Source organism: Hirsutella rhossiliensis (genome assembly GCF_020360975.1).
Source record: "Hirsutella rhossiliensis strain HR02 chromosome Unknown scaffold00014, whole genome shotgun sequence".
Classification (NCBI taxonomy): domain Eukaryota; kingdom Fungi; phylum Ascomycota; class Sordariomycetes; order Hypocreales; family Ophiocordycipitaceae; genus Hirsutella; species Hirsutella rhossiliensis.
In genome coordinates this window covers 880,691-952,779 of record NW_025408680.1, presented here as the reverse complement: position 1 = coordinate 952,779, position 72,089 = coordinate 880,691, and the positions used below count along the sequence as shown (strand labels likewise).

The 72,089-nt window shown below is 38.6% G+C and overlaps 5 protein-coding genes across 5 annotated transcripts; 1 reads left to right on the top strand and 4 right to left on the bottom strand.

Moving 5' to 3' along the window:
• Positions 1-31,461: 31,461 nt before the first annotated feature.
• HRG_09998 (glycosyl hydrolases family 16 domain-containing protein) lies at positions 31,462-32,433 on the bottom strand (the record flags this gene model as incomplete). Its single annotated transcript, XM_044868469.1, has 1 exon — positions 31,462-32,433. The coding sequence occupies one exon, from the start codon at positions 32,431-32,433 to the stop codon at positions 31,462-31,464; it is 972 nt and encodes a 323-aa protein (XP_044716466.1).
• A 2,762-nt stretch (positions 32,434-35,195) lies between these two features.
• On the bottom strand, positions 35,196-37,179 carry HRG_09997 (oxidoreductase NAD-binding domain-containing protein; the record flags this gene model as incomplete). The annotated part of the gene is made up of 2 exons (XM_044868468.1): positions 35,196-36,642; positions 36,698-37,179. 2 exons carry the CDS (start codon positions 37,177-37,179, stop codon positions 35,196-35,198), a joined length of 1,929 nt encoding a protein of 642 aa, XP_044716465.1.
• Positions 37,180-37,694: 515 nt separating this feature from the next.
• HRG_09996 (glutathione S-transferase) lies at positions 37,695-38,608 on the top strand (the record flags this gene model as incomplete). The annotated part of the gene is made up of 5 exons (XM_044868467.1): positions 37,695-37,768; positions 37,839-37,992; positions 38,054-38,164; positions 38,234-38,425; positions 38,510-38,608. 5 exons carry the CDS (start codon positions 37,695-37,697, stop codon positions 38,606-38,608), a joined length of 630 nt encoding a protein of 209 aa, XP_044716464.1.
• Positions 38,609-40,981: 2,373 nt separating this feature from the next.
• On the bottom strand, positions 40,982-41,579 carry HRG_09995 (uncharacterized protein; the record flags this gene model as incomplete). The annotated part of the gene is made up of 2 exons (XM_044868466.1): positions 40,982-40,996; positions 41,301-41,579. The coding sequence occupies 2 exons, from the start codon at positions 41,577-41,579 to the stop codon at positions 40,982-40,984; spliced, it is 294 nt and encodes a 97-aa protein (XP_044716463.1).
• A 24,741-nt stretch (positions 41,580-66,320) lies between these two features.
• On the bottom strand, positions 66,321-68,473 carry HRG_09994 (polyprotein; the record flags this gene model as incomplete). The annotated part of the gene is made up of 7 exons (XM_044868465.1): positions 66,321-66,833; positions 66,882-67,068; positions 67,127-67,428; positions 67,735-67,790; positions 67,836-68,067; positions 68,363-68,372; positions 68,448-68,473. 7 exons carry the CDS (start codon positions 68,471-68,473, stop codon positions 66,321-66,323), a joined length of 1,326 nt encoding a protein of 441 aa, XP_044716462.1.
• Positions 68,474-72,089: the final 3,616 nt, after the last annotated feature.

The window sequence follows — 72,089 nt, the reverse complement described above, 5'->3', positions numbered from 1 at the left end:
TAAAGGGATATTCTTAGCGACTACTATATACGCGCGGTAGGTAATTATAGCCTCTAGTCTAAACACGGCCTTAACCTAGCCTTAGTCCCTTTAATAGGCTCTCGCCGCGGTATTAAATATAACCGCGATATCTCTACTTTAGAGCCGCCTCGCCGCTATAGCGCTCGTAGCTTTTAGGGCTATATTTACCGCCTTTACTATATCCTTTAGTTCGCGGCTTAAGATTTTAGGCGGCGCCCTAGTAGGGACTATAATAATCTCGCGTTCGTAGCGCGGTAGGACCTATTTTACTATAGCTTCGAATTAGGTCGGTCCTTTAGTCTCGGCCGCGACCGCGGCCTAGGTTCGCTTAGGGCCCCCTAGGCCTAAAATAATACCTAGGCGGAGTTCTTCCTTAACTACCTCCTTAATTGCTTCTTAGATTATCGTATTAAAGCTTTTATCTATATAGAGCACCGCCGACGACGCGCTGCCGGCGCGGCTCTTCGCCCTAGAGAGCCGTTCGACTACTACCTATACCCTACCGAACTATACGCTTAGGATAAAGCCCGCGAGTTTATTATATACCGCTTTTTCTATAAGGTCGCTCGGCGCCTAGGCCGGTATTATATCGCTACTTTAGGTTTATTAACTCGCCTTATTAGGGTATATAAATTTAGGTAGCGTCTCTTCGCGCTATATACTTTAATCGAGCCTAGTACGTCGATAGCCGCTACTACGTTTACTTACCCCTCGGCCTCGGCGTAGTATCGTTATTAAGGGTAGTCGATACTACTAAATTAATTCCTAGTATTAGTTAGTATTTTAGTCGTAATATATACCCGCTATAGGTATATATCGATTTCGCGAGAAGTTTCGGTTAGATTATAAGGGAAAACTACTAATAAAACTTTAATAGTTTATAAATACCTAGACTTATATTAAGTAATAGGTACTACTTACTATCGAAACCTAAGGCGTTCTTAAATCGACCGCGGTTTAAAAGTAAGGACTAAGTAAACTATATTAAAATAAGAGGTCGAGCTTAAAACACCCGCTAGCTAGTAAGGCTAAGGAGGCTAAACTAAGTATAAACGATATTTATAAGTATAATAAATAGAAAAGCGCTAAGAGATAAAGCGCCTCCCTTTTTATATATATAACTACTTTTACCTTAACCTTACTTATATATAACTAAAAGTCCTATTTTAAAAGAAATATAAGCTAGCTTAGTTAGCGCTTTATTACTAAGCTAGCTTTAACTTAATAGTACTATAAGAAGTAAAAGCTATACTAAGATATAAGTCCTTACCCCTTAAAGTAACGCCTTATAGCTTAGTTTATAAGGAGGGGCGGTATATACTATATATATATATAAGGCTTAAGCTAAGGACTTAGTCGCCTTAGTTTAGACTAAACTAAAGTAAGGTAATTTTTAAGGATAGTACTAAACTATAAATAATTTACTTACTACTAAGGGCCGCGAGGGCTATAGTATTATAAGACCTAAGTATAATTAAATTAAAGTACCTTATAGTAATAGTAAGGGACTTTAATATCTATTACCCGCTCTAAGATAGTTATAATAGAACCTTAGATAGTATAATATAACTTATATAGGAAGTAATAAGACTATAACTTAAACTTACTACCTTAAGAGGGAAATATATAAGATTTTTCTATAGCTAAAGGGATAGTACTATTAACTTAGCTTAGGTAACTTTAAAGACTAAGATATAGTATACTAAACCTAACTTAAACCTAACTAGGTTAGACTATATCCTTTAGACTATTATACTATATATTAATACTTAGGCTTAGGCGCTTAAACTAGCCTTAAGGTAGAAAAAAGTAAAAGTAAAGCTAGTTAAAGCTAAGACTATATCCTAGCTAGGACTATACTAGCTAATACTTTAAATACTTAAGGATATTAACTAAGACCTAAACTATATCTTTACTACTTTAATATAGATTATAATAGCTATAGTTCCGCGCTAAAGGGTAAGTATTACCTAAGGGTAATATATAGTTTACCTTAAAAGTAGGAAGGGCAACGAGGGAGGCTAAGAAGGTAAGGAGGAAGTATAAGTAAGAAAGAAGTAAGGCAAACTAAGAAGACCTATATAAGGCGTCTATAGCTTAAAAGTAAACTATCTATAAAGTAAAGAGGGCTTATTAGCGCGAGTTCTTAAAGGAATTTAGCGCTAATAATACTAAGCTTTAAAATATAAAGAGGTAGGCTAGACTCTATAATAAGCTACTACTAAAGCCGACCTATATCCCGCCGCTAGTTAAGGAGGGCAAGGACCGATTAATAGAAACCTTTAAAGGGAAGGCTTAGATATTAGCTACTAAGTTCTTCTTATTAAAGACTAGTATAACTTAAGGGCTACCTTAGCTTATAGCTAAAGCGACCCTTATAGTTAACTAATAGATCTAGCAAGCTAATATTATAGTAGCGCTAAGTAAGATAGTAAGCTAGAAAGTAATAGGTTTAAATAATATCCCCTTAAAGTTTATTAAGAAGTATAAACTAGCCTTAGTTTAATAACTAGCTATAATCTTTAACGCTTATACTTAACTTTTATATTTCTTAGGTCGGTTTTATAGCGTAAATATAATAGTAATTTAGAAGCTAGGTAAAATGCTAGAAGCTTACTATATAGTAAAGGGATAAAGACTAATTTCCCTTTTACTTATAGTAAGGAAAGTACTTAAGTAGATACTAGCTTAAAGGATCGTAAGAGTAATAAAGGCGAATAGTATCTTATTAAATAAGTAAATAAGGAATAAGAGGGAATGCTTTATAAAGGCAGCGATCTTACTAGTAATAAAACTAGTACGCGCGACCTAAGCTTATAAGGGTATTATATTATTCTTATAAGTAGATATTAAAAGCGTATTTAATATAGTTAACTATAATAAGCTTATATAGGAACTAAAGCTTAAGAGATACCTTAGATAGCTTATAAGCTTAATATAAAGCTTTATAAGTAATAAAAGATCGATATTTTACTTTAATAAGAAGACCTTAAAGCTAACTTAAGTGCTAATAGGAGTCTCTTAGGGCTCCCCCCTATCCCCGATCCTATTTCTATACTATATAACCGCTTTATATAAGAGGCTTAATATAATATATAGTATTTATACTATTAACTTTACTAATAATATAAATATAGTTAGTATTAGACTTAATAAGGCTACTATAGTAGTATAAGAATATACCCTTATATTCCTATTTTACTATTATAAAGAAATAATAAGTATAGGGAGGCTTTATAGAATAAGCTAGTAAAAAGAGGCTTTATAATATAGTCTAAAGGAATAACCCTTAAAGATAAAGACCTCTACTAGATATCTATACCTTCCTTTAAGAGAAGCGGGTTAAGATAAGCCTATCCTAATAAAATAAAATATATATAAAATGCATAAGTTAATTATAAGTAGAACGGATACCCTATTGCTTATTTTAGCCTAGCGGTTTAGAAAATATCCGCGATATAAGAATAGGTAGGGCATAGAATATTCTAGTTAAATCTACTACTTATACTAGAACCTATAGTCTTACGTTAACTATCACGCTATAATTATACTACCTACTAAGTTAGGAAGATATACTATAGATAGAGCTTTTTAAGCACTATAGAATATACTAGAAAGCTAACTAATTAGTCTACTAGTAGGCGAGCAATAGTCTATAAAAGACAAAGGATTTCCTTAGGAGTAGTAGAGAGAATAAGAAAGTTTATAAGTATCCTTTATAACGCTATTCTTTTAATATATTATTTAGCCCCTTATATACTCGTTATAAATTCCGGACGAAATCCTACCCTATACTCCTTTAACTAGTCTTTCTACTTATATTATCGATTACCCGATTCTATACTTATTACTTATACGTTTTAATAAGTAGTATACCTAAAGGAGGCCTAGAAGGTATATATAGAGTAAGCGACTAAGTTTATAGTTACTTTTAAACTATTAAAAAGTAAGTTAATATACTTTATATAAAGGAAATAAGCGATAATAACGCTACTTTACTTTAAACTAATATAGTAATACTAGTTTAAGAGGCCCGCTTACTAAGGGTTTAAGTATACTAGAAATTGAATTAAAAGGTATACTTAAAATAGCTTTAAGTAAAGATAAAGCGCTATATTATAGCCCTAACTAAGCTCGCGGCGTCTATATAGGGCTATACCTTACTATACGCTAAGGAAGTCTATAATAAGGTAATCTAGTCCTTAATCTCTTATATTATAGTTATATTTTATAAGATAACGCTTATAAGAGGAAAACTATATAAGATTATATAGGACCTAATATAGAACTAGTTAGCTTACCTTTAAGTAGTAATAAGCGCTTACCGCGCGACCTTGGTTTACTTTATAGAAGCGGAGGTATAGGTACCTTTAATTAACCTTTACTTAAACTAAAGAATAATAGATACCCTTTAAAGGTTAAAGGACTTAAGGCTCCTAGGTTAAATTTAACGCGCGTTTAACGCGGTCGCAAATATACTTAAAAGGAGGCGATACTAGAAAGAGAGTAGGCCCTTAGCGGCGCTACTACTTAGTAGGCCCCCCCTTATAAAGGAGATAAGGGGGGTCTAGAGCTAGATAGGATTAAACGACCTCTTAAATAAAGCTAAGTTATATAAAAGGCTAAATAAGGAATAGGCCGCTTAATAAAATACTAAGGAAGATATAATCTAATAATACTAAACTACCCTCTACCTTACTAACTTGTTACTATAGTTTAATAAGGTAATAACGCTAGACTATTATAAGGGCCTCCTTAAGTATATTAATATAGTAATTACTTAGATATATATAAGAAAGATTAAGCTTAATAACTTCCTCTTTAACTAATAAGTCCTTAGTATAGTCTTATTAATATATACTTATAGATAAAAATAAGATACTATCTATTATATAATAATTAACTATCTATTAACGATAGTGGTAAAAGAGTCCCTTTTAATATAAGCTTAGAATATAGGTAATATAAGAGCGGGCCTTTAAAGGAAAAAGATAGCGGCGCTATTAGTATAGTAGTTCCTCTACTTAGGTAGGCTCTATTAGTTCGACCTAGCTTTAAGGCTATATATAGATATACTAAATTATAGGACTAAGGTTATACTAGAAATAAAGCAGCCTTAACTAAGACTACCTTAGCTAACTACTTCCCTTACTAAGGCGACCTAAGAAAAAGAGAGGACTTATAATAATAAGACTATAGTATTAACCGAACTAGACCTAAACTAAGCGTAAACCTCGCTACTTAAACTATAGACTAAATAAAACTAATAAGACTTAACCGAGCTAACCTTAATAGCTATAAAATAAGACCTACTACTAAAAGACTATAACTAAATAAAACTTAACTTAAAACTAAACTAAGATAAAGCTAATAACTAGCCCTTAAACTATAACCCTAGCTTAACTTATTAGTAGTAACGTCCGCCTCGCTATTATAGTAAGAATAATAAGACCCCCTTAAGGTAGTACGTAGGGTATAAGAGGGAGTAACCTAAGACTTATAAGGAGTATAAGGACTACTATTACTATAAAAATACTAATAATAGCTAGCTAAACCTAACCTTAAACCTAAACTAAAGCTAGCTTAAATAGCTAGCTTATAAGATAAAGTAATAACTAAGGTCTATACTAAGGTAGGACTTATACTAGTAGCGGCGTAAAAGCGCTCGCTATAACCTATACTATAACTATAGATTTAATTAAGGTTAAGATTACTAATAATCTTAGCTAAACCGCGATAGCTATAAAGATACTACTAAATAAAGTTAGGAGCGTTAGTAGGGTTACTAGGCGATATAAGATAGGGATGCTTTAAGGCGGGCTTAGTAATAAGAGAACTACTAGGCTATAGCTTAGCGTCGGAGCTAATAAAGGGCGATAAGGTAGGTTCCCTTACTAGCTTTAAAGCGACTATAGGTATAGGGACTATAGTAGACTCCCTAGCCTTAGCCTTAGATAGAGCCTTAAACGTAATAGCCGCCTTACCCTTACTTTTACCTTTACCCTTCCCTTTATTAAAAGGGGCTAGGGCTAAACTAGACCTAGTAAGATTAAGACCGTTATCCTTATTATTATAGTCGTTACTAGCGATAAGATAGAAATAGTTAGCGAGATTATTAACTACTATAAGAGTCTTTTAAGTAACTAAGAGTAACTTAGGCTTAACTTAAGTAAAAGGTCTTAATAGTATCGCTAAACTTACTTAAGTACTTCTTTAAGGACTTATATATATAGCGGGTATTATCTATAAAATAAGTAAAAACTAAGGCGAGCGTTTTAATATTCTTAGTAACTATAGCTAAACTAAAGGTAAACTCGCTTAATACGCTCTTACCTTTAATAGTAAGGGCCTTTTAATTAGCGCGAATATAAGTTTTTAAAGTAGTATAGTAAAGGCGCTCTTATACTAAGCCCTTAATAAGAGAGGGGCTATTAACCTTAAACTAAGCTTAGTAAAGGGTATAAGTAGCCTTCTTACCTTTAAAAGTAATTTAAAATATAGATTAATGTTAAACTTAGACTATACTATAGCGGGATAAGGTTACTTACTTAGTAATAGGACTAGTTAAAGTTAGTATAGGTAATATATACTTTAGCCTTTATAGTTAGTAAAGTTAGTAAAAAAGTATTAAAGGTAAGACTAACCTAAGATAAAACTAAGACTAATACTTATAAGACTAGTTTTAATAGCTAGTAAAGGACTTATAAGTAAGCTTATTAGTAAGGCGCCTAATATATATAAAATATAGGATAGAGCGCTCCGATCCTACTATAGTAGTAACTTTTATATAAGGAGGGGGTTTTATAAGAGGCGAGCTACTACTACTAAAGTTAGCTTCTTAGTTAAATATAGTAATATAATAGTAAACGAACTAAATATAATATAACGACCGATATTATTCTTAAGGGATAAACCTATTAAGGGGTTTATATTAGTAGATATAATAAAGCGTAGTCTAAGTAATAATAAGTATATTACGTTAGTAATAGGTTAGAGGTTATAAACTATATATTATAACTAAGTAATTAAAATTAGAGATAGAATTATAATAAAGATCTATATTAAAAGCTAGAGAGCTATCTATTTAAAGGAGGAAAAGTAGGTAGTTATATATACTTATAGAGACTATCCTTAGATTATAGGCCTAGCTATAATCCCTAATATTAGATTATATAGAGTATAGTAATCCTATTAATCCTAGAATACTTAGATCTCTATAATCCCCTTAATCCTATATCTATTAAATAGTTATACTAACTATTTATCTATTAGACTATATTATATACTTAATACGGTCGACCGTTAGCGGCTTAGTAGCTATAGTTATAATATAATATCTCCCCTTCTTTTAGTCTTATCTATAAGACCTACTATAGCTACCTTAGCCGCCGTATATAAATATACCTTTATCGCGTTATATATAAGTATATCGTTCCTTATTTCTTTATTTTTTTAGGATATACTACTAATAGTATATCTAGTTATATACTAAAAAATCATTCCTAAAAAGCCTCTAAGCGCGCTACTCTTACTAAATATATTAACTTAAGCGGAGATCCTATTAATATACTATATACTTAATACTTTAAGGTAAAGAAGATAAATTATTAGATAGCTAAAAATTCTTCGCGCTATAATAATTATATTACTAGTAGTCGTCCTTATTATAATAGTATTTTAGTAGCCTCTTCTTATAGGTATCTTTTAATTCTTTCTATATATAGTAGCTAATATATTTCTTTTAGTAACTAAATTATTAGCGGAGTAGTATAGGCTATATTCTAAAAATAAGGAAGCTAAGGAAGCCTTATTAAAGTATTAGGTATAGCTTATAAACCTTTAGTTATAAATATCTATTGCCGTTAATCGTTTAGCTTATATTTAAAAGATTTAAAATTAAGCGAAGGAAAAGAGTTCTAAGTTATTTTATCGTAGTATCTAAGAAGTAGATACTAAGGATAGCGTTTTACCTACGCTCGATATATATAAGTATTAGGTAGTAAATAACTTATAATTGTTGGGCGTTTTTAATAAAGCGAATTAATCCTTATTTAGTATTAGTAAGGAGTTTATAGATCTTAGTCCTTTAATCCCTCTTAAACCTTTTAGTAAAATTATTAAAGTAAAGAGCTATAGTAGGTTAAGTGCTTAAGTAGTTCCTAGGTATTTTTCTTTAGTCTATATCCCTTTTACTTAATAAGGTACTCTTATTACTAACCTTATTTTCTTATATTTAGTATTTAATTTACTTTATATTCTTAATCGTCGTTAACTTTAATTTTTTCCTATAGTTTAGCGTTTTATAGCGCTAGTTCTAATAATAAGATATAAAATATTAGATATATCTATATTATTATTAATAGCGAAAGTTTATAGTTAACTTTTAAAATAGTTTTCTTAACCTTAAACGGTTTAAGTTTCTTAAAATCTAATTTATTACTTAGTCGTTTTATTTTAATATTTCGTTATATAAGGTAGACTATATCTCCCTCTTAAAAGATTAGTCCTTATAATCTTTTCTAATTATAGTAAGTAAATATTCGTTCTTTAATAAATTAAAGTTCTTATTATATTTCTTTATATAATTCTTATAGCTAATCTACTTATAGTATCGCTTATTTTAATTATAGTCCTTATTAAGTAACCTTAAATACTTTTAGGTTATATCTATAATTAGCGTATACTAGTAAGAGCTTAGTTATTTCTATAACTAAGCTATTATAGCCTTAGATATTAATATTAAGGTAATTAATCTCTATATTAATAATTCTATTATTATAGTTAAAAGCCTCTCTTTTAATATTTATAAGTTTATATAGATCTTTCTTATATCTTTATATAAGTCGGTAATAATTAATAACTCTAAGTAAAATATAATTACTTATTACGCTATAGTCTAAAAGTATATACGCGTAATATCCCGCGATTTAAATATATAATACTATTTAGTTATTATAGCTTACTATTACTATATATAAGGTCCTTAGATCTTATTATATCGTGCTAGTCTATAGCCCTTTTATAGATAGTATAACTTATTTTTTACCTAGTCTTTATTCGTTTTATTTAGGTATTCTTCTTTAATTTATTATTAATATTATTTCTTTATATTTTCGTTATATAGTATTATACTAAGGCTTAAGAGACTAATTTCTTATAGCTAATTAAAGATTTCTTATTTCTTAACGCTATATTATTTATATTATACTACTTTATAGTTAATTATATACTATACTTTATAATTTTATTTATTTTTATATTAAAGGTTAAGTTTTTATTTAGCGTCTTTTTATTTTTCGTATAGTATTTTTATATCGATTTTTCCTTAGTTAAATATAGCTTATAGCCTTTATATATATTACTAATAACCTTTTAGTATACCGTTATATTATTTATACTATACTTATACTTTTTTATATTTATAAACTCTATAGTTTAAGTATATATATTCGTTATAATCTTCTTTATTATATTTAATTTATTATATAAGTCTTTAAAAGATTAATGGTTTAAATACCTTAAAGTAAGTAGCGCTATACTATTCCTTTATTTTAGCGTATATATAAATTTTATATATCTCTAAAAGATATCTTATTAATAAACCGTAATTATCGTAGTATTTAAGTAGTATACTATAATTAGGTTCTAATAATATAACTTTATCGTTTAGGTAGCGTTAATCGATTTTCTAGTAGTTTAGTTCTATACTTAGGTAGGGTTTTAAAAGTACTTATCCTTTAAACTTAACTAAGAAGGTATTATATTATACCTTTATTTAAAAGTTTATTATATAATTTAAGTAAATATATAATATCTATAAAATATACTTATAGGACTTATAAGTAAGTAATATTTATAGATCGTCTTTAAATTCTCCTTATAGTTACTATTCTTATTATAGAGCTATAAAGGGATTAACTAAAGTAATAGCTATAGTATAGTTTCCTTTATATAGTACTAGTTAATATTAAATTAATATAGCTTATTAGTTTTCTATAAGAATTTAAAGTATTTATTAGGTTTTAATTTTAAGTATTTCTTTAAATTCTTTAAAGTATAGAGCGTATTCTTTAATTATAGTATTTTCCTTTAATAGTAAGGGTAGTAGTATAAGTTCCTTCTTATTATTTATTTCTCTAAGTATTTCTTATTTTTTAAAGCTTATATCGTCGATACTTTATTATTCCTTCTTAGATTATTATTTAAGTTTCGTAAGTATAAAGGCTATATTTATATCTTCTTTATTATATTATTTATAGACTACCTATTATTATTATCGATTTTTATTTTATATATCTTCCTAGAATTATTTACTATTCTTTTTAATTTAGTCTTAAGAGATACCTTTAAGATAAGGGTATTTTAGTTCTATAAATTTAACTTATTTCTATATTTTATAATCCCTTTATTATATTATTATAAGGGTCTTCTTTAATAGCTTTAAGAACTATCTAGTATTATTCTTATTGCCTAAGTATACTATATATTTATTATTATAGTATATAGTCTAATAAAGGAGTTTATACTTAGGTTCCTATCTATTAATAGCGTTTAGGTATTTCTTACCTTTTAAGGCTAGTACTTAGTAGGTTTTCTTCTCTCGCGAAGAGAGATACGAGAAATATATATAAAATATATAAAGGTAAAATTAAAAGTAAGGGGTCGGATAGGTAGGGCAGAGAGATTTAATTCTTATAAGAGTAGTAATAAAGGTAGGGGAGTATATATTATATTTCCTTAATTATCCTTCTTTCCTCTATCTAACGCCCCTCTTTATACCTATCTAGTATCTTAATTAATAAAGAAGATCCTACTTAAAGAAGCTATTAATATCCTTTCGACTACCGAGCTTTTCGCTGGTTTTTCCTCTCTTTTCTAGCCGTTGCCGGTATATCCGTCTTATCTTTCGCTACCTCTATAGGAAGCTATCGCTACTTCTACTTCCCCTTATACCCCTACCCTTCTTTCTGCACCTCTTTTTAGCTCCTTCTTCCTTCTTCTATACTAGGTGTTTTTAGCTTCCTTAGTCCCTCGTACTAAGGGATATCTCTAAGAACTACGAAATTAGGCTAGGCTTCGCAACACACCCCCTTAGCTATAGCCTGCCCCTTAAGGGCATAGCTAATACGGCTTTGGGCTAGTAAGCGTATAGAGGAGGTTCTTAGCTCTATACTTCTCCCTTTACTCGAGGAAAGCAAGGGCCCTTTAGGTCCCTAGGCTCTTTTAGACCTATTTAAGGAAAAGGGGCCTAAAGAGGGGAAAGTCCTATAAGAAAGGGGGCCTTCTTAGAAGGGAAAAACCTAATTAAATAGGGGGCCCTCTAAAGGGAAAAACCTCTTCCTTTTCTTCGGCTATAGACGTTACCTTCTTATACGGGCTATTAGCTCCTCTTATAGACTCTTAAGGCGGGCCTCTAAGGATAGCTTCTCTTAAACGTCTTCTAGCCCTATTTACTATAAAAAGACAGCTAGCTTCTACTTCGGTAAGGGCTTTATAAGACCGTCGGCTTTTATTAATACCGTTAGAACCTAACGGACGGAAATAAGTCCCCTTTAGACCTCTTAGCGTAACTAATACTAGTAAATATCGATATACTATAGCTAGGTCGATAGCTTACTATTTTCCTCTCTAAGAATCTATATAGTCTACGTATTATTATATTTTATAGCTAACGGGGACGGAATTTATAGTCGTAACGATATTAGTAGCCGGCTAAGGAAAATCGCTTCTTTTAACGCTTTTAAAAGAGCTAGTAGCTTTGCCTCCGTACTTAAAGTTATAACGGTAGCTTATTTCGAAGCTCTCTAAGTAATAGTTCCTCTAAAAAGGGATATAATATACCCTTATAAGCTCTTTCTATCTAAGGAATTATCTATAAAGGATAAATCGCTTAAATAAAGGAAGATTTCGGTAGCTTACTTCCTTCCCTACCCTCCTAGGCGTAGACTATATAATCTCGTTAAATAAAGATAAAGGATAGCTCTATCTACTACTTCTTAATGCCTAGGGCTAGGATTCTAGTTATACCTAGCTAGCTAGGAGACCGTAAAAGAGATATCCGGTCTAGTAGAAATAGCTAAAAAAAGCAGGGAGCCTACCTTCTATTAATATTAGTATTTCTCTTGCTCCCTAGCTTAAAAGGACGGATTAGGTAAAAGCTCTTCGTCTAATATAGGCGTAGAAGGAAGCTTCTTATCGAGGGAATTAAGGAGGAATTTATAAGCGACCTTATCGATATAGGCGTCTTAGGTAAGCTAGATAGTCCGTTAGGACCTATTCTAAAGGATTCGTATCCCTAGGAACTACTTTAGCTCCCCTAGCCTAGTTATCTTATACCTTTATTATAGGCCTTATATAGCCTCCCTAATAGTAGCCTCTTCCTCTTTCGGGTAGGCCTAGATAATATCGTCGACGTAAAAGAAGACCGTGATTTTACCCTTCTATATTATACATGGTTCCTAAGGGACTTTCTTAAAGCCTAGAGCTTTAAAGGAACCTATTAAATGCTATTAATAAAGAAGGGGTAATCTTCGTAGTCCGTATAGAGCTTTCCTAAGCTATAGAACCTTTCCTAGTTATTAGAAACTAGGAGGAAGTTATATATAGATAACTTCTTCTTCCTTAAGTAAGTAGTTAATAAAAGCGTTAACTATATCTATCTAATCGAGTTCGAGGTCGAATTCTACTACTATAGCTATAAGGGTCCGAAAAGATATCCCTACTAGGGTGGTTGCCTTAGTAGGTAGATCCCCTTTTTCCTATTAATTCCTATAGATAACTAGCCGGGCTTTATACTTCTAAAGGAAGCCGTATTTATTAGTCTTATAGATAAAGACCTACTTATAGCTAAGGACCTATTTTCCTCTTACCTTTTCCTTAAGGACCTCTTTAAAAGACCCTATCTCCTTATATAAGGCTAGGTAGTCTTTCTAGGCCTAGAAAAACTAGTCTTTAAAGGGGTGTTTTTCTAGCTGCTTTTAGTTTGCTAGTAGGTCCGGGAGGTCTCTTTTATATACCTTCCTTACTAATAGAGGCTTAAAAAGCCGGCCTACTATAAACGCTCCGTAGGAACCGTCTTCTATTAGCGTTAGGTAGAAGTCGGAAAATCGATCGAAATAAGGGAGAGATTAGTCTTTTTTTATATTAGGCCCTATACCTTCCTTTGCTTCTCGAAGCAGGGATAAAAAGGCAGCTAGGTAATCCTTTAAGAGAGGTGCCTTTCCTACCCCCTTAGGGGTCGAGACGGGAAGACTAACGGAGAAAGCTGCTTCTAGATCTTCTTCTTATATAGGAGGAGGCGTAGGGAGGTAGGCGTATTCTAGCTCTACCGCTTTCCTATAGTCTCCTTCTTCGTCTAGATTATCTAATCTAGTAGCTTCCTCTTCTTTAAAGTCCGCGTTATCCTTAACTACTTTAACGTTAGTTTCTTCTTTTATTTCCTTATCTAGGGCCTCTTCTTAAGACTATTAGGAAGGGGGGATTTAAATCTTCTAAATTAGCTAACGTTATAAGAGTAAGAGGGGCTATTAATCCCTCTTTCTATCGAAGAAGCTAGATTCGTCGAAAATTATATCCCTAGTTAAATAACCTTCTATAGAAGAGGAATCTAGATCTAGAAGATATTTATAGAATTATACCTAACGAGGTAACTAATAAAGGCTCTAGGATTAAGCTTTCTTTTCTTCTTCCTTTTTAGCTATATATCGGTAGTTATAGTATATACTTTATAGCCGTAGGTACGAAGGTAGGCTAGCGAGGCCCTTTTCTTCGTAAAGAGCTCGAAGGGGGATTTCTAGTCTATTTCTTAGGTCTTTAAAAGGGTCTCTAGGTCCTTATAGTCCCTTAGTCCCCTAGGGTCCCTTAGTCCCCTAGGGTCCCTTAGGGTCCGGTTCTAAAGGTAATAGGCGGTCTTAACGACTTCCCTCTAAAGGTCGTATAGAAGCTTTATAGTAAGTCTTATCGTACGGGCCCTTTTTATTATAGCACCCCCTAATCTTTCTGCCCTCCGTTCTAGGCCTAGGTATTCGGTGCTAATAAGAGGTAAAATGCCCTTTTCGAAGCTAATTTAAGATATCCTTCGTAAATAGCTCTCCGTTAGACCGTATCTTCTTTACCTCGTAGCTAAAGTAGGATTTTATCTAGTTAACGAAGTCTTAGAGGGTAAACTAGTTATACTTACTTAGGTAGGTCTATAAGAAATAAGGGAAAACTATCCCTAAAAAAGCGTCTATAAAAAACATTACTCTAATAAAGCTTTCCTAATCCCTAGAGACGTCGGTCTAGTTAACTTAAATTTCCTTATATAGCTAGTCCGGCCGTATTAAGGTCCGTCTAGAAATTCGTCTCCTAGTCTTCCCTTAGCCGTAGTATTCGCATTTAACGGTCTTTAGGCCCCTTATTTATACGCCCTATTATTAGCCTAGCTTATATAAAGCTAGGGGGCTTAGGTAACTAAGTCGTGCGTGCTAAAGAATACTGTCTCCTTAGGCTACTAAAAGAGGGTCTTATAGTAGACCTATTCCTCCTAGTAGGAAAGCTAACTTCTTAAGTATTTCCTTCCTATAAATAGGTTAGAATTCGAGAACGAATTAACCGAATTTCTCCTCGATAAGCCTAATAGTCTAATTCTTCTAGACTAGCCTCGTAGGCTTAGACGTCGTATCTTAGAAGATTCCTTCCTCTCGAAGAAAGCGGAAGGAAATTAGGCTCGTTAAAAATCGAGGGCAAAAAGCTACCCTTTTTCTTCGAAGAATTCGTATAGATCCGTTAGGTAATTTTATCGTAAAATTTACCCTTCTATATCCCTTTATCCGTATAGTTAATTCCCTAGTAATAAGATATTCCTTTTATACTTTTTTAAAGGACTAGAATCGTAAGAGTATATTATAAATATCGAGGGAAGTATTAGAGTTAAGGATAGCTGATTTTCGTAGGGGATAATTAAAGGGTTCTAACGGCTGGTTTTAGCCTTATTAATCCGTAGGAAAGATAAAGGCCGGATTTACTATACTAACGATATTTCCTCGAATTTACGGCTCGAATAAGGGTAATAGCGTTATTAGTTACTATTTCTTAGCAACCTAAATCTCGTCTATCTTTTTCTATAACGAGGGGTCCTCCTTAAGAGACTATTATACTATTTCTCGTAGCCTCTTTAAAGGGTTAATTCCTTTAGGTCGGTTTTCCTCGAAGACCTACTAGTAGTCTTCTAGCCGATAGGGCTTTTATATACTTAGTAGGTAGGTCGATTCCTCCTCGTACGTTATCTCTTCGAGGAATCCTCGTCCCTTTCTAGAAGGTCTGCTTAAAAACCCCCCCTTTTTACCCCTTATTGCTAATTTTAACGAAGAGGTTCGATTTCGACTAGTTCCTTAATTTTTCGACTAACGGACTAAAAGGTCTATTAAGGGACTAGTCGGGCCGGTCTAACTAACGGGACCGGGGCCGGGCCCGGAGTAAGAGGCGGAGCCGGGACTAGGGCAGCCGTTAAAGACGGGGTTAAGGCTCTCGAGGGAGGAGGAGCCGTAGGAGCAACAGCCGCAGTAGCAGCAGCTATAGGTCGTGCCGTCTAGGTTAAGTGCTAGCTATAAAGGAATAAGACTACTTACTATTATACTCTAGTAGCCTCTTCGTCTAGTTCCTAGCTAGCTTCTTAAAAGATAGTCGAGTAACCGTTACTAATAGGCTTTATTAGTAGAGATATATCCCGTAGCTACTAGCCGGAAAGAGCTTTTATAAGGAAGTATTAGTTAGCTTCCTTAAGGATTTCTTCCTACGTAGCTAGCTACGACGAAGCTAGTAGGTTTCTAGTAGAGAAGGCTCCTAGACATACTATATAGGTCTTCCTAATACGGTTAGTTATATAGCCCTTCGAGGGAGCTATTAAGGTCTCGAGCTTTAAAAGCTACTGCCTAAGAGTCTCTTCCTCTTAAAGAGAGATTAGCTTTATAGCACTAACGGATTCTATTATCGCTATACGTATAATAGTTAGTAGCTTCGTCTCGTAAAGGTATTCCTTATAGTAACTCTTATAGTTACCTAAGGTAGCAGAAAAGGCTTTCTACTATATAGAGGTTAGCTTAGAGAAGAGGGTAGCTCCCTCTATAAAGTCCGTTGCCCTAGGACGAAGAGGGGGCTCGAGTAGGTCCTACTTATTAAAGAAGACTAAATTATAGATAGTTCTATCTATACGAGCCTATAGCTCCTTTACCTACTTATCCTAATCTTAGGGCTCTATAAGAATCGTCCTATAGACCGTAGGGACGGTAGAGGAGTCGATTTTCGTTATTATTACGGGGAAAGGTAGAAAAGTCGGTTAAAAATCGGCTTTTTTAGTAAGAGGGGTAAAAGGAAGCTACGAGGGATTTAAGAAAGGTGCCTTTTATAGTAGCTAGAAGGTATAGGAATACTATTCCTCCTAGGCTTATAACTCTCGCGAAGAGAGATACGAGAAATATATATAAAATGCACGAAGGTAAAATTAGAAGTAAGGGGTCGGATAGGTAGGGCAGAGAGATTTAATCCTTATAGGAGTAGTAATAAAGGTAGGGGAGTATATATTATATTTCCTTAATTATCCTTCTTTCCTTTATCTAACGCCCCTCTTTATACCTATCTAGCATCTTAATTAATAAAGAAGATCTTACTTAAAGAAGCTATTAATATCCTTTTAACTACTAAGCTTTTTACCGGTTTTTCCCCTCTTTTCTAGCCGTTGCCGGTATATCCGTCTTATCTTTCGCTACCTTTATAGGAAGCTATCGCTACTTCTACTTCCCCTTATACCCCTACCCTCCTTTCTATACCTCTTTTTAGCTCCTTCTTCCTTCTTCTATACTAGGTGTTTTTAGCTTCCTTAGTCCCTTATACTAAGGGATATCTCTAAGAACTACGAAATTAGGCTACGCTTTACGATATCTTCTCCTTATAAGGTTATCTATATTCTTTAAAGTAATATCTATATTTCCTATAGTTAAAATACTTTCTTTTACCTTTTTATATTATACTTAAATCTATTAGTCTAGGATTTATTATATATACTTAAGCTATTTATATTTCGCGCTTTTTCTTATAGTTAGTACGTTAGCTAAAGTAATTTTTATAAGAAGGGTTTTAGTTTCCTCTTCTTTATTTTTTTTCTTAGTATTATATATACTATCTATTATCGATTTATACTACTATAGTAATATAGTCTAAGAGGTTATTAGGTTAATTTTCCTTATAGAGCTTATCCTTAACTTTTTCTTTAAGCTTATTATAGAATTATAATATAAGAGGTTCGTTGTCTTAATTAAGCTTTAAGGTAACTTAACGGAACTTTATAGTATAATCTAATACTAAGATCCTTTATTAGAGTTCTTAAAGTTTCTATTTAGCTTCTTATTCCTTATTAGTTATTTTAAATACCTTTATAATAGCTTCTTTAAATCCTTAGAAACTAGTAAAGACTTTATCTATTTTATTATCTTATCGCGCTAGTTAGTTATTAAGAAAATCCCTTATAATAGGTCTAAACTAAGCGAGTACCGTTCTAGATAAATAATTTCCTATATAGAGTACCTTTTTAACTAAGTCTAAGAGTTTAGTAAGGTAAAACTAATAGTAGGCCTTAAGTTAGGTAAGAATGTCTTAAAGTATACTATAAGTACTATTAAATAGTCCTAGCTATTTTAGTTTAACTACTTCTTTAAGTAAGGGGTTTATATTAGTAGATATAATAGGGTATAGTTTAAGTAATAATAAGTATATTACGTTAGTAATAAGTTAGAGGTTATAGACTATAGACTATAACTAGGTAATTAGAATTAACGATAGAATTATAATAAAGAACTATATTAAAAGCTAGAAAGCTATTTATTTATAAGAGTAAAAGTAGGTAGCTATATATACTTATAGAGACTATCCTTAGATTATAGGCCTAGCTATAATCCCTAATATTAGATTATATAGAGCGTAGTAATCCTATTAATCCTAGATTACTTAGATCTCTATAATCCCCTCGATCTTATATCTATTAGATAGTTATACTAACTATTTATCTATTAGACTATATTATATACTTAACGCGGTCGACCGTTAGCGGCCTAGTAGCCGTGGTCGTAATATATAGTATTAATAAAACCTAGGGATATAGAAATAATATAAGTAAGAAACTAAGGCCTATAAAGGAGATAATAAATAAAGAGGTAAGAAGTAGTAAGAACGAAACTAAGGGGGGAGGGTAGGTAGATATATACGCGAGCTAGGCGCGCGCAATTAATAACTATACGATAGACGGTAAATATAGGCCGCCGCGCCCTTAATTAAGAAGTCGCGTAGCTAAATAGGAACCGATTTTTAATTAGTAGAGCCGGCCGACCGAATTTCGATTAGCTGGCCCTACCTAGGAGCGACCTATACTAGTGCCTAGCCTAGTAACTAGATATTACTTGCTTTATTAACTAATAGACCGATAAGCTAACGCGGCCGCGGCTACGCGGTAGCGACGCGAGAGTTATAGAGAATAAAGGCGCCTATAAGTTAAGCCCTTAGAGAGATACTATTACCTATAACCTTAGGCCTAGGCTAGCGAGCCCGGGCCGCGGCCGCTTAGGATAGTAGCGGCTATAGCCTAAGAGGGCCTACGCTAAAATATAAATACGCGGGAGAAGCCTATAGTAGCTAGCGTAAATTTCCTATATACTATTACTATAACCTTATTTAAGGCGGACCTATATTAAAAGAGGGGAGGGTTTTCCCTTAAGTACTTTAGTTTTTCCCTCTTATTTAATATCGAAGTTCTAGATACCTTTAGCTAGGTCCTTAGTATAATCTTAATAATAATAATAATAAAGGGAATAACCCTTAAAAATTAAAGACCTTTACTAAATATTTATAGCTTCCTTTAAGAAAACTAAGTTAAGATAAGCCTATCTTAATAAATAAAAATTTATATTTTATATATAAGTTAATTATAAGTAAAAAGGATATACTATTACTTATTTTAACCTAGTAGTTTTAAAGATATCTATAATATAAGAATAGGTAGGGTATAAAATACTCTAGTTAAATCTATTACTTATACTAAAACCTATAGTCTTATAATACTATTATACTATAATTAAACTACCTACTAAGTCTAGAAGATATACTATAGATAGAGCTTTTTAAGTACTATAGAATATACTAAAAAGCTAACTAATTAATCTACTAGTAAGTAAGTAATAGTCTATAAAAGATAAAGGATTTCCCTAGGAGTAGTAAATAAAATAAGTAAGTATATAAGTATCTTTTATAACGCTATTCTTTTAATATATTATTTAGCCCCTTATATACTTATTATAAATTCTAGACGAAATCCTACCTTATATTTTATTAACCGCTCCCTCCGCGTACGTTATTAGTTACTAGATCTTATACTTATTACTTATACCTTTTAATATATATATATACCGGCCGCGCCTATAAAGCGGCGCCTTTTATTTTACTCGCTATAGCGTTAGCTTAAAAGGCTAGCGCGTATAAGTAGGTATAAAGGGCTACTAAGAAGCGCCTTACTACTACTATAGCTGCCTACTATAACCTCTACGCCTTAGAGCGCTAAGGGCTTATCCTTAAGTAAGTTCTTCCCTTTTTACTCTTTTACTTTTACTACTAACTCCCTTAGTATTAAGGATACTACCTTTATTACTTTATCGGCGGTCCCCTTAGCTATACCCGCCGCCGCCGCCGCTACTACCCTTACTACTACTAGAGCTAGCCGCCGCCCCTCTACCGTTAGAGCTACTACCGCTACCGACTAGCTTATAAGCTTAGAAGGCCGACTTAGCGCCCTAAAAAGCGCCGCCGCTATTATTAAGGAGGAGGAGGAGGCTAATAAGGATAGTAATAATAATAATAGTAAGGATAAGGGTAATAATAATAAGGAATAAGCTAAGGTAGTTTAAGGGCTTTACTTTAAAATAAATACTATTTTTAACTCTACTTATACTATTATATTTATATTACTATAACTATTTACTTTACTTTACTTATATTATTATCTTAGCCTAAGGTACTATTAGTAGTCTATTAGTTTATTATTCCTATTTACTAGACTATATAAAACCTTAAACTTATTAAGGGCTATAGCTCTTATAAACGTATATATAGATTCTTATATAAGGTTAAAGTATCCGCGCTACTTAATAAGAACCTCTTAGTATTTCCTATAGCTTACCTTTTTTTAGTATATAGCTTATAACTTCTTAACCTTAAATTTATCGTTCCCTTTTACTTTAATTATAATCGGTTAAGCGTTTATTACTTCTTATTTAAGTAGCGGGTTAAATAAGGCTTAGTAAAAGAGGTTAATATTAATCCTATTATAAACCCTTATTAAAAACTATTAAGCTTAACTACCTATAAGCTAATAACCCTCTATACTATAAACTTTATATATAGCTAGTTTAGTTTTTTCTTTAGCCGCGCTAACTTATAGTTATAAAGGTCGAGCTATACTTTATCTCTTACTATATATTACGGAGTAGGTAGAGGCATACGCATAGGTACTATCTATAGGATAATATTAATAAGCTATATAGAGCTCTCTTATACGCGGCTAGCCCGTATATATATATATAGGATCCGGCCCTCTATACGTAACTATACGGCTTAGGCTATAGCCTAAGCCTATAACCTATAATAGTTAAAGACTCTTATATAATGCCCTCCCTCGAGCGCGGCGTAGCGTTGCCCTATTAATAGCTTCCGTACTATAGGGCCCGTGCCGCTAGCTCTACCTTACCCTTTTCCGTTAATCGTGCTAGCCCTACTAGCCCTATTATCCCCGCGCTTATTAGCCTAGGTAGCCGGAACCGGGCTCTATACTTATCGGCCGGCTAGCCGTTTAAATAGGGGCGCAACCTATTATATACGCCCCTAGGTAGCCGGCGGCCGGCCCGGACCTACGTAAGCCTTAGGTTGCCTATCCCCTCGGCCTTAGGCAGCCTCCTCTACCTAGGGGTATATAAGGCGGCATCCCCCCCTTCCTCCTTCCTTTCCTTCTCCTCCTTCTTTAACTATAGTAGTAGTAGTAATAAGTAAGTTCCGCTCTACCTAGGGCGTTAGTTCGTTTTTAGCTATATAGGCCGCTTTATTAACGTATACTTATAGTAATAGCCGTAGTAGTAATAATAGCCTTAATAATAATAACTTTAACTAGTAAGTTCTCCGCCCTATAGAGCGGGAGGCCGTAATCTATAATACTAACTTCTATAGTAGATATATCTGCCTCCCCCTCCCCCGCTTCCTCCTTCTCGGAGCGTGCGGAGTCGTTTATCGACGCCGTGCTAGGCACGGCCGACGACGGCTCCGCCGCTACCGCTGCTCCTGCCCGCGCCCCCGCGACCGCGCCTACCGCCGCCGCCTCTGCCTCTGCTACGCTAGCCGCCCTTACGTCGCCCTTCTAGGTAACGACGCTATCCCCGCCGCCGGCCGTAACGCCCGGCCCCTCTACCCCCGCCTCCGCTACTACTACCCCCGTAAGTCCGCTACCTAGCGAGCGTAGTAGCTATTTTCCGCTAACTTCTTAAAGTATAAACGCTAAGCATAAGCAGAGCGCCCGCGCGGCCCCCTATATACGGTACGCGTCGTAGGAGCTCCCCTACGCCGACTAAGTCGGGCGCCGCCGTAGTAGTAGTTATTACTAGTACGCGCGTGCCGGCCGCGCCTATAAGGCGGCGCCTCCCGTCCTGCTCGCTACGGCGTCGGCTTAGAAGGCCGGCGCGTATAGGTAAGCACGGGGGGCTACTAAGAAGCGCCTTACCGCCGCCGCCGCCGCCTACTATAATCTCCGCGCCCTTAAGTGCTAGGGCCTCGTCCCTAAGTAAGTTCCTTTTATCTAGCTCTTTTACTTCCGCTACTAACTCTCCTAGTACTAGGGATACTGCCTCCGTCGCCCTATCGGCGGTCTCCTTAGCCGTGCCCGCCGCCGCCCCCGCCGCTACTACTAGCCGGGCCCCCCCCGCCCTTAGAGCCCCCGGAGCCGCCGCTGCCGCTAACTAGCTCGCGGGCTTAGAGGGCCGCCTAAGCGCCCTAGAGAGCGCCGCCGCCGCTAATAAGGTAGAGGAGGACGACGAGGATAAGGATAAGGATAACGATAAGGATAAGGAGTAGGTCTAGGTAGTCTATGGGCTCCGCCCTAAAATAAATACTATTTTTATCTCTATTTATATAATTACGCTCGCGTTATCGTAACTACTTACTCTACTTTACCTACTTCGTAGTCTTAGCCTAGGCTACTATCGGTAGTCTATTAGTCCGTCGTTCTCGTCTACTATTCTAAATAAGGCTTTAAACTTATCGAGGGCTATAGTTCCCGTAAACTTATATATAGGTTCCTATATAGGGTTAAGATACCCGCGCTACTTAACGAGGACCTCTTAGCGTTTCCCTTTACCGACCTTTTTTTAGCGCGCGCCTATATCTCTTCGACCTTAAACTTATCCTCTCCCTTTACCTCGATTATAGGCGGTTAAGCGTCCGCTACTTCTTATCCGGGCAGCGGGTTAAAGGAGGCTTTATAAAAGAGGTCTATATTAATCTTATTATAGACCCCCGTTAAGAGACTATCGAGCTCTATAACCTATAGGCTAATAACCCTCTATACTATAAACTTCGCGTATAGCTAGTTAAGCTTCTTCTTTAGTCGTGCCGACCTATAGTTACGGAGGTCTAGCTATACCTTATCTCCCACATGAACCTATCTACTAGGCCCTAGTCTTATTAGCGTGCCGTTTAATCTTACGCCGCGGCGGCTATCGTGATTAGCAATCTATAGTCTCTTATAGCTTTTATATAAACGGAGGCGCGCCCTCTAGTAACGAATTACTATACTACTCCGCTACTATATCTATAGTAAAGGAACTAGTAAGGGTAGTTCAAGCTATATATTATAAAGAAAGGGGCTATCTTAATAAAGGTATATAGTCTACTATTTAATATAAGTTATGGGAGCTACTGGTCCTAGTTCACTTAGTTAGCCATAATAGCCGTGTGCAAGCCTACGCCTCCTAGTTAACCCTCTTAGGCCCTCCGTCGGTCTATAGGTAATATACCGTGCTAAGTAGCTATATAATCTAAAGTAGCTAGTATAGGTACTACTAAAAGCGGCTAGTTTAATTCGATCCCTTATTACTTATAATAAAGGCTAGCTAGCTATATAAGCGGGCCTAGTACTATAGGAAGCGCTTTATATAGGACTCTATATCTATAGATAGCATCGGCTTTAATACTATAAACTTACTAAGTCGGTCCTTAATTACCTATATATAGCGGTTGCCGCCCTCTATAAGTAGGAGGTCCGTTATAAAGTCTATCTATATATACGTATAGAACCGGTCGGGTACCGGAAGCTACTTAAGTAGCCCCTTAAGCTATGCCCTCTAGATCTTCGTACGGCCGTAGATATCGTAGTTACGGAGGAAGCGACGAACGTAGTACTATAGGAGGGGCTAGTAAAAGTCCCTCGTAAGGCCTACTACTATGCCCTATCTACCTAGGTAACCTACGACGCTAGAGTTATAGATAAGTTAGACTAGCCTCCCTTAGAGCTCGTTCTATTTATTTAGCTCTAGCGGTCCCTCCTTCTCCTTAGCTTCTATAGTATATAGTGCGCCCGGTACCTATAGTCTCCCCCGCTAGCGTAGATGCCCCCGTAGGTTAATATAGTAGTCGGCTACCTATACCTTTAGCTTTAGCTTCGGATTTAAGCGTCGAGCGCCGGACTTAATAGCGCGGCGCACGCCCTCGTAGGTACGGTCTAGAGCCGCTATCCTATCTTATAAGTATTAAAGGGCCTTATCTTAGAATACTCTCGCTGCGCGCGCCCCCGGGCCGGTCTATCCCTCCTCGCCGGACCGAGGTAAGGGCGCGGGGGGAACCGCGTCTTCCTCTACTAGGGAAGCTCTTATATAAGTCCGTAGTGCTTCCTATAGGATAAGCTATAGATCCCGGGCCTCGATGTCCGCTCTTATCGGCCGGTCCTAATCCCTTTAAGAAAGCGCGTCTAGGACCGCGGAGTCCCGCCTAGGGCGGTACTTAATTAAGAAGTTAAAGCGTAAGAGATACTCCGCCTAGCGGGCTTACCGCTCCGAGAGGTGCTAGCAAGTTATAAAGTACTTAAGGTTCCTATAGTCTATAAGAACCTTAAAGCTCTTATAGCTTTAGAGCTCCGCTTACTATTGCTTAAGGTAGCTAATAATCGCTAGTATCTCCTTATCGTAAATAGCGTAATTCCGCTCCGCTAGGGTTAGCTTATAGGAGTAGAACGCTACCGGTTACTTCCGCCCGTCTACCTCCTAGGAGAGCGTTCCTTTAAGTGCCTAGCCGCTATAGTCCGCTTTAACTAACGTAGACCGGTCGAAGTCCTACTAGAGCAGCACCGGGGCTTAAGAGAATAGGTCCTTAAGCGTATAGAACGCTCCTTCCTATATAGGCCCTTAGTAAAAGGCGGTCTACTTCCTAGTAATCTCGTTTAAGGGCATTATAATATAAGAGAAGCCCTTAATAAATATCCTATAATAGTTCGCGAACCTAAGGAAGCTCTATATACCTATCTACGTAGTTAGGGCAGCCTAGTCCCGAATCGCCTAGATCTTTACGGGGTCCGCCTATATACCTACGCCTACGTAGATAATAAAGCCTAGGTACTTAACCCTCTTAACCCCGAATTCGCACTTATCTAGGTTAAGGTAGAGCCTATAAAGTTAGAGGCGCTTTAGGACCCTTCGTACTTTCCGTATATAGTCCTCGTAGGAGCCGCTTATATAGATAAGGATATTATCTATATATATAGAGGCGAACTTATCGAGGAAGTCCTAAAGTATATTATTAATATAACGCTAGAAGGTAGCGGGCGCTCTTAAGAGGCCGAAGGGTATTATAAGCTACTTAAATAAGCTATAGCGTATATAGAACGCCGTCTTTTACTCGTTACCCTCCGAGATCTATACTTTATAGAACGCTTATTTTATATCTAGCTTCGTAAACTACTTTACCTTCGAAAGGTTATAGAGCGTATCTAAGATTAAGGGTAAGGGGTAGCGGTCTAGCCTCGTAATTGCGTTTAGGGCCCTATAGTCGTAATAGAACTATATCCTACCCCTTAGTTTACGTATAAATAGGACCGGCGCTCCTACTTCGGAGCTACTTACTTAAATAAAACCCTTATCTAGGAGGTCCCTTAGCGTCTTCTTTAGTACTAGTAGCTCCGCGTATAATATACTATATAGCGGTCCGAACGGTATAAGTAGTTCCTGCCCCTTCTTATTAGTATAGAGTATAATCCTATAGTCTACCCCTAGCTTATACGGGTTAAGCTTATCCGCTTCCTAGGACTCGAATAGCGGTAGGAGGTCGTAAAAGCGCTCTAGTATCTATTACTATAGCTTAGAGGGCGACTTCGGCTTCTTTATCTAGAGGGCCTTATTAATATCCGCTAGGCTAACTATATAGACCGCTACGTTAGCCGCTGCCCGGCCTTGCCCCCGCTCTACCTATTATATAGTTCCTATAAAGATAGAGGCAAGGACTTCTTATACCGAGTATAAAGCTCGCACGCCTAGTCCTACGCCTATAGAACTATCGTTATAGCGGACCTACTATTACGTAGGCCTAAACTATAGCTTCCTTTAGTATAGAACTAAGTATAACTTTATATATAATAACTAAGGTTTCCCGAGGATTAAGGGAAACTTTAGTTAGGGGATTATATAGGCTATAATAAGCTTATAGTAACCGTCGACCTTTATAGCTAGCTATATAATACCCCTAATTACTGCACTTATCGCGCCTAATATCCTTTACTCGCCTTAGGGCGATCTTTTCTACTAGTACTTATATCTCTCGCGTAAGCGCCTCGTTAACTACGGCGTAGTACTAGTAGCCCTTATTTATAAGGGCGGTAACGGGTAAGGAGTTATTAATTATAACCTATATTAAAGTAGGCTCCTTTTTTATACGGGCGGATAATTCTTCTTTCTCCTTTACTAGTGCTAGTAATTTAGGCTCTAGAGCCTGTCTTTACTCCGGAGCTACTTTTTTTCCTCTAGGCCTAGGGGGGCGGAGTCCTCCTTATTATCTAAGGCGAGGAGCGGTTCTATCTTCGCTACTTAAACCGCTATAGGCCGCTTAGCTAAAAGGAAGGGGCATTTTAATATAAAGTACGTAGATACTCCGTAATATAGGCAGCGGCCGTTAGCCTTCCTTTTCCCGATTTCCTCGCTCGTTACCTACTTCGCCCGCTACTTAGAGTACGGGGCGGTATAGGGGGTAGTCGACGGCGTCTTCTTACCGCGTCTAGCCCGGTCCGTGCGGGTAGCCGATATTAAGGTGTCCCCGTCCGTGTCGATAGCCGGTTATTTATCTTATAGAGGGGCGGTAATCCCGTCGCCGCTATACGGCGTACGCTTATAGAGCTTCTAGAAATATAGCGTCTACTTATAGCCCTAAGCTACCTTTATTAACCGGCTTATATACTCGCCGTAGTTAGTAGGCATAATTATAAAGATAAGTAGCTCCCGTAGGGCTAGCGTAATCGAATTCCGTAGCTATATAAGCTTCGCGCTATCTTCCTATACTATAGTCCCCGCTACCTATAAGAGCGTCTCTTCGAAATCGGGAAGGAATTCGCTAAAGGTTTATCCGTCTCTTTACTTAGGGTCTATAGCTATCTTATGCCTTCTCCGCCCTATATATTGCCGAACGTATATATAAGGTATTAGAAGAAGTCTTATAGGTCGTTCTACCTAGGGCCGCCCTTATCCTAGAATCTAAAGATCCGCCGTATCTAGGGCTCCGGTAGCGTATAAAGGAGCGAATACCACGCTATATCGCGATAGCTATTTAGGCCCTATTTCTTATCGGTTATAAACTTCGTCTATAGCCGGCTAAGGAAGAAGTAAAAGGACTCCGGCTTACTATCCTAAGTCGGCTAAGGGAGCGGCTTCCTCGTTAGTAGTATCGCCGCCGTAACCGGCGTTGCGGAGGTCGTAGGGGTTAAAGCCGGTCTTATAGACGGCTCCCCTAGTATAGCGAGAACCTCGTCCTTCTCGCTAGCCGTCGCGCTTTTAATCGCTTCTAGGATAGCTACGATACTTCCTATCCGTCTAAGGAGGGGCGGAGTGCTTCCTTAAAGGGGAGGCGCCCTCTCTAGAGAGATATCTATTAGATCTATTAATTAATAGCTTATACTATCACGGAGTAGGCAGAGGCGTGCGCGTAGGTGCCGTCCGTAGGATAATATTAATAAGCTATATAAAGCTCTCCTATGCGCGGCTAGCCCGTATATATACGTGCGGGATCCGGCCCTCCGTATATAACTATACGGCTTAGGCCGTAGCCTAAGCCTATAACCTATAATAGTTAAAGACTCTTATAGAAGGTTATAAAAGCGCTCTAGTATCTACTACTATAGCTTAGAGGGCGACTTTAGCTTTTTTATTTAAAAGGCCTTATCGATATCTACTAAGCTAACTATATAGACCGCTATATTAGCCGCTATATAACCTTCCTTTTACTTTAATTATTATATAGTTCTTATAAATATAAATGTAAGGACCTTTTATACTAAGTATAAAGCTTATATACTTAGTTTTATACTTATAGAACTATAAATATAGTAGACCTAGTATTATATAAGCCTAAACTATAGCTTCTTTTAGTATAAAATTAAGTATAACCTTATATATAATAACTAGGGTTTCCTAAGAATTAAGGGAAACTTTAGTTAAGGGATTATATAAGCTATAATAAGCTTATAATAGCCGTTAACCTTTATAGCTAGCTATATAATACCCTTAATCTCTATACCTTTTATTATACTTAAGGCGCCTTTTACTTACCTTAAGGTTATCCTTTTTACTAGTACTTATATTTCTTATATAAGCGCCTTATTAACTATAGTATAGTACTAGTAGCTCTTATCTATAAAGGTAGCGATTAATAAAGAATTACTAATTATAACCTATATTAAAGTAAGCTCCTCTTTTATATAGGCGGATAACTCTTCTTTCTCTTTTATTAATACTAGTAATTAAGGCTCTAGAGCCTATCTTTACTTTAGAGCTACTCTTTTTCCTCTAAGCTTAAGGGAGCGGAGTCCTCTTTATTATCTAAGGTAAGGAGCGGTTCTATCTTTATAACTTAAACCGCTATAGGCCGCTTAGCTAAAAAGAAAGGGCATTTTAATATAAAGTATATAAACGCGCTATAACGTTAATAGCGGCCGTTAGCCTTCTTCTTCTTAATCTCTTTACTAGTTACTTACTTTGCTTACTACTTAAAGTATAGGGCGGTATAAGGGGTAGTTAATAGCGTTTTCCTACTACGTTTAGCCTAGTTTATATAAGTAGCTAATATTAAGGTATCCCTATTAGTATCGATAGCTAGCCCTTTATCTTATAAAAGGGTAGTAATAATATCGCTACTATATAGTATATACTTATAAAGCTTTTAAAAATATAGCGTTTACTTATAGCCTTATACTACCTTTATTAACTAGCTTATATACTTACTATAGCTAGTAGGTATAATTATAAGGATAAGTAGCTTTTATAAGGCTAGCGTAATTAAATTCTATAGCTATATAAGCTTTATACTATCCTCCTATACTATAGTCCCTATTACTTATAAGAGCGTCTCTTTAAAATTAAAGAGGAATTCGCTAAAGGTTTATCTATCTCTTTACTTAAGGGTCTATAGCCTATCTTATACCTTCTCCCGCTTTTATACGTTACCGAATATATATTTTAGGTATTAAAAGAAGTCTTATAGGTCGCGTTTACTCTTAGGGCTACCTTTATCTTAAAATCTAGAGATCCGCTATATCTAAGGCTCTAGTAGCGTATAAAGGAGCGAATACTATACTATATCGCGATAGCTATTTAAGCCTTATTTCTTATTAGTTATAAACTTTATTTATAGCTAGCTAAGGAAGAAGTAAAAGGACTTTAGCTTACTATCCTAAGTCGGCTAAAGGAGCGGCTTCTACGCTAGTAGTATTACCGCTATAACTAGCGTCGCGGAGGTCGTAAGGGTTAACGCTAGTCTTATAAACGGCTCTCTTAGTATAGTAAGAACCTTATCCTTCTTACTAGCCGTCGCGCTTTTAATCGCTTTTAGGATAGCTATAATACTTTCTATCCGTTTAAGGGGGGGTAGAGTGCTCCCTTAAAGGAGTAGCGCCCTCTTTAAAGAGATATCTATTAAATTTATTAGTTAATAGCTTATATTACTATAGAGTAAGTAGAAGTATATATATAGGTACTATTTATAGGATAATATTAATAAGCTATATAAAGCTCTTTTATATATAGCTAGCCTATATATATATATATAGGATCCGGCCTTTTATATATAACTATATAGCTTAGGCTATAGCTTAAGCTTATAACTTATAATAGTTAAAGACTTTTATAATAAAGTTCCTTATTAATAATTAAAAGAACCGCTTTATTATAAATATAGCCCCTTAAAAACTAAGTTTATTATATACTTAAAGTAATAGCTCTAATTAATAAAGTAAGCAATAATCTTCTCTTTTTATAGCTTAAGCTATATTTAAGGGTATAATATATAGCGGTAGATAGGTGCCTTACTTTCTTATATACTTAAAGGCGTTAGTTAAAGCTATTTATAGTCTTTAAGTAAAAGAGACTTACTTAGTTTTATAAGAATAATATAAAGCTTAGTATACGTTTAACCTAGCTAGTTTATAAGACTTTTATAGCCTTTAAAAAGTAAGCTTTATACTTAGTAAGAATTTTCTTACCTATATACTAGCAGTAAAGTAGCTAGGTAACTCTCTTAAGCTCTCTATAATCGTTAAGGACGTTAATAAGGGCGAGGTTATAGTTTATAATAATAACCTATTATAGTTTAATTCCTTCGCTTATAAAGTATACTAGTAAGGCTATAAGGGCCTACTTATATTCGCTATTAGCCTTACTAAGTAAAAAGACTAAAGCTATTAAGAAGGTCTTCTTTATATACGTTATACTATATATATTAAGGAGCTATATATTAAAGCGATTAGTCTTATAGGTATAGTTAAGCTACTAGATATTATAGAACTAGCGGAGTAGCTTAATACTGCTTTTTAAGGTAAGGAAGAGTAAGGAAAGTCGGCTAACTTAATCGCGTACGTTTTTAATAAAGAAGTCGTTTAAGTTATAAAGTTAATTATAAAGGAATTATAGCGGCGTATACCTAGTAAGCTCTTTTTAATAATACTAAGCTAAAGCGTTATAGACCTATTAAAGGGTAATATTAATAATATTAGGTTCTTTATAAGAGCATGCCCTTAGTTATACTATAATAATACTAGATTATAGGCCGTTATTATATACCTAAACGATATTAAAGAAGTAATTTATAATAAGCTCCCCTTTATACTTAGCGTAGGCTATTAGCTTAATAAAGGGGTAGTTATAAGAGTCTCTTAAGGTATAAGAGACTAACTAAGACTCCTTTACCTAGTCTAGCTTTAAGACTAAGTAAAAGGGGTACTTAGTTATTTATATACTCGTTTTCTAGCGTTTAGCAATAGCCTTATTACCGCGATTAACGTACTTATAACCCTTTAAATAGTATAGGTAAGCGTACGAAGGGGCGGCTATACTAGGCCTCTTTATAGCTATAATAAGAGCGAAGTGTTATGGAGTATATATACCGCCCCGGCGCCCGGGTGCGCTGGCGCGCCCTGGCGCATCCTTGATATGCGTGGTCAATTGACGAAGCTATCGCTTAGTTAATTTCCGTCTTCTTTTGCCCGCAAGCATACTTTTCGGCCTCTGCGTGGCAGAGGGGTCAGTAGCATGTCCACTGCTTTAGCCCACCCTCCGGCCAAGACCCTAACACGAAGCTATAGGCTCGTATAAGTATATTATAGGCAGCCCATGCCTCTTTAAACGATAAGAAAGTAGTATTTAAAAGAGATTCTATTTTTTTATATTATTACTCGTATATAGCCTCTAGGGCCATAGCGAGGCTAATAAGGGCCTAGGCCCCTATTAGCAGTCCCAACTAGCTATAGAGCCCGGGGGCTTATAACTAATAGAGAAAGGGTAGCTATAAAGATAAAGATAAAAGGAAAGGTTAGTCTAGTTCCTCCCGCGCGGTGTTTTTCCCCCTTATGGGCCCTAGGGCCCCTAGGTTACTCCTTTTCGAGCTCCTTAACTCGACTCGATATGCCAAAAACAGCAACAGCTTCCAAATATTTATAGTCTATAATTCAAGCTATGCATATATGTAGGGAAACCGCACCAACTACACAAACATCAAGACGGCGAAAGCTCAAAGTTCTCGTACATCGGCATCGTCATCTGGGCCGCGCGTGGGCTGACCCAGCTCACAACTCGCATGACCCTGCCACATTTCAACACGTTAAGCCTGTAGGAAAGACGCGGGTGTTTCAAAGGACCATCACAGTTGCTCAAATACCGCAACATGGTCCACCTCCATGCTCGCCCCCCGACCGCCAGCCGTCGCACCCGTGGGCGTCTTGATGCCGGCGATGGCATCGGGAAGCGCGCCGCCCACCGCGACGTTAAAGAGCAACATCTTCTTGTGGTCGACTAGCACGTCCCAAGCGCTCTCGTCGCGCACATCCGACTCGGTCAGGGTCCACTGCTGGGCGCCGTCGACGTACCAAGTCAGCGTCTCGTCTCGCCGCTCACGCCGTCGTCGATCAACCTCCCACGCGAAGGTGTGCCACTTTCCTCGCTCGAGGCGGTGCTCGGCAACGTTGCCGAGGCCGGAGAACTCGTTGCACGGTCCGCCCGGTGCTATGCCGCAGTGTGCCGCGCGCCGTACCCTGGCTTCGCCGTTGACAGACTCCATCATGTCTATCTCGCCGACGCGGGGCCAGTTCCAGTAGTTGCCGCGCAAGTCGGAGCCGAGCGCCCAGAACGCCGGCCAGATACCTTGCTGCCTCGGCCCGGGATCGCTGCCGAGCCGTATCCGGGCCTCGACGCGGATCCGGCGGCCGGCGGGGCAGCCAAAGTCCCACTGCGCCGTAGTCTCTATGCGGGAAGACGTCCACATTCCGTCGGCGAGGCGGATCGGGGTGATTTGCAGCGTTTGTCTGTCTGTGATGGCAATGTTGGACCGGTCGCTCGTGTACGTCTGAATCTCGCCCGTCCCCCAGCGCTGAGGGCCTCTGGGATACGACGTCCCGAGGTCGAGAGTCCATTTCGAGGCTGAAGGGAGAAAGCCGACCGGTTGGTCGGAAAAGTCGTCGAAGAAGAGGCAGCGGGAGAAGCCAGCAGGGATCGTCACTCCCCCAACATCTCGAGGCGAGTGGATCGTGTGATTAGTCGTTGGATAGGCGTCTGCGCCTCGTAGAATCACTAAACCTGCGAGCCAGTTGGAGAACAGCAGAAGTAGCAGCAGCATCCTGGTGGCCCGAGACAATGCTAGGCCTGAAATGAAACACGATGAGCGACGAGTTAGTAAAATGAGATGATCATCCAGCTACACAGATCATCCATGCTGATGAACAAGGGCAGCGTCAATCCATGGTTATAATACGGCATACGTGTGGTGGCATGAGTTTTGACTCTGAGTAGAAACGCGTGAGCACTTTCGAACGACTTCTATTCGGGACAATAACAACAAAGATCGCCCGCATTTCAGTGTCGCGGTCTCCTTTTTGTGGTGCAGAACCTCAGACCTTGACTGATTATAGCGCGAATCAGAGCCGGCCTTTTGAGACATTTGGGATTGGAATGATGGCACCGCGATGTTTTGAGAGTTGGGACATCCACAAGCGACAATGGGAGCACGCGCCCACTATGGCAGACTGAGAGAGCTTCACGACACCCCCTGAGCTCGCCTTCATGAAGGCTGATGCGGAGTCATAGTTCGTGGCTTCAATGCCTCTCTTGCCCTGCCAGCTTTGGTTGAACCTACCACAAACATTGCTTATACGTGACATTCGTACGTGACAGCAAAGCTGTATTCTAACATTGACTCTAACTAACCCGTCTGTAATGGTATTGTGAGATTTTGTGAACATCAAGTCCCCAGGCTTCTGCCCCCGGCCTCCAATATCGAGGCCCCCGAGGACCAGTGAATATGGGGCATTGAGCCAACTGCTTTGCTGTAGTGTTTGGGAAAGTTACATACTTTCCAGTGCTCCTGCAACTTGCTTCCATGCCCGTGATAGTAAGTCAGCAGCAAGCTACGGGTTTCTATCGTGGTCCTTGCCAGAAACAACGAACCAGTTTCCGACATCGACATTGTAACCCAAAGATTGGGATCAATAGTATACTATGGTTCCTTTCGAATTGCTCCGTATATTTCTTTCCTCGTCCTGATGCAAAACTACGGCGCTGGTGTCTGCGGCAAACATTTATCTCGGTTCTTGTTAGGTTTTTGAAAATCACGGGCACTACATTTGCCTCTCCGTACAGCAGTGCCGATTCTTCTTAGCCTCACTGTTTAGATTCCTGAATGCTACAGAGTAAACAAAGACTTGGATGCACCGAGCTAGTATTTGGGAAGTTGAGGACTTGAAAGGGTCCAAATAGGCATCGGCATCTCGTGGAGTTTGCCATTTGTAGTTACCAGCGACCAGGTTATACAGACCAGACTTGTCTGCACCTCCAGGGACACATTGCACGTTGTCTGAGCCCAACAACCTCCATTACATGAACCGTCTACGCGTCTCGGGACGACAAGGGAGCCAGGCCGTGCAAGTTGCAGTGTAACATAGATGCTGCCTTTTCGCCGTACTCTCTGCTATTATTGCACCTCCTGTTGCGCGGAAACAGAAACCGCATGTTTGAAAGTCAGCTAGAGTATTGTTCTTCCTTGCTTGGATTTATCGATCTAGAGATTCAGGCTGCAGCATGACCATGTCACGAGGATTTTCGGATCACGAAATAAGCAACCAGGAGATTGTAGTTTCGTCGCCTAGTTTCAGTATTTTGCGACGTATAATCTCAACACATGGGTTGCTATTCAGCCCATTGCCGAGATATGTGGCACAGGCCGTTAATAAGGCAGGTACTCTGTGTATAACTATAATCCAACTCGGTCTTCGTGTATTGTAGCAAGGCAATTGGCAAACACCAGCACGCTTACGGCGAAAAGGAAAGCCAAAAGATTGGAGCTTTATCAAGACTCGCTAGGGTCAGCACGGAGAGCATCAACAGCATCGGGTGATCGCCATATAGTCTTTTGTGATGCTCACGCAGCCTTCAGACGACATTTACATACCGTGCAGTACAGATGTACTGTCGACAGAAAGCCGGCCGTCTTTGCAATTAGCAACACAGCAGTTGACTCGGTGCCCTCAGATTACTCCCCATTCGAGCGGTTCAAGGACGAGTCTCGGTTTACCCATACAAAACAGCAGACTCCAAAGAGACCGAGGAAGACGAGTATACGATTGATGTGCTGCCGACTGACAGCAGCGTACGGGACACACGACGTTACTGGTACGCGCAGCGGTTCAAATGCCCTAGGCTTTCACGGATGGCCCGTGACTACATGACGGTGCAAGCCACGGCCAAGTTCGATGTATTATACAAAACGGAATCTGCCATGCCTTCCATGAAAGATGAAATTGAGTTATCATCTCACGAGACGCCTGCGGCAGCTCTCGCAACACCTGCTCACAGCGCGCGATCAGAAATACCCCATTAAGAACCGGAACATTAATACCTCTAGCACTGTTTCCCCGACCAATGTGGTCATAACGCTTAACGAATAATTGCTTAGCTATTTCTTCTACTTTATCATGTCAGGGTGGAAATAATCACGATTCTTGGTCGAGGATACATTGAATAGTTGAATGAACTATTGCGCCATGGCATAATACCATTGAGTCTACAAGTCAAGGCTACACAGCTGAGCAAGTAGATCTTGGCTGAAGCCCTAGTTGAGAGATCCGAGCCTTTTCGGCCGGTTAGGAGCAATTGACGTTCTTTACTTAAAGCCCCTGTGTTTTAGTGGAGAAATAAGATATATGGCCGCGTGGCCGCGGTCAAGTGTTCCAAATCACTTGTCTGTTTCATTCACTTACCACGTACGTACGTAGAAAGAATTAACAAGTGTTGTGTTCTTATCAAGGCTCAGTTTTACCATTCTTGCTCGGTTAGAAGTGTGATTTAGCGAGTAAAGCGCAGTAAATATAAGCCCCCGGCTGTTGGTTAGTAGAAACCCTCCCTTGCAATCTTGCTGCTTGCCACACCCGCAGCCGCCAGCCCATGCTCGGCAGCGTTTGCGAAATCGTCCGGGCCGCAGATGAAGACTTGGCGATCTTGGGCCTCCACGGCCGTCCAGTACTCGAACGGGATCCGGCATCGGTGCACCGTCACCGTGTAGCCGGCGGGTCTTGGCTGAGTCCCGCCGCGGCCCTGGCTAATGAACAGGTCCAGGTGAACTTTGACACGGCAGGCCGTGAGCCCCGTTTGCGCGGCGGTGAGCGACTCGTTGAGCAGCCCGAGCATGACGTCGGGTTCCCGCGTGGCGAGCGCCAGCACGACGTCGCCCTCTCCGCGCTGCGTCAGTGCCTTGAGCATGGCCAGGAAGGGCGTCACGCCAATGCCCCCCGCCACGAACAGCATCTTGGTTCCGGGAGGGGCCAGGCAAAAGTCGCCCGTGACCCCGACGACGTCGGCCACAACAGGGACTTGGAGCGGCACGAACCCGACCCCGGGCCCGGCGGCGGCGAGCTCCGGCAAGAGGCGGAAGAGGGCGCCTGTCACGATGCCGCCCTTGACCTCGCGCATTGTAAGTTCTAGCCATGCAGCTACGTCGTCAGTGTGGGCGCTCGACACTGTCCACGTGCGGACGCGGTCGTCGTTGATAGACCCCGGCGCCTGGTTCGCCATGTGCGCATAGCCTGGCGGCCCGATGAAGTCCATAAAGTCCAGCACCACGGCCTGGCCAGGGCGGATCTGCAGTCCTCGGGCGCCTCCCTCGACACGGAACCGGAACGTTGCAATGTCGCGCGCCCACGGGACGGCGCCGACCAGCCGCACCCGGCGGCCCTCGGCCCAGGTCCCGGAACCACCGGCCTCGGGCTCGTTGTACAAATACTTGACTCTAGGGCTGTATGGGCTGCGGCCGACGGCGGTGCCCGGTTTCTGGCGTACGGGCAGGGCGTCGCGCACAAAGACGTAGCCTGTCGTCTTGACGCACACGACACAGCCTTGGCGCGGCATCACATCGCGTGCGCCAGGGCCGACCAGCACCTCGGCGTCGCCGCTGAGGTAGAGCACGTCGCCGGCGGTAAAGGAGACAATGGTCAGCGCCGCCAGCCGGCTAGCCTCGATGTTGCCGAGGCTCGACATGAGGCGGTTGCCCGAGTATTCAGGGACGACGACGGAGCGCCCGTCAGTCGGGCTGACGCGGATGAAGCCGGGCAGCCCGCTCCGGGCGTTGATGCCCGCGTGCGACGGGTGCCACGCCGCCGCGGCTGCCGTCGCCCGGTAGACGGTTCCGACGAAGACGGTGTCGGCGCTCGTGATAAACCGCACCAGCTCGTCCGGCAGCCGAGCACCGGGATCCATCAGCGGCTGGCGGTACACGACGGCCGGATGCGCGTCTCGGTGCGGCACAAGCGTGCGCGTATTGATGTACTTGGGGCAGTTGCTATCCCCGACGATTAGCTGCAGAGGCAGTTGAGCAGCTCTTACACCGAACCTACCCCAGGGCCTCGGTCACCTCGAGGGCCAGCTCGTACTCGACATCGGTCCGCCGCGTCACCCCGCGGATCGCCCCAGCAAACTTGTTGCGCCGCCTCGTTGGGAACTCGATGCCAAGGCCGGCCGTGAGGAACCTTTCGTGCGGGGCCGTCTGCCGGCCCTTGGCATCGAGCCAGGCCCGGACCGTGTCGAGGAGCGGGTCTCCGTCCCAGAGCTGCGCCGTGACGGTGAGCAAGTTGGCGTCGGGGCTTCCGACGAAGCCAATCTCGCCCCCCGGGCCGGCGACCAGGGAGGCCCAGGGCCGGCCGGAGTCGTCGACGGTCGTCATGGGGATAAAGGGCAGGTTGCCTGTGTGGAAGACGCGGTGCTGCTCGCGCATGGCAGTCTCGACGATGCTCCACGCCTGGCGCACCGCGTCGGCGTAGCCAAGCTTCTGCTGCACTGCAACCTCGCCCGGATGCCAGCCATGTCGGACAGTGGCCATTGTCGGGTTGGTCTTGTTTTCTAGGGATACTTTTTACCTGGCGGCCGCGTATATTTCCTGGGCCCGTCTAAGAGCATGTGGATGACTTTCTGTATGGCAAGCCAAAGAGGTGCCGCCTAGGATTGAGGACCAGACAACTGGCGTCGCATATAATATATACTGTCAGCTGGGCAGCCACGAGGTTTCATCGAGGTGTATGTAGTTGATATACAGAGTACGGTCTCCTCTTGGCCCCCGCCGCTACCGGGAGTGAATGATTCCAAATAGCTGCACACTTCATGCGCCACTCGGCTAAGGCGGAGCCGAATCGACATCCTCTCCAGAGACTAGAGAGAGCGCCGTAGTAACTTACGTGGGAGTCCGGCAAAAAGCTTCCACGCGCGGTATAAATGAACCCTCTCTCTCCACCCGGCACTGCATGTCTGTTGCTTCTCACTCTTTGCTCGCCCTCTTGGAACCAAGACGAGAAATAGCCTCCAACCTAGAAGAGCCCCCAACACGCACCCTTTGATACCATGGCCACCACCACGTCCAAGCCCGTCCTGCACTACCTCGACATCGGCAGCCTCGGCCGCGGCGAAGTCGTGCGGTTCGCTTGCGCCCGCACCTGTCCCCTCTCACGACTAGTAGACCGGAAGCTAACAATAACGGCGCGCCAGCCTCTTCCTAGTAGACGCCGGCATCGAGTTTCAAGACAAGCGCTACGCCTTTGACGATACATGGAGCTCAACAAGCGCCGACCTCGAGAGCAAGGGAGTCTCGCGAACCGGTCTCGTCCCTGTGCTCGAGTACAACGGCGTCTACCTGTCCCAGGTCTGCCCCTCTTCGCGGCATTGCTAGTTTTGTAGGCTAACTCAGTTATGCGTGTTGCCAGCATATGCCCATGCTCCGCTTTCTTGCCCGCGAACTCGGTAGCTACGATGGCGAGTCGAGCGCTGATAAATACCTCGTCGATACTGTCGCGGACATATACATCGACTGGCGGGTAGGAACGAATTCTTTCATGTCCATCAACCGTGTCATGGGCAGCCGTAGTGCTGAATACTTTATGCAGGCCGAATGGGTCAGCAATCTCAAGACTGTTACGGACCAGTATAAGAACAAGGTCGCACCCGAGTATTATAACCTCGTCGCCAAGTATTACAAAGAGCGAGACGGCCCTTTCCTTCTCGGTAATAAAATCACGTATGCAGACTTTGCCATCTATCAGTCTATCGACAATGATGAAAAGATCGGGACTCTTCCGGTATGTACATCTGCAGGGCCTGGGACCACCAGGCACCCGATTACTTCCATCCCCAGCTGACATTAGTCTTTTCCAATCACGGAGGGAAATCTGCCGGACTCAATCTTGGCCTTGAAGAAGGCCATGGAGGCTCGGCCAAAGGTGGCTGCGTACTTGGGATCCGGCCGCAAAATCACGACCTAGTTGGAGGATTTGAGTAGCCAGGAGGACCACAGGGTTGGTACCATTCTGCCAACGAGCGACCTGCCTCTATGTATCGGTAAAATGCAAGGTCAACTGTCATTGTCGACGAGGCGTAAGTTGCTATGGCTACCTTAAATGCTTAATTCATTGTTGGGCTCATCTTTAACCCTTTCTTTCTCAAAGACCTCCAGGTACTGCTTCGCTTACGTGCCGTGGAAAGATTGGATTATTTGGATATCAGGGTTGGCTCTTAAGGAGCACCACGAGGTCCTTGCTTGCATCCAGTCACTCAATCAAAGTTTCGTGGTGCGGACTCGGCCCCTGTCCGCCCCCAGTCATTATGGCGTTTGTTTCTAGAAGAGGGCTTCTTCGGCCTGAATTTCTACTAGTTGAGTCTTTCGTAAAGATGGACCGATGTCACTTGGTCATCGCTGACTGTCGATGCGCTGGTCGTACATTCAAGATGGGCGTCACAATAAATCAGCCGAAGCCCCAGGCGCAAGTAGCATTCACGTGCTACGTGACATGTCGCATGATGATTTCAACACAAACTGCTAATCATTGGAGAGCCCCATATGACGACCAAAAGCTATTTTGTACTTTCCATGGCTGTCCCGGGAACGTTACGTTGGTTGGTAAATGGATGTATACAATCGAGCCCTTCGCGTATTATACTGAAGTTCCCCTCGTTAGAACGCTTACTTTATTGGTAACGCTGTAAGGTGCCGGTATTGCGATATTCATGTTCCGTCGAAGGAGAGAAGGGAATCGCTACTATATCGCTCCGAAGAAGGGGGCTTATAAGAGTCTAACTCTTAACTAGGTATCGCGATATTGATTAAGCAAAGCTAAGCTAGAGGCCGACGAGGGCGTAATGTTCTCCCTGCCTAGCAGCTGCGGGCACTCGCGTGAGTGGCAAGAAGCCTTGTTCAGCTAGATTTCCCTAGAGATGCCCATCAAAAGTCCAATGTTTGAACGTCGTGTGCGAACTGGGCCACCAAAGATCAAGTTGAGTGGGTGTTATGAAGCTCGGATAGGCAACACCTCAGGAGCGTCTTTATAAGTGGAACGCTAGTTGGCATCAGAAATCACGAGGCCTTGGGCTTGGAAGTTCTCCACGAACGGATATGACCACAGAAGCCTTGGATAGCGCTGGAATGAGCGAGTCAATTTCATGCCCCTCTCACTCTCCTCCTCCAAGGTCCTAACACTACAGCGTTGATTGCTGGGAACCCCAAGCCTCCACCGACATGCTTATCGAGGTAGATATGCGTAGTGTCCCTTACGGCGTAGCGCCGTCATTTGTCTCGCTGTGCGAACATATCCTAAAGGTTTTACAGAGGAAGCTTATCTCTTTTTCCCTCTTTTTTTCGTTATCTCTGTCCTTTTGTGCATAATACTCCTCAACGGCGGTTCGATTCGGGTTAGCCTTGTAGGCGATAAATTCGCCAGGAGAGCATCCGCCAACCAGAGAAGAGATATTCGATACGGCATTTGGACCGTGGCCGATAGCAACGAGATGCGAACCACAATCCGCACTATCGGCAAGGTAGATTTTGCGGTCATCAAAGTCGAATACCGCATAAGCACCTTGGAGAAAAATGGATCCCAGTGTTGGTGCTAATGATTTGTCAGTCCGAAATCAAAATTGATAGAAGAAAGAATAGGAGCTATACTGACTGTTCACGTCTGAGCCAGTAACTGGTACCCAGCACCTCTCTTCAGCCTCAATAACGAAGGTTTTGAGCGGGATCTTGATTATGGCGCTGCCGAACACAAAATTGACAGTGATATTTTTGGTCTTCGCAGAGCATGAAACCGAGTGCGGCCGCCGGTCCACAGACTTAATCTCGCCAGTAATGCTGTATAAAAGCGTCGTAGCAAGGGCAGGGGGAAGCTTGATGGGTTTATGGCCGGAGTCGATCGAGAAATTAACGCCTCTAGGTGACGTTTGTTCGTCTATAACGCTTATTTCTGAGCCATTTTCCGTAGTGACAAAAAGTCGATTCATCACCACTCGATGGCTGTAGGTTCTCATTAGTAATAATAGTGATGGAGATATAGGATTCAATACTCACAAAAAGAAACTGTTTGGATCATCTGCGTCAAATTTCTTTTCATAGTCCTGGCCACTCGGAACAATAGGAACGCCCTGAAGAGCTCCGGAAAACCTATTAGTATCAACACCGCCCAGTGTCATGAATCCACTACTTCTATCGTAGGACCCATAATTAAGGCTAAAAAGCTTCCGTTGGATACTACCCCGGGTCAGCAGACTATCCAGAATATCAGATCCATCTCCCGTCAAGGTCATGCCTAGAACCCCTACTGCGGGCATATCGGAGATATCAGACGGTAAAGCCATGCCTATTTTTACTTGGCCCAGAGCTATGATTGTTGATGGCTTAAGTCAGTGAATTGCCTCAAGGCATAGGTATCTCGCAGCACTGCCCTTGGACACCTTCTCTATGTCTCAGCGGATGAGGTTTTACTTACAATCGCCAAGTGACATTTCGTCTTTATATCCGTCCCAATCGACCGATCCAGTGATATAAACCAGTCCTTCCCTTTTGTCTAGATCCATTTTAGTGGTGCTTTTACTGAGATCGAATAAGGTACTAGTGGAGGACTCGAGACGATCTCCAATTGGGACCCATAAACGATTCGAACCCAGATCAAGCTCAACCAGGACCTTCTGTGGGGGTGTGCCGATCAGGACCTCTATAACGTAGCCTATCTCATTGAGTGTCTCAGGCTTCCAAGGTGTAATGCCGACCTGAACTTGACGCTTGTCTATCGTGTTCGCCGATGTAGTGTTGCCCGTGTCTGGCAGAGTGATGGCCACGATGGGGAGCTGAAAGATCCCGGGATGGGAGCCATTGGGCTCATTTTCAAGCGGCTGAGCTGCCACTGCAGCCCGAGCTGCGAGCGGTAGTGCTAGGGATAGGAAGAAGTTCGAGTGGGAAAACATCGTTGTAAATTGTACTCCGTCGTGGTCCAGATGGCGAGGAAGGAAACGACGTGAAGCAACTGCTTCAGTGGTTATATATACAGATATATATACATATACTGAGTCGCGAGTTGTCGAAATTTTATGCCGTCCCTGCAAACTATCCATGCTCTTAGAGTGGGGGGTCGCACGTATCAAGGCTGTGCAATGAGGGACATAACGACCTTCGTGATCCGTGGGATGCAAACTTCGCTAATTGGTAACTTATGCTTTAACATTATGCACCACGAGCTGCCTTGACGACTTTTCGGACCCCCCCCCTCAGCCCATTTCCCCCGATGCGGCAGGGAGAAAGCGTATCTCAGTGACGCCTCAGCTGCACGAAGCCTGGCGTATCCTCTTCGCGCATGCTTCAAGTTTCTAGAAGGCGCATTATCCGGGTATAGCACGAGTAAGGCAGATCGCAAGAACATAGGTAGTCCCTTCGGGCTCCATCGTCGATTTATTGCAGCTCAAGTAATTTAGCTCAAGTAATTAAACCATTAGCTACTCTCAAGCAGGGGCTTGAGAGCATAGTGGAAGAAATAGGGGCATAGAAAGGTGAATTTAGTGAATATATCTTGGTTTATCTATTAGGATAAGAGAGGGGCTTATATAGGTATAGTAACTATATATAGCTAGCTAAAAGAGGGTATTAAGATATTCCTATACCTAAGTTAGGCCTATATAATATCCTTAGGCTAGGGGAGTTATATTATTTAGGCAAGCTCCCTTATATATAACTATTAAGTCTACTAGGTATAACTATAGCCTCTTATACCTACTCTCCTTAATATACCCCCTTACTACCCTAGCTTTCTAGATAGTAAGGCAATAAGTAGAGGGGCGTTTAGTCTAATAAAAGTGAGGCTATTTAAATATTAAATTTAGCAGCCTTACTATTTATCTAAGGAGGTTATCTTAAATTAAGGGCTCCTAATAATATTCTTATAAAAAGAAGGTAAATATAGTAAAAGGTAATATAGTTCGATAACTAATATTATATACCCTTTAAGTATATAGTACTAGTTACCCTTCTTATTAAAGGAGGGTTTAAATATTAGTTAATTAAGGTTATATAACCTACTCTTACCGCTTAACTAATAGTTAAAGGCTATTACTATTAACCCCTCTTATAACGGACGTAGCTACTATAGGGCTAGGTAGAAAGAATAGTATATAAAAGATAAAAGCTAGGACCTAGGGGAGAGGATATAAGGAGAAGCCCCTTATTTCCTCTGCCCTTAGGTCTATTAAGTACTAGTCCCTCGGTACGGGGCCGGTACTTTAACCTAGCTATCTACCTAGATCCGGTGCGGGTCCTAGTATAGGTCTAATAGGTAACTATATAGACTAGCTACCGTATATTATTACGCGTATTAAATATAGACTAGCTACTAGTCTTATAAGTTAAAGTAAGAGTAGTAATAACTATCTATATTCGTTTCTACCCGCCTAAGATCTAGCGGGTTTTCTATCTTCTATATATACTATAGCGAGTATAAGACCTTACTTAAGGCTTTAACCGAGTAATATCTTAACCTTATAATTATACGACGGTAGTATAGCGTATTAGTAGTATTTCCTAGTATTTTCCCTAGGTAGGTATAGGTATTTCTCTATAACTTCCCTACTATAATCATATAGTAACTTCTTAAGGAAATATTAATATAATCCTTAAAGAGCTATTATTACTTAGGAAATTATATTATATTCCCTATATAATATATTTATAGGAAATATCTATAAAATATCTATATAATCTACTTAGTTATTATTTCTAAGATTTCTATATTAAGCTTCTAAGCTATTTAAAATATCCCTAATATTTTAGTTCCCTTATAAGCTTATTATAGTTAACTATATTAAATATACCTTTAATATCTAGCTATAAGAATAATATAATACTTTTCTAGGCCTAAGTTATATATACTAGTTCTATTACTAGTAGGATCGCTACCTTTATAAAGCGCTCCCTCTTATTTCTTATTTATTTATTTAATAGGATACCGTTTACCTTTACTACTCCTACGATCCTTTAAGCTAATATCTACTTAAGTACTTTCCTTACTATAAGTAGAAGGGAAATTAGTCTCTATCCCCTTACTATATAGTAGGCTTCTAGCCTCTTACCTAGCTTTTAAATTACTATTATATTTATACTATAAAACTACCCTAGGAAATATAGGAGTTAGGTATAAGCATAAAAGATTATAGCTAATTACTAGACTAAGGCTAGTTTATACTTCTTAATAAACCTTACGGGGACGCTATTTAAACCTATTACTTTTTAGCTTACTATCTTACTTAGCGCTACTATAACGTTAGCTAGCTAGATCTATTAATTAACTATAAGGGCTACCTTAGCTATAAGCTAAGGTAGCCCTTAGGTTATACTAGCCTTTAAATAAAAAAACTTAGCGGCTAATATTTAAGCCTTTCTTTTAAAGGTTTTTATTAGTTAGTCCTTACCCTCCTTAATTAATAGCGGGATATAGGTTAGTTTTAATAGTAGCTTACTATAAAGTCTAGCCTACCTCTTTATATTCTAGAGCTTAATATTATTAACGCTAAATTCCTTTAAGAACTTATATTAATAGGCCCTCCTTACCTTATAAACGGTTTACTTTTAAGCTACTATTGCCTTATATAGGTCTTCTTAGTTCGCCTCGCTCCTTTCCTACTTATACCTCCTCCTTACCCTCTTAGCCTCCCTTATTACCCTTCTTACCTTTAGGGTAAACTATATATTACCCTTAGGTAATACTCGCTCTTAGCGCGGAACTATAGCTATCGCGATCTATACTAAAGTAGTAAAGATATAGTTTAGGTCTTAGTTAATATCCTTTAGTATTTAAAGTATTAGCTAGTATAGTCTTAGCTAAGATATAGTCTTAGCTTTAACTAGCTTAGCTTTTACTTCTTTTTACCTTAAGGCTAGTTTAAGCGCTTAGGCCTAGGTATTAACCTATAATATAATAGTCTAAGGGATATAGTCTAACTTAGTTAGGTCTAGGTCGGGCTTAGTATACTATATCTTAGTCTTTAATATTACTTAAGCTAGATTAATAATACTATCCCTTTAGCTATAGAAAAATCTTATATACTTCCCTCTTAAGGTAGCGAGTTTAAGTTATAGTTTTATTGCCTTTTATATAAGTTATATTATACTATCTAAGGTTTTATTATATTTATCTTAGAGTAAGTAATAGATATTAAAATCCCTTACTATTATTATAAGGTACTTTAGTTTAATTACGCTTAGGTCTTATAGTACTTTAGTTTTTATAGCCCTTAGTAGTAAGTAAATTACTTATAGTTTAGTACTATCCTTAAAAACTACCTTACTTTAGTTTAGTTTAAACTAAGGTAACTATATTCCTAGCCTAAGCCTTTTATATATATATATAGCGCGTACCTCCCTTTATTATAAACTAAGCTATAGGGCGCTACTTTAAAGGGTAAGGCCCTACCTCTTAATATAGATTTTACTTTTTATAGTACTATTAAGTTAAAGCTAGCTTAGTAGTAAAGCGCTAGCTAAGCTAGCTTATATTTCTTCTATATATTTTAAAATAGTACTTTTAGTTATATATAAGTAAGGTTAAGGTAAAAGGGGTTATTTATATAAAGAGGGAGGCGCTTTATTTCTTAGCGCTTTTTTATTTACTATACTTATAAATATCGTTTATACTTAGTTTAGCCTCTTTAGCCTTATAGGCTAGCGGGTATTTTAAGCTTAACCTCTTATCTTAGCGTAGTCTACTTAGTCCTTACTTTTAGACCGCGGTTAAATTAAGAACGCCCTAGGTTTTAACGGTAGGTAGTACCTATTACTTAGTATATATCTAAGTATTTATAAACTATTAAGGTCGTTATAAGTAGTTTTCCCTAGCTTTTTCCTAAGCCTTATTCGCTATAAGGTAAGTTTAGGTTTATAATAAGTAGTCCCTTTAATATAAAATATAGTTATAAGGGATTTCGCCCTTCTTAGCTTTATATTTATCTTCCCCTTTATTATATATTATACTTTTATATTAGCTACTAAGTTATATTAATATATACCGCTTAGTAATATAGCTATACTTATAGTAGTTCTAGTACTTTTATAGTTAAACTAACTTATTATAGGGTTTATATTAAAAGATTTATACTTTAAAGACTAAGCTTAAGTTATAAAGTCTATTAGCTTTCTTTAAGCTACTAACCTTAATAAGTATAGTTATTATTATTAATATCTTAAATTAAAGGTATAGTACCTAGGCTTAAAAGACCTTAACTTTACTTACTTTTATAATCTTATAAAGTAATTACTCTTTATTTACTATTACTACCCTTAAAGAGATACTCTTAGCGACTACTATATAAGCGCGGTAGGTAATTATAGCTTTTAGTCTAAATATAGCTTTAACTTAACCTTAGTCCCTTTAATAAGCTCTTATAAAGGTATTAAATATAACTATAATATCTATACTTTAAAGGCGCCTTACTACTATAGTATATATAGCCTTTAAGGCTATATTTATTACCTTTACTATATCTTTTAGTTCGCGGCTTAGGATTTTAAGTAGTGCTTTAGTAAGGACTATAATAATCTTATATTTATAGCGCGGTAGGACTTACTTTACCGCGGCTTTATATTAAGTTAGTCCCTTAGTCTTAGCTATAACCGCGGCCTAGGTTCGCTTTAGGCCCCCTAGGCCTAAAGCGATACTTAGGCGGAGTTCTTCCTTAACTACCTCCTTAATTACTTCCTAGATTATTATCTTAAAGCTCTCGTTTATATTAAGTACCGCTAATAACGCGCTACTAGCGCGACTCTTTACCTTAAAGAGCTATTTAACTACTACCTATTATTATAACTATAGTTAGCGGGCTATAGGAGAGCTAGCTATATTTATATAATAGAGCGGCTTAGAATAATAGTTAAGATAAGAAGTTACTTAAGCTTAGCTTACCTAAGGTATACTTTAATAGGGGTATCTATACCCTAAGGAATATATAGCCTATATAGTAGAGTCTTTAATAGGGTCCTTAGTAGGGTCCTTAGTAGGATCCTTAGTAGAGTCTCTAGCTAGCCCTCTTCTTAATTAAATAATCCCTTAGCCCTTATTCGTCTAAGTAAGAAAGAGGGAAAATCTGGTTTATAAAAGAGGTCTCTTTTCCTTCTTAGCTAGTAGATATTATTAGTATTATCTTCTTTTATATCCTCTTCTACTAATATACCTTTTTAGCCCTCTTTACTTTTACCTTACCTTACTTAGTACTTTTTCTTTTCCTTTATCCCCCTTAGACCCCCTCGTCCTTTAATATCTAGCTACTACTATTGCCGTTAGCGTTAAGTATAATATTAAGTATATACTATAGCTACCGTTAAAGTATATAAGCTAAGTAAGCCTTATATAAAAAGATTACTACTTAAGAGTATAGCTTATAAGTAAGCTATAGTAAGCTATAAAAAGGATTATAGCTAGGACTATAATCCTAGGATAGTCTTTATAAGTATATATAGCTACTTACTTTTACTCCTTTAAATAGATAGCTCTCTAGCTTTTAATATAATTATTACGATCTTTAATATAATCTTATCTTTAATTCTAATTACTTAATTACTTAGTTATAGTCTATAGTCTATAACCTTTAACTTATTATTAATATAATATACTTATTATTACTTAGACTACGCTTTATTATATCTACTAATATAAACCCCTTAATAGGTTTATCCCTTAAGAATAATACTAGCTATTATACCTATACCTTACTAAACTATATACTTAAGATAAAGCCTATAAGTTTATTATATACTACTTTTTCTATAAGGTCGCTTAGCGCTTAAGTAGGTATTATATTACTACTTTAGGTTTATTAACTTACCTTATTAAGGTATATAAATTTAAGTAGTATCTTTTTATACTATATACTTTAATTAAGCCTAGTATATTAAAGGCCGCTACTATATCTATATACCTCTTAGACTTAGCGTAGTAGTATTACTAAGGGTAATTAGTACTACTAAATTAATTCTTAGTATTAGTTAGTATTTTAATTATAATATATACCTACTATAAGTATATATTAGTTTAATAAGAAGTCTTTTTTATTATAATTTAATATAGTCTTTTACCTTTATATATTATTTAAGCGTCTTTAAAAGTAATATCTTAATATTTAATAAGGCCTATTAGTATTAAATACTAATAATCTTTATAGATATACTATAGTAGTTACTTTTATTTATTAATATCTTATTACTCTTAGTTTATAAACCTTTCCTTATCTTTAGTATAAAAGCACTTTTTACTACCTTTTACTTTAACTTTACTATAATAAGTAAGTAAAATAAAGCTCTTACTCTTAAATAGTAGTACGCTAAAAATAAAATAGCGGTATTCTTAACGAGGTCTATAGCTAGGCTTAGGATACTATTAAAGTTTATAGCTATATCTTAGGAAAGGGTAAAGTAAGTAAAAGAAAGGGAGAAGTTAAGATTAAATAGTTAAGGTACGTAGTTTTAAATTATAACGCTAAGAGGCTAAGAGGGTTATATATTTATATATATAAGAGCTATATTAATAAAGGGGATCGTTATAAGTAAGGAAGTATATAAAGTATATATATATATATATATATATAAAAGAAAGAAGAAGAAAGGAAGAAAGAAGGTATAGTAAGAGGAATAAATAGTTATTAAAGTACGCGGTTATTAATTACTTTAGCTAGCCCTTATAGTAGTAAGGTCTTAAGCGTATTTAAGGGTTATACTTAAATAGCTTCTTTTACTAGTTATTAATTAAGGAGCTATTTAATCTTTACCTTTTTCCTTTCTTTTTTACTTTTTTTATTCCTTTTCTTTCTTTTTTCTTTTCTATCTTTTTTATTTCTTTAAACTACTACCTCTTATCTTTTCTTTTTATAACTACTTCTTCTTCCTTATTATATTTTATAAGACCGCTAAACTTAAAACTAAAGAGCTACTAAATATTATTAACCTTTCTTTAGTTACTCTTTTATAACCTTCCTTTATTACTATTACTCTCCTTACTTAGAATTATTATACTAAGGTCTTTCCTTTTTATATAAAGTACTTTTAAGTAATAACTATTTAACTTATTTAATCTTACTTAGCTTATTTTAACTATCTTCTTTTATAGATTTATAGTTACTTTAAGACCTAGTTTTATAAGAGAAATAATATCGGTTACTAAGGGTTTATAATTTATATAGAAATTACCTTTTAGTTATAGGTTTTATTAAAAGCTCTTAATATTATTAAGATTAAAGTACGCGGTCGCTCTCCTCTCTCTTACTTTCTTAAGAATATACTAGGTCGGTATAATTAAATCGTCTTCTATACCCTTTATTATAAATATTATCTAGTAACTTATATTATTATAGAAATTACTTATTTATATAGATATTTCTTTTCTTAGCTTAGTTTAAGGTAGTAAGAATACTCTTAGGTAGTCTTAATTACCTTATATAAAACTTATAACCCTTACCTTTATTAAGGGTATATTTAAACTTATTAAATAACTATAACTTCCGCTTATAAGTATATTATATTTCCTTTTTATAGGTATATCTTTCTTTTAAGTACTATTAGCGGCTCTTATACTAACTATATCTAGGATTTAACTAAGGCGCTTATTTATAAATAGTAATACTTCCTTAAATACTATAGGGCTACTTATAACCTTAATAGATTTACTAACTTAATTTTACGATAAGTATATTAGTAGTAAAACCGCCCTTTATTTTCTTTATAATATCCTTTATCCTTTTAGTCTTACTAAGGATTTAAAGGAAAAGGAAGAAATTAACCTTATACTTATTTTACTTAAAAAGAAATTATATAGGTTTAATAAGCTCTCTCTTAAATAATAATTAAATAGTTTTTAAGTTCGCTTTATAGTAGTCTATAGTAAGTTTATAAAGAGTAGGTAGCCTTATTTAGTCGCTATCTTTAATAGTAAAAGTTTTTCTCTTAAGGTTATATATATTTAATTTAGTAAGTTAAAAATATATTAAAATTTATCTTATAAACGTATTTACTTTTACTATAGTAGGTCTCCCCCTTTATAATAAAAAATAAATATCCTTATCTATAAAGTAAAAAAAATCCTATTTTTAAAAGAGGTAAGTAATAAGAATATATATCTTCTTACTTTATTATTTAATTATATCTCTATTTATCTTTTTTAAGGTAGTAAAGGGTAGGTTATTATTAAAAAAGGGTAGGAAATATTATCTTTATTTACTTAAGGAACTTTAAGTAGAAAATTTAAAAAGATAAAATATCTTAGCTACTATAGTTATCCTTTAATTAAATAGTTAGACGGTGCCTTAGTTACTAGTTAGGTTTTAGCTTGCTTCTTATAATAGTTATAGATTCTTTTTTTACTACCTTTTCTTTCTTAGCTCCTTTTTTTTACTCCTTCCTTTTCTTATTAAATTAATATCTTTAAAGCTTTTATATAAAGATCCTTTTTTACTTTACTAAGCTATAATAAATAAATATTAATCGTATACCTTAGGCCTTTCTTAGGTATCTATAATTACTCTTCTTCCTCTTTTTAGCTTTAATCCTTTTAAGCTTTATTAAGAAGTTATTATAACTATAGTACTATTTAATCTAAGGCTTTTCTACTTAATAAGAGTAGTAAATTATTTACTTTATTTATTATTTCTTCCTTCCTTATCTTATTAAAAGTAATCTTATCCTATAGTAGTTAGTTATCCTTAATAAAGTACTATTAACCTTCTTTATTATTTTTAAACTTCTTTAAATACTCTCTTAAGATTATTTTATTAAGTATAATTTTATTTAAAGTCTTAATCTTATATACCTTAAACTACTCTAAGAGCGATACTACTTAAAAGGGACCGTTCTATCTTATTTAATACTTAGCTTACTTCCTTAAATTATTTAATTACCTTATATTAAATAGTAAGATAAAGTCTTTAAGTTATAAGCTCTCTTTCTTTATTATATACTTATTAGCTTTATCTATTCTCTTTACTAACCGATTTTAATATCTTATTACTTTTTTCTTAGCTTCTTTTATATCTTTTTCTTTCCTTTTTAAGACTTATATATATACTTTAAATAATTCTTCTCTTATCTTTACTTTATCTTAGTTAATTAGTTACTAAGTTAGGTATTCTACCTTAAAAGGTAGTACCGGCTCTTATCTATATAGTAGGTAGAAAGCTAATATACTATAAGACTCTTTAACTACTATTTAGTTTATAAGGATTACTTAGTTAAGGTATTTAATCTACTTACCCTTTTTCTTTACTATTTTTATAAGTATTATTATTAACCTTTAGTATCCTTATTTTACTACTACGTTTACTTTTAGATTATATACTAAAGTTTAAATAACTTTAATGCTTATATTCTCTAAGATATACTTAAAGTCTTTCTTTATTTTAAGCCCTTTATTATTTATAGTATATAGTATTACGCTATACCTATAAATAATAAAGAGTATAAATTTAGTTATAGCTCCTATTATAATTTCTTTAACGCCTATATTATTAAGAAAATTTCTATAAATATTTAGTATAAGGTCTTATAAAATTCTTTATATTATCCTTATAAATTAGCTAACTAAGTTTATAGCCCTTTAAGGGAGTATATATATATATAAGAGGCTAATAGGTATTACGAATATTATTAAATTATAGCTTTTAATATTTAAAGGGATTTAATTATAGCTTAAAAAAAGTTTAAGAGGGAAAGGATTTTATATATTAAGAAGTAGTCGCTACACCTATTTATATTTAGTAGTAGGTTTATATCTCTTATTATAATAGTATATATATATATAACGGAATTAATTAAGTATAGCCCTTTATCTTTCTTTATTATAAGGAAAAAGGGGTTCTTATAAGGCTTATACCTTTCTTTAAGGACTCCTATTTCTAGTTTAATTTTAAGGATATCGATAACTTTCTACTTTATTACTTTTAAGATTAAAATTAAGGCTACTTACTACGCCTTATATTTTATTATCTTAATAACCTATAAGAGGGCTATAGCTAGGTCGACTTTACCTCTTTCTATAAAGTCTTAAGATAACGCTACTTTCTTATTAAATAAAATACTATTAAAGATCCGGATTTCTACCTTTATAAAAAAGCCCTTAAATTATTTATAAATTACTTTAAGTCTCTCTTATATTAGCCGCTTTCCTTTTTATATACTTAAGAATTTTCCTATTAAGTATTCTAAGTAAGGTCTAAGCTATATCTTATCTTTAACGGAATTTTATTTAGTTTTCTTTTAGCTAGGGTCCCCTCTTAGTATCGAGCTATTTAATAAAGTATTATTAATAGGTTTAATCTTATTAACTTTTCTTTAAAAGAAAGTATTAACTTTTAGATTATATAATTTAATAGGTTATTTCCTCTTTATCTTAACTTTAACCTTTTAAATCTTTTTAAACTTCTTTTTAGCTTTAATAATATTTTCTTAAATTCTCTTATAGCCTTTATAACTATAACTTTAATAATCTCTTTTACTTTTTTAAATCTAATAGCTAAAATTACTTTATCTCCTTTATTTATAATTAATTACTATTATACTAATACTATTAAGGGCTTATTTATACTAGTATAGGCTAATCTAAGGACTTAGTTAGCGCCCCTTTTATAACTAAGGATCTTACCTCTTAGTAAGAGAATCTTAGCTATTAAGGTATTTAAAAAAGGGTTTCTCTATAATTATTAAGTAGCTCTTAGGTTATCTTCTTTAACTTTTATTACTAAAGCCTAAAAAGATTCTAGGAGCTACGTAGCTATTTCCTATATAGTCTCCTTAAGCTTTAGTCTTTTATATATATCTTTATTAACTATTAAGGTTATAGCTTAAAGGGATTTTACTATATTAACTTTATTTAAAAGCTTTTATTTAATAGCTCTTACTACTAAGGTAACTACTTAGATAGTACCGATTTAATATTTAACCTATATATCGCCGTTCCTTAAGGATTAATTAAATAATATATATATAGCTTTAATAAATAGTATACCTAGGATAAAGGGGACTAAGACTTTATCTAGCGTAATATAAAGATAGATTAATATCTAGGCTATACTTATATAAAGATTAGTTTTTACCTCCCTAACTATATTTATAAGAGACCTAGTATATACTACTATTAATACTCTTATTAATAGGATTTTAAGCCTATATATATTTATATATCTTTTAGTAATAAGGTTTCTTTTAAACCTAGTATCGATTAAGGCGCTTAGAACTTTAGCGTTCTAACTACTAAGCTATACTTAGATATAAGGTAGGTCTTATATATACTTAAGTAAGTAAAAAGGTATAAGGACCGTATTTATATATATTATAAGAACTACTATAAGGTCCTTTAAAGTTATCTCTTAGTATCCTATTAAAAGTACTACTTCTTATATAATAAACCTATCTTTCCTTAGTCTTATTACCTTTAGAGTTTACTAATTAAGTAGTCTTTAAGCTAGTTATATTATACTAATTATATTAGTTATAAACCTAACTTCCTTTAATACTTATTAAACTTTAAGGTACTTATAATCTAATTCTTTATAAGTAAGGTAAGTAAGCTTAACTAGTTTAACTTAGTATTCTATATCTTATTCTTTAACTTATACTAAAGCTACTATAAGTTTTCCTTATAAATATTTAAAAAGAAGTAAAATACTCTTTATATTATCTTTAGCTACTTTTATAACTATTATTATAGCTTTATAAGGTCTTATATTACTCTTTACTTTCTTAAAGGTCTAGAATTTAGTATTTTCTATACCTTAGGCTATATTTATATATCTTATACTAAGTCTCTTACTTAGTTAAGGAATAAACTTAATTAAGTAATTTTAAGGGATTAGGATTCTTTTATATATAATCTCTTTAATAATTTTATTTATAAGTTTATTAAACTTCTTATTTAGATCTACTTTATATCTATAGTATATAAGAATAATCTTTTAGCTAGTTTTTACTATTCTTATTATCTTAATTTCCTTTATATCCTCTTAAACTCTTTATCTTTTTCCCTTATAAGTATTAATCTTTATTATAGTTATATAGATTATTTAATTATATATATTACTTTATTATATATTATTTATAATTATAATAATTAATATCCTTCTTACTTCTTTTCTTATATTACTTACTTTTAAATTCCTTAGCATTTACTTATATAGGCTTTTATATCTTTAAAACTAGTTTAAGAAACTAAATTCTCTTTTTGTGGGTAGGCACCTGCGGCAGCTGCTGCAATGAGACGGTACTAGGGTTAACCTGATGTTGTATTCGTCTTGATTCTCTATCTAAGGAGGCAGAGGCCAGCGTGGAGAAAGGGGGCACGCTGCCCTCAGCCGCACACGTGACCGTACGGGTCACGTGCCAACCATGGTTGGTCACACCACTAGATAGATACATTCCTACACAGGCAACTCTTCTTTTGCTGTGAGAAGCACAGCAACACCTTGAACGGGTCTAAAGGATAGTAGCGTTAAGGCCGTGAAGGAATGTGCCGTGAGGGGTGTGTCATTATTGCCAAAAAGTGGGTCCGACGTCTTGTTCTTAGCTGTAGATATCTGGGAAGAAGTGAAGGGTCTTCCTGATAGGAGCAATCATTTGATCATAGGTATAAGGAGCGGTTAGGAACGTTGTACGTATCCTTCGACTCGAATTGTCAGACTATTGGTATCGATGAAGCGTTCCAGGGCTCGGTTTGGTGATGCTTTCGTCATTGCATCTGCTGGGTTGTCTGCGCCGTTGATCCAACGAATATCTGTTATCTCTCTCTTCTCGTATGACTGGCGAAGGGCCATGATATCAATCATCAATCGTTTTTCCTTCGTCGTACCGAGCTTGACTAGGCATTCGTAGAGAGTACGAATCCGTACAGACGATGAGAGGGATAGGAGGAAGGTTGAGTCGTTCCGTAATTATCTTCATAGTCATCGCAAGGGAGATGCCTATGTCGAATCCGTTGGCCATACCGTAGATCTCTGATGCTAGGACGCTACGGGTAACACGTTTGCACTTTGTTGAACTCCAGTGTACGATGTTACCACTAATCTCGAACTGTTTTTCTTTGTGGTTTGTCTCGTTAACGAGGGTAATGACGAATCCTAGTTGGGAGGATAAGTCCTTGTTGTTTGCGAAAGAACCATCGGTGAAAACCATCAGCTTTGCAGTAGCTAGATCAATTGGTTTGTACGTGAGGCCACGTAGTTGGTGATCCATTTGCCATTGCAGTCGCTTGTTCAAAATTGCGTAATCTTTATCCTCAGGGTCTGTACTTGGGCGGCGACTGAAACATCGAAAGAAGCTTCCGGTTGAGCAATTGAAGCAATGTATGAGGCTCGCGCTCGTTCCTCAACGTAGCGCTGGTGACGATCAATTGCTTTAGGGTCAATGGTGGTCATTTTGCTGCTTGTCCCTTCTGTTGAAGTAAAGGGATCCTTTCTTAAGGGGGTTATTATTCAGCAACGTCAGTCTTGCACCATTAAAGTCAACCGTTGTTCCGTATGTGATGTCAGTCTTGGGCTTGGAACGAAATTCTGCCTTTTGTAGCTCTTCTTCTTCACGGGTAGAAAAGTTGTTCGTTCCAAGGATGAGGTGTCATCAGTTTGCATTCCAACAATACCGAGCGTGTCAGGGCCAGTATTCGAAATCAGTAGGCAGGAGTCATAGGTGGAGGTAGACATATCCAGCTTTTCGAGGTGATGCTGCTGATATGTGCGGAACCAATGGACTCCGGCTTCTGCGATACCGTACAGGGGCTTAATAACACGAATAATTGTTCCGTTAGGGTATTTGCCTTGTAGTTCCGTGGGCAAATACGTAAGAATGGTCCGGGAAAGCTTGGTCTGGGATTGCGGGTATGCCTGAGTGATATCACGGAGGAGAGGGTTATGCCGTAGTTTTGAAGAAGTCCGGGGCAATAGCGAGGATGAGTCTCTGGCTAACGCGTTGAATTGTCGGAGATTGCGTCAGGAGGGTGGTCTTCTCAAAGTCGTTATGTCCTTGAATAACAAGTCGAGACTTTTCGTAGGGCTTAGTGTTGATTCCTTTGACTTCACGAACCATTCGAGAGCGAAAGATTCTATAGTTTCCATGAGTCATTTGATCGTATCGTTCAAATTGGAATACACCGCGCCAACGAGGTCAGTAATCTCTTTGTTATCGGATTCTTCGAAGGGTCACCAGGAGAGGTGATTATGCCATCAGACCGTAGCTTGAGGGAAAGAGCTTGTGCATCTTCCTCCTTTTGGGTCAAGAAGCTCTGGTCTACGGCTTGGGCCATCATGATCAAATCCTTTGGCTTGTTCTTTGATCCTGGTGGGCGTCCTCTTGCGGGGGCGGGGTTCGGGTCGGCAGGCAGGTCCGTTAGGGTCTTAACGGGTCTTGAGCCGGTTGTTCATTAAGATCTGAACGAATGCCTGAGGGTCTGTGTCGTGTGTAGGGTCGGAAAGAGTGGTATCATCACGCAGATACGGTTGTACAAGGGTCGATCGAAAGACTTGGGGCCGTTGACTGTGTCAATGGTGATGTTATGGCTATCAATCGATGCAATCTTGAAGGGTCCTTGCCAACCGTCTTTCTCCTCAAACGCGAACTTCACTTTGCAGCGGGAGGGATAGCACTTCTGTCGTGCTCGGGCCGTTGCGTGCATGGAGGGCATCCTTAACTCGTCTTTCTGCCGAGAGTTGGCGGAGCATTTTCATCGCTTTCTGCATAGCTTCCGATCTTTTGAGGGTGGAAGCGGAAGGGGCGAGTCTGTAGATACGCGAGGGTATGCGCCGAAAACAAGCAACGTAGGCACAAGACCGTCAGGTCCTGCCGTATCATTGATTGCTTTAACAGCCATTTGAAGGACTGTTTCGGCGGAAGTGGTGTGGCCAATCTCAGCATGGAGGATGTTAAAGGCGCGTCGGAGGGTGCGTGATAGCGTTCAATCTTTCCAATGGACCAATGCGTCTCAACAGGTACTTGAGAGCATTTGATCCCCATAATCTTTGCTTCGTTCCGGAATTCGAGAGAAGCAAAGTTAGTTCCTGCATCGTGACGGAGGGTATCAGGAGGTCCAAGATACGTGTCGATCCAGAGGGTCCGGAGGGTCTCCATGTATCTTTAGCTGACATTGACGGTAAAAATCTGGCTCCTTGGAAAGCAGTAGCTGAGTCCACAACGTGTAGAACAGGGCGTTGTGGTGTTCCTAGGTGCATCACATCAACGATGATTTCGTAGTTGAATTCTTGATCATCGTTAAGGGTGAACTTGAAGCGGCGTGGGGCTTGTGAGTGCATTTGACAGTGGTGACAGAACTTAGAGATAGTCTCTAATGTGTCTATCGAGACGTCACTGTGCCCGGCTTGCTTCAAGAGGTGATGGAGCCTAGGGACTGCTGGGTGTCCAAAGCGTCGGTGAAGTGTACGAATCTCTGTTTCCGTAAGAAACGAGATAGACTCTTCATCTTTCGTAAGGAAGAACCAGGATGTCCCCATTTGCGGATGACTGGGATGCTGGTAGGGCGATTAGTACAATGATTACTACAATTGATGGTATCTGTGATGTTATTGAAATAGATACCAAGTCGATCCATATCAGCAAGGCAGAGCAAAAAGGGAGTTGGGGTTTGAAGGATGTGGAACGTGATCCTTCCGAGGGGTGTTTTAGGCAACTGTGCCAAGGAGTTAATCGTGTCGCCGTTGCCAAATTTGATGGAGGCCTGGCCGGATGTAGAGCTGTCGAGAGCTACAGAAGGATCTTCTCGTTGTAGGGCGATGTACTGAGAATATCCTGCTGTGGAGAATGTTGCTGCACCTGTGTCGATCATGATACCTTGGAATCTATCCCTTGAATAGCGATCTTCAATAATAAATTGCGAGGCTGGAACAACGGTTTGATCCGTCTGATAGACGTCTTCTCCTGTGATCAAATGATTGAATGCCTGTTGACAGAGCATTTGGCTTGCTTGCCATTGTTCCGGGTGATCGTTGGTGCTATTGTCATGTTCTTCCCATGTATCTTCAGTGTCATCAAAGCTGCTCATCTCATGACCTTCGTAGTCTAGAATATAGCCTCCGATGTCCGTGAGTTGTACACCTATGAAGTGGCATTGAGTGATATGTTGGTCCTTGGCCTTTGTCGTTCATCCGTAGAGTGTTTAGTTGACCAACAGCCTTCTTGTCCACAAACAAAACACTTCTTTGTCCAGTTGCGGTTATTGTAGCTAGGATTGTAGTTACTACGGCTTTGAGGCCGGTAGTTTCACGGTTGTAGCTTTGTCCGTATCCGCGGCTGGGTCGTTGACCTGAATATCCGTATCTGCCTCGAGAGCGGTTGTTATTGTATCGACGGTCGAGGTAGTACTGATGGCGTGGATCGTTATGATCGAATGATCCAGCAAAGTCAAGGGAAATTGAGAAGTTGTTATGAGGGCAAGATGGGTTTCAACGGATGCACGAAGATCTGCAAGAAGGTGCTCGACGTTATCGGCGGGTTTGAAAAGAGCGTATTGGAGTTCGGGTACTCCACGGCATGCTTTCATAAGCGTTGTACGCAGTAGAAGGTCTCCTCCGTACTCCTGCCAAGGGCTCGTTGGCAGAGCTGAAGCTTATCAAAGAGGGTTTGAAGCACTTCGTGGGGTCTTCGAAGCATCTTGGGCACGGATGGAGTTAAAGGTTATTGTTGTCCAGTCAGTATGGTAGTGGACATGGTTGACTTCCGTGTCAAAGTGTTGTTTGAAGATATCATACGCTTGTCGGAACGTCGTAGCCCATGTGATCTTATCAAGATAGAATCTTTGGGCTCTTCCATCAAGGATCCGGGAAAGAGTGCGTGAAATTGTGACGGTTTCACTTGGATATGAGAGCAGTTGCTTAAGAAGAGGCGGAGCTTATCATCAAGGAGATCGTACGGCTCTCCTGTGTAGTTCCGATCTTTGTTCCAGGTCTTCATAAACTTCTGCTGGATGTCGCTATCGACGATAGCGTTCGGGATGTTATCCGGGGGGAGTTTCATGTATTCTCCAAAGGTTGCAGGGCCGGATAAGTGTTCGGGGATGGGGTTGGTGACGGGTTGGACGAGATCGGGGTTCTGGAAGCGGTAGGAAGTCGGATGAATAGTAAGAGAGGTCGGAGCAGGTTTATCTTGGATAGTCGGAGCAGGAGTAGGTGCGTTAGGAGGGCTCGTTAGGGTCTTAATAGGTTGTGGTTCGTTAAGACCTTGATGAGGTGCTGCTAAGGGCGTAACTGATGGTGAAGGAGGTTGAGACGGATGGGGATTAGTGGAAGCATTTGATCCTAGTAATGCTGTCTGCCTCCTGAAGGCAGCAGTCCTCTCATCAAACACCATCTCCGTAAACTCCTGCTCTGGCCAGGTTTGTGGGTTCTCGATAGTTTGTAATATGAGAAATTGTGTTGCGAATTTCCCCTTTGTGAACCTGTGTAGATACCTCTTTTCCTTAGTAGTTTCCTGAGGGCTCTCTTGTATTCATTCGGGGCGCGGTCCCATGTGTCTTCGGTCCATTCTTCAAAATGCTGTTGGAAGTAACCAAGGAGGTCGTATCCTTGATCACTGCCAGATTGAACGATGAATATGAACTTTGCCACATATGTCGTTACTGCGATCTTGTCCTTTTCGTCGTGTGTGATATCGTTGTCCCAAAGGTCGATATTAATTTGTCGGAATGCGGATGCTTGGATGTCTAGTGCCTGCATCTGGTCGCATATTTCTTCGAGCTGGGCTTCTGGGGACATAGCTCGGGCGGTCGGGGCTATCGTGATCAAATGAATGAGACGATGTGGGGTTCGTATTGGTCTCTTCGTATACGAGTTGTCGCTAATAGGAGGTCGAGCGTCGCGTACTAAGTAGGTCGTTCGCGGCCAGACTGAACTGACGGGGATCTTGCTACTTAACGTCAAGGGTCGAACGTTCTTACTAGTTGTTTGCGATGTGGTCGCCTGTCGATTCCGGTGCTCACGGCTAGGCAAACTAGCGGGCGATCGTAATCAACAGTTGGAAGGACTCTCGCGCGGCTGGGCAAACCAGCGGGAGATTCCTTGTTCTTAGCACAAATAACCTTCTTCTGAGCGCTACTCAGGGCCACAGTAAAGTGACGCGGACTATAGCACCTTCGAAGGTTGAGGAATTTGTCTCTTCTACTTAGCTGTCTGTGACGGGCGTGGGCCGGTCACTGATCAGTGTGGGTAGGCACCTGCGGCAGCTGCTGCAATGAGACGGTACTAGGTTAACCTGTGATGTTGTATTCGTCTTGATTCTCTATCTAAGGAGGCAGAGGCCAGCGTGGAGAAAGGGGGCACGCTGCCCTCAGCCGCACACGTGACCGTACGGGTCACGTGCCAACCATGGTTGGTCACACCACTAGATAGATACATTCCTACACTTTTACTAATAGCTTAATTTAAATATAATAGTATAACTATAGCTTTAACTTATTTTATAAGTAGTAATATAAAGGAGTCTAGCTATATATCTACTTAGTATATAATAAGCCTTTAAATATATATATTTTTTCAAGAGAACCTATTAATAAGTACTAAAGGAATTATATTTTTATTATCTTTTCTTTTAAGGTAAAGAGTTTTATTTACTACTTTATATATTATAAATATAATCTTATAGTCCTAAGAGTATACTATATACCTATTAAGGTAGTATCTTTCTTTATTATAATAAAAGTATCTTTTAAGCTAGTTAAAAGTATTAACCTAAAACTATATATATTAATTAAATAGGTAGTAAAGTCTAATAGTATTTATACTACCTCCTTATTTATATTATAAGGTAAGTAAAGGGTTATACTATAGGTACCTTTTATTATATTATAATAATAAGCTATATAAGATCTAACTATACGCTACGCTTACTACTACTAAATACGCGTTTATATATATAGCCTACCTTACCTTATAACGCTATTAGCTAAGGTCTAGGCTAATACCTAGACCTATACTAAAGGTAAATACCTTTATATAAAGTCCCCGCCCCTCTTTCTATAAGCGGTCCCTTATAATATTAATCCTATACCTTAGCGCGTAGCTAAGAGGTAAATAACTTATTAGCGCGCCCTTATTACTCTTTCCTTTTAACTATACTATTATTATTATTATTAATAGTAGTAGCTATAACTATAACTATAAGTCTCTTAGCGCTTAGCTATATACTACTACTTATATATAAGCTAACTTATACCCCTATTAGTTATTTAAATAATTTAATATATCCTCCCTTACCTTATCTTACTTTTCTACTAAGATCGATAACTTTATTAATCGCGCCCTTACCTTGCCTACTACCCTACCTACTACCCCCGCCGCCTTAGTCGCGCCTACCGCTGCTCCGCGCTACCCGCTTCCTAGCTTCTCGGCCGTTAACTTTACTACCCGCGCCGCTACCGCCCCCGCTATACTCTCCGCTATTAGCCGCCGCGATAATAATAATAATAATAATAATAATAATAATAATAATAAGTATAGGTCCTCGCCGCCCTCCTTTATAAGCCCCTTTACCCTTATTCTCGTAAGTATTACTAACTCCCTATATTAATATAAGCGCGCTATAGCGTAAGGCGCTACCTAAAGTTCTTTTTATATATAATATACCTTATAGTCCCTCCCTTACGCTAACTAAGCCGGCCGCTCTTAAGGTAGCTACTTCCTATACGCCTAGGCTAGCTACGCTTATAAGGTTACGCCGCTTATCCTTACCTATACTATTATAGCTTAGAGCGCTATAGAGCTAGGTAAGGACTAAAATAAGGCTAAGCGCGCCTTAACCGCTACCGCCGCCGCCTATTATAATTTACGGTTCCTTAAGCGCGCCGCCCTTATACCTAAGTATATAAGCTCTTTTTCCTATATTCCCTATAGCGCTAACTCTCTCTCTCTTAAGGGCACCGTCGCCGCCGCCTTAGCTGCCCCCGCTACTTCTACCGCCGCCGCCTTACTACTACCGGCACCGCCGCCGCCGCCGCCGCTATCCTTAACGCTACCGCTGTCGCCGCTTAGCTAGGTAGCTTAGAGGGCCGGATCCGCGCCCTTAAGGCTAGGGCCGCGCCTTATACTAAGGAGGAGGATAAGGAGGAGGATAAGGAGGAGGATAAGGAGGAGGATAAGGATAACTATTTAGTAGTTAAGACCCCGCTAAAAAAGAAGGCTTACTAGGCTTAGTCTATACGCCCTTAAGCGCGCTTATAAGGGCTAATATAATTTATTTATACTACCGATAACCTAAGTACGCCCTACTTATTATCTATAGTCGCGGTATCTATAATATATACTTATAGCTTATACTAATATAGCGTCCGCCGCGGGCTTAGTACCCCGCTACTTTCTTAAGGGCGGGGTATAGTCTCTCTATTACGACTACGGCTACTAAGCCGCTAACGGTCGACCGCGTTAAGTATATAACATGGTCTAATAGATAAATAATCGGTATAACTATCTAATAAATATAGGATCGAGGAGATCGTAGAGATCTAAGCGATCTAGGATTAACGAGATTACTACGCTCTATATAATATAACGTTAAGGATTATAGCTAGGCCTATAATCTAAGGATAGTCTCTATAGGTATATATAGCTACCTACTTTTACTCTTTTAGATAAATAGCTCGATAGCTTTTAATATAGATCTTTATTACGATTCTATCTTTAATTCTAATTACCTAGTTATAGTCTATAGTCTATAACCTTTAACTTATTACTAATATAATATACTTATTATTACTTAGACCACGCCTTATTATATCTACTAATATAAACCCCTCGATAGGTTTATCCCTTAGGAATAATACTAGTATTATAACTATAGCTACTAGGCCGCTAATAGTCGACCGCGTTAAGTACGTAATATAGTTTAACGGATAAATAGTCGTGCCGACTATCTAATAGATATAGGATTAAGGAGATCGTAGAGATCTAAGCGATCTAAGATTAATAAGATTACTATACTCTATATAATCTATTATTAAGGATTATAGCTAGGCCTATAATCTAAGGATAGTCTCTATAGGTATATATAGCTACCTACTTTTACTCCTTTAAATAGATAGCTCGATAGCTTTTAATATAGATCTTTATTATAATTCTATCTTTAATTCTAATTACCTAGTTATAGTCTATAGTCTATAACCTCTAACTTATTACTAATATAATATACTTATTATTACTTAGACCACGCCCTATTATATCTACTAATATAAACCCCTTAATAGGTTTATTCCTTAGGAATAATACTAATCGTTATACGTTAAAAGCTCTTATTTAGTATAATACCGCGTTACTTTAAGTAATATCGTAACTATTAATATACCTATATAGTAAGCTAGATTAACTAACTCTAGAGCTACTATATCGCCTTAGGATATAATACGCGAGATTATCGCCCTTTAATATAAAGTATAGTTACTTAGGAATAAAGGAGGTAACGGATAAGTTAGGGACCTTAGAGAAGTAGTTAAAGTAAAATAGCTAGGACTATTTAATAGTAATTATAGTACGCTTTAAGACTTTCTTACTTAACTTAAGGCCTATTATCGGTTTTACCTTACTAAACTCTTAGACCTAGTCGAAAAGGTACTTTATATAGGAAATTATTTATTTAAAATAGTACTCGCTTAGTTTAGACCTATTATAAGGGATTTTCTTAATAACTAACTAGCGTAATAAGATAATAAGATAGATAAAGTCTTTACTAGTTTCTAAGGATTCGAAGAAGCTATTATAAAGGTATTTAGAATAACTAATAAGGAATAAGAAGCTAAATAAAAACTTTAAGAACTCTAATAAAGGATCTTAGTATTAGATTACGCTATAAAGTTCTATTAAGTTACCTTAAAGCTTAATTAGGACTACGAACCTCTTATATTACGATTTTAAAATAAGCTTAAAGAAGAAGTTATAAACGTAGCCCTTATACTTATAAAACTTAGATAATAACTTAAAGAGGAATAATAAAGTATCGACGATATAAGCTTTAAAGAATAAGAAATACTTAGAGAAATAAAAGATAAGAACGAACTTATACTACTACCCTTACTATTAAGGGAAAATACTATAATTAGAGAATATACTCTATACTTTAAAGAATTTAAAGAAATACTTAAAATTAGAACTTAATAAATACCTTAAATTCTTATAGAAAACTAATAAGCTATATTAATTCGATATTAACTAGTACTATATAAAGGAGACTATACTATAGCTATCGCTATAGTCGATACCTTTATAGCTTTATAATAAGAATAGTAACTATAAGGAGAATTTAAAGACTACTTATAAATACTACTTACTTATAAGTACTATAAGTATATTTTATAAAGATTATACGTTTACTTAGATTATATAATATACTTCTAAATAAAGGTATAATATAACGCCTTCTTAGTTAAGTTTAAGGGATAAGTACTTTTAAAACCCTACTTAAGTATAGAACTAGACTATTAGAAAATCGATTAACGCTACCTAAACGACTAAGTTATATTATTAGAACCTAATTATAGCACGCTAGTTAAATACTATAATAATTATAGTTTATTAACGAGATATCTTTTAGAGATATATAAAATCTATAAATACGCTAAAATAAAGGAATAGTATAATACTACTCGCTTTAAGGTATCTTAACTATTAATCTTTTAAAGACTTATATAATAAATTAAATATAATAAAGAAGATTATAACGAATATATATACCTAAACTATAGAGTTTATAAATATAAAAAGTATAAGTATAGTATAAATAATATAACGGTATATTAAAAGATTATTAGTAATACGTATAAAGGCTATAAGCTATATTTAACTAAGGAAGAATCGATAAGGAAATACTATATAAAAAATAGAAAGATACTAAACGAAAACTTAACCTTTAATATAAAAATAAATAGAATTATAAAGTATAGTACGTAATTAACTATAAAGTAGTATAATATAAATAATATAGTATTAAGAAAGAAGAAATCTTTAATTAGCTATAAGAAATTAGTTTCTTAAGCCTTAATATAATACTATATAACGAAAATATAAAGAAACGATATTAATAATAAATTAAAGAAGAATACTTAAATAAAATAAATAAAGACTAAGTAAAAAATAAGGTATACTATCTATAAAAGGGCTATAGACTAGTACGATATAATAAGATCTAAGGACCTTATATATAATAATAGTAAGCTATAGTAACTAAATAGTATTAGATATTTAAATCGTAGGATATTATATATATATATTTCTAGATTATAGCGCGATAGGTAATTACGTTTTACTTAAAGTTATTAATTATTACTAACTTATATAGAGATATAAGATAGATCTATATAAACTTATAAATATCGAAGGAGAGGCCTTTAACTATAATAATAGAATTATTAATATAGAGATTAATTACCTTAATATTAATATCTAGGGCTATAATAAATAAGTTAACTTCGATATTATAGATATTAAAGAATATAACCTTATATTAAAGCTTTTATAGCTATAAGAAAGCAACCTACTAATTAACTAAAGAACTAGCTAGCTATATTAAAATAAAGATATAAGTTTCTAGGACTAGTAGATTTAAGAGAAAGTAAAATTTTATAATAATTTAGCTACTAAATAAGATAAAAGGGATAACCGTTTAAGTAAATTATTATAGGCTTTAGCAATATAAATAAAAATAGTAACTAAACTAGTAGATATAATAAAATCGACTAATAAGACCTATATACTAACTAATATAGCTATATAACCTAGTATCTAATATAAATAGAATAAAGGATATAATATAAAGATCTAAAGAGTTATTACTACTTTAAGGAAAAACCTTAAATAAATTAATAAAGAGCTTAAGTTAAAAGAAACTAGCTCTTAAAAGAAAGAATAAAGCCTATAAGATAGAATAAAGAATATCCCTTAGGAATACCAGAAATATAATAAACTCTTTAAGGAAAAACTTAAGATAAGGTTACCCAAATATAGTTAATAGGACTATAAAATTTATCTTAAAGATAAAATAACGCTAACGTTCTATAAGATTTATAACTTAAATAAAAAGTAACTATAAACGCTACGCGACTACCTTAATAAGAATCTATAAAAAGGATATATATAAACGTTAATATCTAAAGTAAGCTACTTAGTTATATTTATTTTAAAGAAAAATAGTAAGCTATAACTAGTTATAGACTATAGATACTTAAACGATATTATAATAAAGGACCGAATACTATTACTATTTATATTAAAACTATAAGATTAACTATATTATAAAAAATAGTTTACTACCCTTAACCTTAAAGGCGCCTATAACTTAATACGTATAAAAAGGGGATATAAATAGATAATAGCCTTTAAAACGAAATTTAAACTATTTAAATATTTAGTAATACTATTTAGACTTATAAATATACTAGCTACCTTTTAATAGATAATTAATAATATCCTATACGAATACTTAGATATCTTTATAGTAGTATACCTGTCGGGAGGTCTGTACTGCAGTAACGCAATGGGTTGTATTCAAGATGTCTTGCTAGGAAGGGAGGAAAGGGAATGAGGGGGCACACTACGTGCCCTTTATACACGGATCCCCGAGGTCCATACACGTGACGCTAAGGGTCACGTGTGCGTGTGTGCGCACCTCCCTTACAATCCTACTATAGCTATATGCTACATTCCCACACTGGCAAATCTTCTTTATCGCTGCAATCGCAGCAGTAGCAGCAGGTGCGGGAGCGTAGCAGCAACCGCAAGGGTGCGAAAAGAGTGACGGTTCGAGCGGCAGCTAGCGGGAGGGCGTTCGACTGATCCTTCTATCCTAATCGTAAGGCTATTCGTATCGACGAGGCGTTCGAGGGCGCGGTTAGGCGATGCCTTTGTCATAGCATCTGCTGGGTTGTCTGCGCCGTTAATCCAGCGGATTTCTGTGATCTCACGCCTTTCGTAGGATTGACGTAGGGCCATGATATCTATCATCAATCGCTTCTCCTTCGTTGTGCCTAGCTTAACGAGGCACTCGTAGAGGGAAAAAGAGTCGGTGCAAACGATTAGGGGGATAGGGGGAAGATTGAGGCGGTCTGTGATCTTCCGTATCGTCGTTGCTAGTGATATCCCAATATCGAATCCGTTGACCATGCCGTAGATCTCTGATGCTAGCACGCTTCGGGTGACCCTCTTACACTTCGTTGAGCTCCAATGGAGGACATTGCCCTTGATCCCGAATTGGTCTTTGGTACGTGCGGTCTCGGTCTCATTGACTAGGGCAATGACGAAGCCTAGCTGTGACGATAGGTCCTTATTGTTCGCAAAGGAACCGTCGGTAAAGACGATAAGCTTGGCATTGGCGAGGTCAATAGGGATATACGTTAGGCCTCGCTGCTGGTGGTCTTTCTGCCATTGAAGCCGCTTGTTGAGGTCGTGCAATCCTCTTCCGTAGGGTTTGGACCTGGGCAGCAATAGAGATGTCGAATGAGGCCTCTGGTTGACAGATTGAAGCCACATACGCGCCACGGGCACGCTGTTCCACGTACTGTTGGGCTCGATCGTATGCCTTGATGTCGATGGGTTCGATCTTGGCTGCTTGACCCTTTTGTTGAAGCAGTAGAGCGTTGTGGAAAGTGGTGTCTTGGAGGGTTATCTTTGCACCGTTGAAGTCAATGCTAGTACCCGGGGTCATCGTTGTCTTCGGCTTTGCCCGAAATTGTGCCTTTACGAGTTCCGCTTCCTCTAGCGCGGAAAAACGTTGTGTGCCAAGCATAAGGGTATCGTCAGTCTGCATTCCCACAATCCCAAAGTTATCAGGTCCCTTATTCGTAATTAGGAAGCATAGGTCGTAGGTTGATGTGGACATGTCGAGGTTATCGACATGATGCCCGTGATAGGTTCGAAACCAATGGACTCCGGCCTCCGCAATTCCGTATAGGGGCTTAATAACGCGAATGATTGTTCCTTCCGGGTATCTTCCTTCTAATTCGGCGGGAAGATGCGTGAGAATGGTGCGGAATAGTTCGGTCTGCGCCTGGGGATACGCTTGTGTGATGTCACGAAGAGAGAGGGTCATGCCGTGAGAAAGGAGGTCTGGGGAGATAGCAGAAATAAGCCGTTGACTGACGCGTTGAATTGTCGGGGATTGCGTCAATAGGGTGGTTTTCTCTTGGTCGTTGTGCCCTTGGACCACGAGCCTTGACTTCTCGTATGGTTTGGTTTCTTTGCCTTTAACCTCGCGGACCATGCGGGAGCGGAAGATATGATGGTTCCCGTGCTTTGCTTCATTGTAGCGTTCGAAGCTAAACACTCCTCGTACCAATAGATCATCGATCTCCGTGCTATCGGATTCCTCAAAGGGGGTGCCTGGCGTTGTGATAATGCCTTCGTCCCGTAGCTTGATGGCTAGTTGGTAGGCATCTTCTTCCTTCTTGACTAGGAACGTCGTCTTTGGCTTGTTCTTCGAACCAGGGGGGCGGCCTCGCTTGCGCGGCGCCGGGGGATTAGGAGCAGGAACAGGGGCAGGGGCAGGGGCAGAAACAGGAACAGAATCGCTCGCAGGATCAGAAACAGGAATGTCAGAATCATCCGCAGCAGCAGCAGCGGGGCAGGGATCGTCGTCTCGTCGCGGAAATAAGGCTGCACAAGGGTGGAACGGAAGGTCTGGGGTCCGTTGATAGTATCAATTGTGACATTGGAGCCATCAATTGCACTAATCTTAAAGGGCCTTGCCAGCCGAGCTTTTCTCTCCACACTCGGACCTCGCTTTGCAGTGGGAGCGATAGTATAACGCCTGTTGATGATGGTCCGTTCTTTGTGTGTAAGGCGCCCTGCACTTGCCGCTCTGCTGAGAGCTGACGAAGCATTTTCATCGCTTTCTGGGCTGCGGCAGCCCTTTTCAGGGTCGTAGCAGAAGGGGGCGAATCTAACGCCATTCGAGGGTAGGCGCCAAAGACTAGGAGCGTAGGGACAATGCCATTTGGCCCTGCTGTGTCGTTGATGGCTTTGATAGCCATTTGAAGGATCGATTCGGGGGATGTGAAGGTCCCGATTTCTGCGTGGAGGATCTCAAACGCACGGCGGAGAGGGCATGATATCTTTCAACCTTTCCAACGGACCAATGTGCTTCCACAGGGACTTGCTTGCAGGTTATCCCCATAAGCTTTGCCTCGTTACGGAACTCTAGGGAGGCAAAATTGGTCCCTGCGTCGTGCTTGATAGTATCAGGGGTCCGAGATATGTGTCTATCCAGAGGGCTCGGAGGGCTTCCACGTATCCTTTGCTGACATCGATAGGAAGAACCTGGCTGCTTGGAACGCTGTTGCTGTATCTACCACGTGCAAGACGGGGCGTTGAGGGTTCCAAGGTAGAGCACATCAGCGACGATTTCGTAGTTGAATTCCTGGTCATCCTTTAGGGTGAATTTGAAGCGTCTTGGAGCTTGAGAGTGCATTTGACAGTGATGACAGAATCTCGAGATGTTCTCTAGGATATCTATCGTCACATCGTTGTGGCCAGCTTGCCGTAGGAGGTTGTGAAGTCTTGGGACCGCTGGGTGCCCGAATCGACGATGAAGAGTGCGGATCTCGCTCTCCGTGAGGAATGCGATAGCGGCCTCGTTGGTCTTAGGTAGGAGGAACCAAGGATGTCCCCATTTGCGGATAACCGGGAGGGTTGTTCGTCCGACAATAGTGTCTGTAAGGTTGTTGAAATAGATGCCTAGGCGATCCATATCAGCGAGAGAGAGGAGGAAGGGAGTAGGGGTCTTGAGGATATGGAATGTGATCCTTCCGAGAGGTGTTTTAAGGGCGATAGAGCCGAGGATAGAATGGCTTCGCCGTTGCCGAATTTGATAGAAGCTTGGCCTGCTGTAGTCTTATCGAGCGTTATAGCAGGGTCTTCTCGTTGTAGAGCGATGCATTGGTCGTAGCCAGCTGTGGAAACCTTCGCGGCGCCTGTGTCAATTATGATGCCCTGGAATCGGAGTCTTGAGTAGCGCTCCTCTATCATGAATTGGGAAGCAGGTGTAGCGTTGTTTTGAGAGGTGCTATACACGTCTTCCCTGTGATCAGATGGTTGAAGGCTTGCTGGCAGAGCATTTGGCTTGTGTGCCACTGTTCTGGGTTGTTGTCATTATCTTCATTGTCGTCCTCGTCCCAGGGTCGTTAGCATCATCGTGGGCATCCATCTCGTGACCTTCAAAGTCAAGAACGTAGGCTGTAAGGTCCTGGGGAGGGTAATCCCTATGAAGTGACAGTGGGCGACGTATTGGTCTCGGGATCTTTGACGTTCCTCGGCAGTGTGCTTTGTAGACCAACATCCTTCCTTATTGCAGACGAAGCACTTCTTATTCCACGGGTGGTTGTGGCCGTAACGGCCTTGTGGGCGGTTAAAGCGTTGACTATTGAAGATTCCCGTGGAGCGTTGTAGCTGCCTCGTTGAGCGTTGCCTCTATACCTTCTATACCCCTTCTGACCAAATCTTCCGCGATTGTTGTTGTATCTTCGATCGAGATAGTAGTGGTCATTGGGATCCATATGATCAGATGGTTCCTCGAGGTCTTGATGGTATTGAGGGCCTCCTTGAAGATAACGAGGCGCTATTCCGCGTGCAAGATGGGTCTCAACGGAAGAGCGAAGATCTGCAAAGGGCTCGATTCCTTCGGCGGGCTTGAATAAAGCGTATTCAAGTTCAGGAACACCGCGGCATGCATTAATAAGCGTTGTACGCAGTGGAACGTTTCCTGCATACGCGTTGCCAAGAGCTCGTTGGCATAACTGTAGCTTATCAAGGAGTAGCTGAAGAACCTCGTGTAGGGATTTCGTAGCATTATCGGCACGGAGCTTGTTAAAGGAAATAGTCGTCCATTCAGTATAGTAGTGAACGTGGTTAACTTCCGTATCGAAATGTTGCTTGATGCTATCGTATGCCTTGCGGAACGTTGAGGTCCAGTTAACGTGGTCAATGTAGTACGTTTGGGCTCGGCCAGTAAGGATTCGAGGGAAAAGAGCGTGGAATTGGTCCGGCTTGACCTGAATGTTATAACAGATACTCATAAAGATGCGTAGCTTATCATCGAGAAGGTCATAGGGTTCCCCCGTATAGTTCTTCTCTTTGTCCCAGATCTTGGTGAATTTCTGTTGTGTGTCGGCATCGACGATGTCGTTCGGGATGTCGGCCGGGGGAAGCGTTGTGTACGCTTCGAGGATGTGGGAGAAGAGGGTTCTGCTAGAACGATGCTCTGTTGCTGGAACTGATAGCTTGTAGGATGTATTGTTCGTTGGGGAAGCGTAGCAGTCGTTGTGGGCGGTTCCGCAATTGTCGTAGCGGGAGGAGCAGGGAGCGTCGGAATAGGGGCTAACGGCGTGGATGGCTCCGCCGTGTTGGAGGTGGGAGGGTTCTGCGTTAGTCGTCTCTCTTTTCTTGTATAGGCCTCCGTTCCTTTATCGAATTGGGTTACCATGAATTCGTTGTCGGGCCAGGCTGGTGGGTTATCGATCGTCTGTAGGAAGACGAGCTGTGGGATGATGTGGTCACCCTTTTCTCCTGTATAGATACCACGTCTCTTTAAAAGGTAACGTAGCTCCTTCGAAATTCCTTTGGCATCTTTCTCCACGTTGCCTCGGTCCACTGTTGGAAGTGATCCTGGAAGAATTCAAGGATATTAGTGCCATGAAGGTGTACGTTCTCCTCGCATTCTGACATAAATCGTGCGGTATATGTCATAACAGCTATTCTATCTTCCTCTTGTGGCGTGATCTCATCCTCCCATCGGGTCGGATCGATATCCTGATATTGGGTCTTTGGGATCGTGAGATTTTGGACCAATTCCCTTACTTGGTCGAGGAAGGCGTCGTTCCTCGTAGAGGCGGGGTTCGGGGTTGGGGTCGTGCTTGTCATTGTGAGGTTGTCACGTAGTTGTCGAATCGTGAGGGCTGTCACGTAGTTGTCGAATCGGCGTTGTGGACGCACTTACACTTAATGTAACCGTTAAGTGAAGTTGGAAGGATCTATCAATGGCCTACCGGGAGCTAGTTGGTTGCCGGGTCCGGGTAATCGTAGAGTCCTTGATCTTAGCATAGAAACCTCCTCTAGGTCCAACCAGGGCAATATCGCTAGGAATATGGTAGTTGGGCTTTCGAAGGTTGCGTTCTATCTCTTCTTCCTTGCCAATCTGTGATCGACCAAATCGATCACTGATCAGTGTCGGGAGGTCTGTACTGCAGTAACGCAATGGGTTGTATTCAAGATGTCTTGCTAGGAAGGGAGGAAAGGGAATGAGGGGGCACACTACGTGCCCTTTATACACGGATCCCCGAGGTCCATACACGTGACGCTAAGGGTCACGTGTGCGTGTGTGCGCACCTCCCTTACAATCCTACTATAGCTATATGCTACATTCCCACAATACCTAAATAATATCCTAATTTTCTTAAATATAAGGAATATATCTATAAGGTATTCCGCGTACTTTAGAATATA